The 72,089-nt window shown below is 39.0% G+C and overlaps 4 protein-coding genes and 4 non-coding genes across 10 annotated transcripts in view; 2 read left to right on the top strand and 6 right to left on the bottom strand.

The window, feature by feature from the left end:
- LOC139950108 (latrophilin-like protein LAT-2) overlaps positions 1-4,788 on the top strand; it is a 16,447-nt gene extending 11,659 nt beyond the window's left edge. Inside the window, exons 12-16 of the mRNA XM_071948736.1 lie at positions 13-98; positions 1,195-1,315; positions 2,646-2,687; positions 3,457-3,595; positions 4,629-4,788. Coding sequence (XP_071804837.1) covers positions 13-98; positions 1,195-1,315; positions 2,646-2,687; positions 3,457-3,595; positions 4,629-4,660 — 420 coding nt within the window. The 3' untranslated portion in view covers positions 4,661-4,788. The remainder of the gene's footprint in view (positions 1-12; positions 99-1,194; positions 1,316-2,645; positions 2,688-3,456; positions 3,596-4,628) is intronic.
- Positions 2,190-2,262, bottom strand: Trnar-ucg (transfer RNA arginine (anticodon UCG)). Its single transcript has one exon. It is a non-coding gene; the product is annotated as a tRNA-Arg (tRNA).
- Positions 4,789-10,652: 5,864 nt separating the features above from the next.
- LOC139949773 (uncharacterized) lies at positions 10,653-20,327 on the bottom strand. The gene is made up of 3 exons (XM_071948308.1): positions 20,043-20,327; positions 15,581-15,736; positions 10,653-14,793 (listed from the first exon to the last, which is right to left on the bottom strand). The coding sequence occupies exons 1-3, from the start codon at positions 20,248-20,250 to the stop codon at positions 14,492-14,494; spliced, it is 666 nt and encodes a 221-aa protein (XP_071804409.1). The 5' UTR covers positions 20,251-20,327; the 3' UTR covers positions 10,653-14,491.
- A 2,958-nt stretch (positions 20,328-23,285) lies between these two features.
- On the bottom strand, positions 23,286-23,358 carry Trnar-acg (transfer RNA arginine (anticodon ACG)). The gene has a single exon. It is a non-coding gene; the product is annotated as a tRNA-Arg (tRNA).
- A 73-nt stretch (positions 23,359-23,431) lies between these two features.
- Trnar-acg (transfer RNA arginine (anticodon ACG)) lies at positions 23,432-23,504 on the bottom strand. Its single transcript has one exon. It is a non-coding gene; the product is annotated as a tRNA-Arg (tRNA).
- Positions 23,505-23,577: 73 nt separating this feature from the next.
- Trnar-acg (transfer RNA arginine (anticodon ACG)) lies at positions 23,578-23,650 on the bottom strand. Its single transcript has one exon. It is a non-coding gene; the product is annotated as a tRNA-Arg (tRNA).
- A 4,301-nt stretch (positions 23,651-27,951) lies between these two features.
- LOC139949521 (proton channel OtopLc-like) lies at positions 27,952-48,652 on the bottom strand. The gene is made up of 7 exons (XM_071947896.1): positions 48,287-48,652; positions 39,821-39,998; positions 38,129-38,391; positions 36,317-36,521; positions 35,494-35,612; positions 34,732-34,821; positions 27,952-33,868 (listed from the first exon to the last, which is right to left on the bottom strand). Exons 1-7 carry the CDS (start codon positions 48,498-48,500, stop codon positions 32,949-32,951), a joined length of 1,989 nt encoding a protein of 662 aa, XP_071803997.1. The 5' UTR covers positions 48,501-48,652; the 3' UTR covers positions 27,952-32,948.
- Positions 48,653-57,752: 9,100 nt separating this feature from the next.
- LOC139949778 (solute carrier organic anion transporter family member 5A1-like) lies at positions 57,753-70,849 on the top strand. 3 transcript variants are annotated; one of them, XM_071948316.1, is made up of 9 exons: positions 57,753-58,088; positions 63,691-64,447; positions 65,147-65,437; positions 66,320-66,490; positions 67,292-67,505; positions 67,945-68,122; positions 69,071-69,261; positions 70,103-70,167; positions 70,548-70,849. In XM_071948316.1, the coding sequence occupies exons 2-9, from the start codon at positions 63,700-63,702 to the stop codon at positions 70,847-70,849; spliced, it is 2,160 nt and encodes a 719-aa protein (XP_071804417.1). In that variant the 5' UTR covers positions 57,753-58,088; positions 63,691-63,699. The 3 variants fall into 3 exon arrangements, with proteins under 3 accessions (XP_071804417.1, XP_071804415.1, XP_071804416.1); XM_071948314.1 differs by lacking the exon at positions 57,753-58,088 and adding an exon at positions 60,954-61,266; XM_071948315.1 differs by lacking the exon at positions 57,753-58,088 and having other exon boundaries at positions 63,680-64,447.
- The last annotated feature ends 1,240 nt before the right edge of the window (positions 70,850-72,089 follow it).

The following is a 72,089-nucleotide window of genomic DNA, read 5'->3' as shown; positions in this document are numbered from 1 at the left end:
AATTGTTTGCAGGTGAACACGGTGTTCGTAATTGCAGTAATACGTTCCTATCTGCGTCTGAAGGCAACCAAGGACAAAACGGAGCTCGCTAAAATCAGGTAAAGGCAGCGACTGTGAAAACAGTGTTTAGAATTTCAAGACATGTCTTTAGTCTTTTTGCAAGACGTTTTCTCGTTTAGGTTTGTGGGCTATAGTGTAAAAGTGGTCCTTGGCATGGCGCTACTGGTGTGAGTTGAATGTGCGGGTCGACCGCGCTCTGCAAGAAACGTCTTGCTCCTAGACTACGCTTTTGTTCACTTGTATTGTGTGTCTCATAAAAAAAAAACTATACACTTTTTAAACGGCAGTCAAACAAAACAAAATTATGTTTGTAACAATGTTATTGTGTTGATTTTGTTGAAACAAAACTACTAATTATGTGAGGTGTTTTATTTAATTAAAAGTTTGCATAACGTGATTAGAAAGATATTTAAAAAGTGGAATTATAATGATCCACACAAGTATCACTCGAAATTGCGTGGGTTTCCTTTTACCTCGTCTACTAACACGGTCGGCCATTAATTATGGATGGCCTACCGTATTAGTTCGCAAAGTAAATGGAAAACCACTCAATTTAGAGCCATATTTGTGTGGATCATTGTGTTCTACTTTTACATCATCTTTTTACCCATATGCATGTTATAACAAACGGTTACAAACGCTTTTCAAAGAGCAATTCGACCGATCCAAGGCAACGTGTTCCTTTATTAAACCAGTCTATCACCCTGTATTCGCCCATGCATTTTTTTTTTTCTTTTTTTTTTTTTTTTTTTTACAAAATGGCTTTCAATAAAGTCGCAAGGTTAGGAGTGTGACAGAAGCTTCATTCTCAATAATCAGCCACAGCCCACTTGTTTTAGCCAATTGGCCCAAATCATTGCAAAAAGAAAAGAAACAAACCTCTGTCCGAAGTTTTCACACCAATGAACAAAATTGTCGAACTTGTCAAAATAGTTGTTGTCTGTTTGTTTTCCCTTCATGGTACAAAATAGCTGTGGACTTAAGTTAATGTTGCAGGGTCGAATAATTGGTGCTTTATTTCATGATTGTTTCATTAAAACGCTGATCATAGTTTAGGTTGAATTTGCATAAATTTGCATCGATTTGCATATGAATGTTAATCTCAGCTGTGATTATGTAAATCTCTTATTATAGGGGCGTATTGAGAGCAATCATGATTATTCAACCTCTGATGGGATTCACTTGGCTCTTGGGTTTTGGTGTGAGCGGACAGGTCGTCGCATGCGTTCTGTTCGTCATTCTTAACACTCTTCAGGTAAAAACACAATTTGACATTTGGTGTTTTTAGGTATAGAAAAGGGGCTCCGTGTTGCTAACACACTTCAGGTAAAAACACAATTTGACATTTTGTGTTTTTAGGTATAGAAAAGGGGCTCCGTGTTGCTAACACACTTCAGGTAAAAACACAATTTGACATTTTGTGTTTTTAGGTATAGAAAAGGGGCTCCGTGTTGCTGGTGTCCTGGGGAATCTGTCCCCGGAGATTATGTTCCCTACATGGAAAATTTACATGGGCTTGAGGAGGAGGATTCAACAGAGGGCGCTGCCAGAAGAAGTTGTAAACAGCTCGCGTTTGACGGGACAGAATCTTTCACATGAGCAGACCAACTTTTCATTTCAGATACATTTATTTCATGTCAACATCAATCAATACATTGTAATAACATTGTTCAGAAAACATATAATAACTTGTACTAAGGAAAACTTAATCCAGTTAATGAACAATAAAAAGAAAATAGCTTGACGTTAACATGTAGGAAAAAGAAGAAGAAAAAGCTTTTTTTTCCTCTTCCCTAAAGACAAGGACAATTTTACACAAAAACGTACACGAACATACAAAAGGGACATGGACATCTCCTGCCACACTGGTTCAAAACCCATGTATTTCGAAGTCCGCTGTCTAATCTGCTCGGCATCCGGAGCCTGGAAGAAAACAACTACAACAATGATTTCACACTTTAAATTTGGGGTTGATAACAAAAATTACCCCGCAAGGATTCGAATTTGGAAGTCGTTGTTCTGTATAGTTATATGACCCAAATCCGATAACACAGAGAGCCATGGGACAAAGTTAATACATATAGCTCATTAAACTGTAGTTACGGAATTCTTTTTTGTGACAAACATTACGACCCTGCCAGGATTCGAACCTGGAATGCCCTGATTCGAAGTCAGATGCCTTATCCGTTGGGCCACAGGGCCGCTGAAGGAAACACAAACAGAGAAAGAAATCCCCTTTAAGAGAAGGGAGTAGGGTTTAGGTAAAAACAAAACATACGATTCGAACATGCCCTGATTCTTAGTCGGATGCTTTATCCGTTGGGCCACAGGGCCGTTGAAGGAAACACAAACAGAGAAAGGCATAATCTTTTAGAGACGGGAGGTTTAGGTTAAAACAAAACATTGAACCCTGCCAGGATTCGAACCTGGTGTCCCGTCGTAGTCAGATGCGTTAAAGTGAATCAAAGTGAATACACTGAGTAGTAGAAACAACTGTGCATTGTTCAATTACTGAAGGCAATCAACATAATTACAAATTGTAGTAATTTATCTTTATTTTGTTCTCCTGTTTGTATTTATTTCAGGGAGTTTTCATCTTTGTTCTGTACTGTCTAAGGACTGAAGAGGTAAGTTTCCTACTCGTGATAGTCACTTGTCTTGACTGGCGACGTTATTTTTGTACCAGCTGCCGATAGAGGGCGCAACATTGACTGGATCAAAGGTATTCGGCAAGTCGCAGAATAATCTACTTTGGAAAAGGTTTCCAGTATCCCAAAGTCTCCAAAGTTTCCTGCGAAATGTGGAGTATTTGTCAACATTCTTGATCAAAGATATTAATCATAATTTGCTTTCAGCATCAGTGAATTTACACAACTACAGTTTCATCTTATTCCAACTACACGAATGGTGTTTTCTTCATCATTGACGGAGTACAAGGAAATAATGAACAACACTGAACAAACAGTTCGCTCACAACATTGGTTTGCATCTCGCTCAAGCGTTCAACATTGTTCTTAGAGTGTAAAATAAATTTCGAAAAAAAAAAGAAAGTTTACAACACCTGGTCTCAATTTCATAGCGCTGCTTTAAACTGTAAGCAAATTTCCGTACTTCCTGTATCATAAAATAAAATGCTGAGGGGCAAGCTTATTTCACAGGTTAGCAGCAAAATTGGGCGGCATTATTGCACGTTTACCATGGATTTGCATTGTGACGTCATTTATTTTCCTGCGGTGTAAGCATCGGAAGGTTAGCCTTTTCGTGTACTTACGGTTAGCAGCGCTATGAAATGTAAATGGTAAGCCTGCCGTAACAGTAACACTAGGCAATCTACTTGGATGATAATTTCTGTGAACCAATTTGGTAATAAATACTGTTGGACTCTATTTCTTTAAGGTTCAAACTGTTCTGAAGAAATTCAAGAATAAGATATCACCACAACGAGGTGAGGATCAACAAAATCAGCTCCGTATGAGTACAATGAGTGCGTCTAGCAGCACCAAAAACACAAGCTTGGACAGTAAGACCTCATCGGGTGAGTACACAACCGCATTGAGGTAGAAAACATTGTCCTAAATACCGGTCAGAATTGACCCTGATGTGGGTCCTCTGCCGTCCATTACACCGAACTCCCCGGGCCCCTAACCTAGGATTTATCTTTGGACTTGGGAGGAGTCAAAATCCGAATCCATAGACCAGGCATGTGAGTAACTAGCCTATACTTTTGTACACAGTAAGTTAAGGGGAAAAAAAGGAAAATCGAAACCAAAAAGAGGAAATCAGCTGAAAAGAGGAAGTCTCACATGCCTGATAGACGTTAGGACGAATTGAACCCATTGTAAGTAAGGACGGGTTACTCGTCCTATAACTGGAGATTATGATTAATCCTAGGTTTCGTGAAATCGGCTACTGGTGCCAGACCCCTGGATGGGTTAGTATGCCAAGTAATACGTGTCGAATTGACCCATGAATTCGTCAAACTGACGTCCGTTGTCGCATGCAATTGTGTCTTCTATGCAATACTATCCGGATGACATTAGCCGGATGACATTATTGCATATGCAACAATGTCCGCCGGACGGTTTTGCACATGCAAAGGTGTCCGCCCGGACGCTGCTGCATAATGCAATTGTGTCCGCCCGGATGCATTTGCATATGCAGTTGTGGCCGCCCCCGTGCAAAATCGTCCTTGCAGTAAATCCCTAAGTTGGTCAACGGAACACGTTCGCCATTTTTTTTACAAGCTATAAGTGCATGTCATGAATGACATGGGAAATGTTCGGCCGTTGGGTATTCGCTGCACTCATAAAACACGTAACTATTCATGCTCGCTTACGCGCGCAAATACGTACAGTCATGTACATGTCCGCCGGACGGTTTTTGCAAACCCCGGGACACGATTGCATATGTAAAAGTGTCCGGAGCGGACAGTATTGCATGGCGGACATAAATGCATCTGACACCAGCAGCCGATTTCACGAAACTTTACGCAACTGCACAAGTCCACATGCGCAATGTTAAACCCCAACACTCAACTAAAAACTAGTGTTATGTCTATTGTGTTTTAGTACCATTCGGGGAGAAAGCTGGTTGGACTTAGAGGCCACTGGAACGAACAACGCTCAGAGGTGAAACCTTAATTTAGGTATCAATATATGAAGCAATACAATTGATTTATTTATATATTCGTAAGTAGTTTTAAAGTATAGTGAAGTTTTTGAGCCAGGACATGACCATAGTAATAACAACATACAATTTGTAAGGCGCACAGTATTTGGAATGGTACCATTCAACGGCACCGGATGCTAGTAAGCTGACAAACTGAACAGATGAGTCTTGAGGTTGTATTTGAATGTTGATAGATCATGTGATATGTTCTTGTCTTATCTGCTTTTTAAAACCATGCAGATTTTGGTAAATTAAGTCTTGATTTGGATATGAGCCAAAAAAAAAAAAAAACATTACCCTTTTACCCAGAATGTAGTAACTCTAAAAACATCGAGCAAGGCACTGTCTGCAGTGGAACCGCATGACTGTACGGGCTAAAATTTAATGGCACTGCAGTGAGGAATACTGACATAAGAAATGAAAATGGAAGTACGATATAAAGACGTTTGATTGTTGGTTGTTAGTGGTGAATATTTCTGATGTTTTGTCTTTGCAAGTTCACCCCCCAAACAAGGCTAAAAGCCACTCTTTGGTATGGGGCTACTGGAAGACAAATTATAGTGAAAAGAACTTAGGGGAGCTGAAGGTGGGAATTGATATTCCTCTTAAAATTGTAGGATGGAGGGAAAGATGCACCAGGCAGGAAGCTCCAAAGAGAATGGGATGCAGTGCATGACAACCTCCCTTTGTGCTAACATGACGCTTGGTACGTGCCTTAAAGAAACACGTTGCCTTGGATCGGTCGAGTTCGTCTTTGAAAAGCGTTTGTTATAAAATGCATATGGGTAGACAGATGTTGTAAAAGTAGAATACAATGATCCACACAAACATGCCTCGAAATTGCACGGTTTTCCATTTACCTCGTCGACTAACACGTCGGCCATTTATGGGAGTCAAACTTTTGACTCCCAAAAATGGCCGACCGTATTCTTCTTTTACAACATCTTTCCACTATATGCATTTTATAAAAAACGGTTACAAACGCTTTTTATAGACCAACTCGACCGATCCAAGGCAACGTGCTCCTTTAAATGTTTCGACAAAACAGTCATGCGCAGGTATCCACATGACTTTCCTTGCAATACGATTGAGGATTATTTAAAGTAATGTTTTCGATACAATTTTATTTATGATTAAAATTTTTACTTGATTAATATCGTTAGCTTTGACACATTTAAAGGCAGGGTGTACTTTTTGGGTGACCATAAAAACGTACTTGATGACGAGCACCGGAGATACAGTAACAATAAACGACCAATTTGAAGTATAGGTTAAAGAGAAAGTGTGGTAAATTTTCACCCACAAAATTTAGACTGAGAAAGGCTTCATGCATGAAGTTGTTCTCATACATCTCTGTGCTTCAAGGGAGTGTTTTTCTGTCATCAATTGAGTCAACAATTTCAAAGGTTTTTACGATGTGTATACGTTGTGATCAACCAAGTTAGGGTGCTGTTCTTTGATATTTTACCAAAGTATACACTGCCTTAAAATTAAAGTCTTCAATATTTTTTTCCATTTTTGCACGTAACAATTGACTTTATACAATGATAGGACTCTATTTGACGGGTATTTATGCACATTTTAATAACATAAATGTTAGTTGTTTTCGAGTGACGCTGTAAGTTCATTAAGTTCTAATAATTGCTCAAATGCGATGTTTTAAATTACGGATAAAATTACTGATATTATATGTAGTCCCTAAAATTCCCCCTCAGGAATAGTTTTCTTGAAAAGTTTTTGTTGTGATTTTTCAATTACTTTTTTTTCCTGTTGCTTTATTTGTAAAGAAAATCTGTCATTAATTTTGTACATTTTGAGAATGGTTCATCAACACGGAAAAACACATTATAACCTCTATTTATTTATAACATCGATTATAAAATGGTTGGAGATGGCTAACTACCTATCCTTTAGTCAAGGCGCACGCGGCTACCCCAGATGTCACACGACCAAAAATGTCACGCACAAAAAAAAATGAGCCGCAAATCGCCGCTCGCGCTGGTCTTTTTTCGTGCGTGATTTCTTGGGTGCACACCTCACATCTCATATACGCTACCACCAGTGAGAAAGGAACGTAGTTAATGTATTATTTGCTCAACCTTTCATTTTGTGGGTCATATTGTATCAACGTAATGCTGACGTAGGCCTATTGGTAATATCAGAAAGACATCTACAATAAAAGTGAGAAAGAAAAGTTTCAGCATAATACCGTGTTTACTTCTTGAGTAAACATCAACAAACATTGATTAATTCCTTCCACGTTTAGCAATGTGACCGCGGGCACCAGCCGCATCTCTGGCCACAGCATTCGAGAACGGACACCAACCCTTAAGAAACCCGATGCACGACTAATGTGCACCTCGTTTATCTGATTAAATGATGTTATTGTTGTCTACTCAATTGGGAAGTTTAAAACAAAATACTTTTACAGGGTGCTTTCTATAATTATAACTATATAGTGAGCTTTCCGGTAAACATAACTGAATTTATTTCTTAGTCGTTACCAGGGTTTTACTCTACCTCGTAAAACTGCTCGACTTTTCATCGAGCCGATCGTGGTTAAAATATTTTTTCAAATCACGATAATAATAATTCGTAATAACGATCCGCTTTTTTATAGCGCAAAATTACAATTAAGTGAAAGAGTGAACACCATTTCATGGCTCTGCTAACCGTAAGCACAAAATCGTTATATTATCATGCTAAACAAATTTCTGTCCCATTTTTTACTGATTAAAATAAGGAAATCCATACATGTATTTACAGTTGGAATTGGCCGCACCAACACATACACGAGGCACACAAACAGTGTTTGCCTACCGCCGCGTGGTGGCGCCGTCACCGCTCAAACTCCAGTCCAACTCTGTAGTCGCGCTTGCCAACTCAAACATAACCCTCTAGTCCCTGCACCGCCCGAGTTTGCCGAAATGATTTTTCAAGATTTTTGCAGAAAATTACTGGAATCATAGTTCATTATTTACCAAGGCTGATTATTTATAAATAAATGCACAGTTTGTGACCCTTTCGGTGATATTTGTACAAGTCCTTAGGGGGGGGACAATAAACCCCCTCGTTAAACGCCTACGGTAGTATTTATGGCGATTATTTTTGTATAATGATAAAATGGACACTATAGCTTTTCAAGGCTTTTATCTGGCTCAGTGCTGATTATTTGCGAGGGCGTTAGTTTTCGACAATATCACCATAAATGATAAGTACAGTTTCATTTGTGTTTACTAATGAGCGTTTTGTTGGGTAAGAGCTAAAATTATTTCACCATCATTAGCTTCGACAAGTCAACTGTGAAGGGATGAATCAATAATGATCTATAAAAAACCAGCTGGATTCGCCAATGCGTAGACCTACTAATGACTATCTAGTTTTATTAGATGTTTCTTTTTATTCTACAAAAAAAAAGCTACAGCGAGGTTTCCTCCTACCGCATAATACAGTGTATCGCTTGAGGTGGCTGGGCGGTCCAGTGGCTAAATGGATAAACCGCACTGTGTGGGAAGTTATTTTTACCGACCCTACAGATGGTTGTACCCACACGTTTACTACTTATTTGTAGTTTCTTCCTATCAACAAATTTGTTACCAGTTTTCAATAATTGTAAGTTGTCAATCAAATACAATTTGTAAAACAAACAACATTTTATACAGTTTCCGTTTTAATAGGCCTATATATTTTTGTTAACAACATTATTACGTACACTGTCAATCTCTGCATGCTTTTGAGTTCTCACGAATAAAGCGCTTCAAACACAATGCCCCTACGTTTTTACATTGTTTAAAAACCATTTTATTTGATTTAAATTCCACCATATTTCCGTAGAGAGAATACAAAACAATGCCAACTTCCAACAACACATGTAAACCAGTAAAAGGGTGGCTGCAGTGTTTTGCTGAAACAATAATTATTTCAAGATTCTTGCAGTTAATTACTGGATTCATAGTTCAAATTTTAAAAGATAGCCACAGCTTAAATTTTATGCACAATTTGAACCTTGATATTTGTATTAAAGTACAAGTTCGCATGAGAACAATAAATGTCTCTCGTTAAACGGCTTCGGTAATTTTTATGGCGAATATTTGTTTGTAAGGATAAAATGGACACAATAGCTTTTCAAGGCTTTTATCTGACTCAATTATTATACTGATTAAATGCGAAGGCGTGAGTTTTTGAGAATATTATCATGAATGAAGAATAAATACAGTTTCCTTTGTGTTTACTAATGAGCGTCTTGTTGGGGTAAGAGCTAAATCATTTCATCATCACTAGCTTCATTAGCTTAATAATGACTATCGAGGATTCTTTTGACGTTCCTTTTTTTTCTACAAACACAAGCTAGCAAGGTTTCCTCCTACCACATACAGTATATCGATAGGCGGCTGGGCGGTCCAGTGGCTAAATGGTTAAACGATTAAACATGACTTTTTAAACCTGAAATATTTTTGTACATTTTTTTACTAAATGCGCAAGTATTTTAAAAATGGTTTTCAAGAGATTAAACGTTTGCATAAACGTGACGTCATGTCGGTAACCGTCGGGCCCCCCTGGCTGTGTGCATATAGAGACGTGTGCACTGTGTGGCCTGGTACCTAGGCGCGTGTAGTTAAGGACCAGACTCTTTTTGCCGACGATATGGTTGAATTCCCGACGTGACGTCGATGGTAGGGGGGCGGTAACAATCCACAAAATGGGGGCATGACTTATTCGCTGATTACGCAAGTCAGATATGTCGGGAATAAACAAAACACATTTTATTGATGTTCAATACATATATCAGAAATAAATGACAGCAAAATTAACTGTTTTATTTTAATTCACTGCAGCATCCCTTTAAATAAAAATAAACTTAAACATCATGATTGTGTTCACATTGGTTGCATTCGATTAGCTTCCCTGGGTCGACCCCGGTCTGCCGCCGGTACGTTTCGAATAGCTTTGAAGTTATGCCAGGGGCTCACCCGGGTGCGATATTTTTTTCAAACGACATTGCAATATTTGTTTTCACCTTTCCGTCAAAATTGGCTCTTTCCGTCCACATTACTTCATAATGAAATTGGCCTGCTCTTTTACCAAATCAATGCAATATCGTTTGGGGAAAAACAATTAGCCACCGGGTAAGCCTCACACATGGCGTCACCACGTGGGGTTAATTTATCGTTCGATTAGCTCTTGTCAGGGGCTCACCCGAGTGAGAACCTCGGGGTCGACCCAGGGAAGCTAATCGAACGCACCCATTGATGGTCTCTAAAGTTTGCACAATTTCCTATCATTTTGGTTTATTTTAACCATCGAATTTTGTGTACTTGAAATCATTTATACATGATGGCTCAGTGAAATTCAATTCAGCCTCATCAGAGTTAAAAAACAAAATAAACCAGCTGGGCTGAGGTGGGGATTGGGCGTCGTAGGCATAGGTAGAGTCTGGCACCCCTCGGATTGCCACCTCAAAGCGACCGTTATCGTATGTCACGATGATTGGTACTCCGACGTAGTCTTCATCAGAAGTGTAAGGCTGAGTTCATGGGACGGTGTTTCCCTTGTAGCAATGAAAGCATAACCATCGTAAATAGGTATAGGTAGAGTTTGGCACCTCATGAATGCAAGGAGTTACTTGCTTTGGCACCGAACAGATAATTACTATAGAATTATTTCCCATAATTCTGATCCAACCGACTTTAGACCGATTAAATATTGAAGGGGGGTTAAAGACAGTGTACCTTATTGGTAATTGTCCAAGACTAGTCTTCACAGTTGGTGTATCTCAACATCATGCATAAAATAACAAACCAGTAAAAATTTGCCAACAAATTAAACAACAGGTTGATATGCATAAACTAATCGTCTCGTGCTCAATTATGCAACATTCCTGACAAAATACAAGATACAAACTGAATTAATTTTACGTGCTTTATTAATTTCTAACCGTTACAATTGTGCTGAAAATAACAAATGTTGATAATTAGCTTCGTACTGCAAACCAGGTTCGTTTTAAACTACCATTTTTCCCATTCTTTTGTCTTCTAACTTACTAACAGTAGCCTTTCTTTGCGTTGTTTTCTAAATGGTGAAATTATGTTGTGTTCCATGGAGAAATAAAAAATCCGGTGCGCTTTCAACAAATATTTGTAAAAGTCTTTCGATCAGTTTGTTAGAAAAAAAGCTGCATGTTGTACTCCTATTCATAAAAGAATTAGATCAAAGACAAATACGGACACCTTTTTATTTTCAATGCATACCTCATCATTTTGAAATCTGCCACTTTTGTTTGTATTTGGTTGGAGTGGTAATGTTTTTAATTATGTACCTCATGCTTAGAATCCTCTAATCTGATTGGTTACAAATGGAGTCGTGGAAATAGCTATGCCCCCTTATTCTACCAAATGAGGTCATAATGACTTTGCCCGGGGCAACATGCTGCATGCCCCTACGTTAACAACGAAAAAATCGAGGAAAAAAGGGGAACAAGTTGAAAACGAACCTGTTGAAATTACTTTGGTTTTTAACTAAATCTTTCGAATATAAAAACATCTTCCTTCGAAACGATTAAATATTGTATTTAAATAGTCAGAAAACAACTGTAACTACTTGACGTGGTTAAATATTTTTCAAATCACGATTATAATAGTTCGTAATAACGCTCAGTTTTTTTATAGCGTAAAATTACAATTAAGTGAAAGAGTGAACACCAGTGACCAATTTAGTGACCCGTCTTGGCATAAAGCTAACGTAACTTGGGCGGCGCCATCTTGGATAAAAGTTAACAAACTGAATATTATTACGAGGCCTCGAGCTAGTTTCTAAAATCTCTAAACCTGTGAGTACAAACTATAAAGTTATATTATCATGCTAAACAAATTTCTGTCCCGTTTTTACTGATTAAAATAAGGAAATCCATACCTGTTTTACAGTTGGAATTGGCCGCACCAACACGTACACGAGGCAGACAGACAGTGTTTGCCTGCCGCCGCGTGGTGGCGCCGTCACCGCTCCAACTCTGTAGTCGCGCTTGCCAACTCAAACATAAACCGCACTGTGGGAAGTCATTTTTACCGACCCTACAGATGGTTGTACCCACACGTTTACTACTTATTTGTAGCTTCTTCCTATCAACAAATTTTTTACCAGTTTTCAATAATTGTAAGTTATCAATCAAATACAATTTGTAAAACAAACAACATTTTATACAGTTTCCGTTTTAATAGGCCTATATATTTTTGTTAACAACATTACTATGTACACTGTCAATCTCTGCATGCTTTTGAGTTCTCACGAATAAAGCGCTTCAAACACAATGCCCCGACGTTTTTACGTTGTTTAAAAACCATTTTATTTGATTTAAATTCCACCATATTTCCGTAGAGAGAATACAAAACAATGCCAACTTCCAACAACACATGTAAACCAGTTAAAGGGTGGCTGCAGTGTTTTTTTTTTTATTAATTTAAACGATTAAAAACCTGAAATATTTTTTTACATTTTTTTATTAAATGCGCAAGTATTTTAAAAATGGTTTTCAAGAGATTAAACGGTGTTTCCCTTGTAGCAACTGTAACTACTTGACGTGGTTAAATATTTTTCAAATCACGATTATAATAATTCGTAATAACGATCCGCTTTTTATAGCGCAAAATTACAAATAAGTGAAAGAGTGAACACCAGTTCATGGCTCTGCTAACCGTAAGCACAAAATCGTTATATTATCATGCTAAACAAATTTTTGTCCCATTTTTTACTGATTAAAATAAGGAAATCCATACATGTATTTACAGTTGGAATTGGCCGCACCAACACATACACGAGGCACACAGACAGTGTTTGCCTGCCGCCGCGTGGTGGCGCCGTCACCGCTCCAACTCTAGTCCAACTCTGTAGTCGCGCTTGCCAACTCAAACATAACCCTCTAGTCCCTGCACCGCCCGAGTTTGCCGAAATGATTTTTTAAGATTCTTGCAGAAAATTACTGGAATCATAGTTCAACATTTACCAAGGCTGATTATTTATAAATAAATGCACAATTTGTGACCCTTTCGGTGATATTTGTACAAGTCCTTAGGGGGGGGGGGACAATAAACCCCCTCGTTAAACGCCTACGGTAGTATTTATGGCGATTATTTTTGTATAATGATAAAATGGACACAATAGCTTTTCAAGGCTTTTATCTGGCTCAGTGCTGATTATTTGCGAGGGCGTTAGTTTTCGACAATATCACCATAAATGATAAATACAGTTTCATTTGTGTTTACTAATGAGCGTTTTGTTGGGTAAGGGCTAAAATTATTTCACCATCATTAGCTTCGACAAGTCAACTGTGAAGGGATGAATCAATAATGATCTATAAAAAACTAGATGGATTCACCAATGCGTAGACCTACTAATGACTATCTAGTTTTATTTGATGTTTCTTTTTATTCTACAAACAAAAGCTATAGCGAGGTTTCCTCCTACCGGTGGCTAAATAGATAAACCGCACTGTGGGAAGTTATTTTTACCGACCCTACAGATGGTTGTACCCACACGTTTACTACTTATTTGTAGCTTCTTCCTATCAACAAATTTGTTACCAGTTTTCAATAATTGTAAGTTGTCAATCAAATACATTTGTAAAACAAACCGTTTTAATAGGCCTATATATTTTTGTTAACAACATTATTACGTACACTGTCATTCTCTGCATGCTTTTGAGTTCTCACGAATAAAGCGCTTCAAACACAATGCCCCTACGTTTTTACGTTGTTTAAAATACATTTTATTTGATTTAAATTCCACCATATTTCCGTAGAGAGAATACAAAACAATGCCAACTTCCAACAACACATGTAAACCAGTAAAAGGGTGGCTGCAGTGTTTTTTTGTTTTTTTCATTTAAACGATTAAATATGACTTTTTATACCTGAAATATTTTTTTACATTTTTTATTAAATAATGCGCCAGTGTTTTAAAAATGGTTTTCAAGAGATTAAACGTTTGCATAAACGTGACGTCATGTCGGTAACCCGAACCGTCGGGCCCCCCTGGCTGTGTGCATATAGAGAAGTGTGCACTGTGCGGTCTGGTACCTAGGCGCGTGTAGTTAGCGACCAGACTCTTTTTGCCGAAGATATGTTTGAATTCCCGACGCGACGTCGATGGTAGGGGCGGTAACAATCCCCAAAAGGGGGAGGGCATGACTTATTCGCTGATTACACAAGTCAGATATGTCGGGAATAAACAACACACATTTTATTGATGTTCAATACATATATCAGAAATAAATGACAGCAAAATTAACTGTTTTATTTTAATTCACTGCAGCATCCCTTTAAATAAAAACAAACTTAAACATCATGATTGTTTTCACATTGGTTGCGTTCGATTAGCTTCCCTGGGTCGACCCCCGGTCTGCCGCCGGTACGTTTCGAATAGCTTTGAAGTTATGCCAGGGGCTCACCCGGGTGCGATATTTTTTTCAAACGACATTGCAATATTTGTTTTCACCTTTCCGTCAAAATTGGCTCTTTCCGTCAACATTACTTCATAATGAAATTGGCCTGCTCTTTTACCAAATCAATGCAATATCGTTTGGGAAAAAACAATTAGCCACCGGGTAAGCCACACATGGCGTCACCACGTGGGGTTAATTGATCGTTCGACTAGCTCTTGTTGGGGGCTCACCCGAGTGAGCACCTCGGGGTCAACCCAGGGAAGCTAATCGAACGCATCCATTGATGGTCTCTAAAGTTTGCACAATATTTCCCCATAATTTTGGGTTTTTTTAAACACCGAATTTCGTGTACTTAGGATTGAAATCATTTATACATGATGGGTCAGTAAAATTTAATTCAGTCTCTGTAGAGCTAAAAAACAAAATAAACAAGCTTGGCTGAGATGGGAATTGGGCGTCGTAGGCATAGGTAGAGTCTGGCACTCCTCGGATTGCCACCTCGAAGCGACCGTTATCGTATGTCACGATGATTGGTACTCCGACGTAGTCTTCAATAGAATAGATAGGCTGAACAACCCGTTTATGAAACGGTGTTTCCTTTGTAGCAATGAAAGCATAGCCATGGTACATACCTGCAACCAATTGATTAAAGAGCCGAGAGTCAAAAACGGCTTATCTGTTATAATGACCCCAGACGCCAGTGACGAATTTCCCCTATTGGTTTTGAACACAGTTCTCCAGCTTTGGCATTTCCACACCAAATAGCCGCCACTGACGTCACGATTCCTTCGTCGCGCGGGTTTGTTTGACCCAACGTTTTTCAGAAACTTGGCTTGGAGCGTTCTGGAGAAAACCGATTTTTACCAGGTTTTAACAAAGAGACTCGTTATATATTGTTTGTTTCCTGGATGGACTGCCCCTGTTAGAAAACTGTTATATCTATACATTTGAGATCATCTTTTATTGGCTCTTTAAAACCCTGCAGTACACATTGTGGTTGTTGCACTATAAGGAAGTGTTGGCCGAATCCAAATTGTCGACTACGGCTATGGAAGTTGCTATTAGGGTGTTGTTATTTTAGGACGTCCTATACCTCAACGCATGGTGACGTGAAAATCTAGCCGTAGCCGTGGCTGTATTAGCCGCTAGTTCAGACACGACCTTAGCTGCACGTTCCACGAGCAAACACGGGTGAACGTGAACGTCAAACAATGGGTGCGTTCGTTTAGCTTCACTGGGTCGAGAAACCATTAAAAATACAAATACATGTATAACTAAAGGATCTGAAAAATAATTCCTCTTTACACTAAAAAGTTAAAATTACATACCTACATGTAAATGCTGAAAATTACACAGAAACTATACACAGTCAGGGGAACATTATAATTTATATAGAGTTTCATCTGTTTCTGTACTTACCAAGTTCGACTAAAAACTGAACTGCATCAGGACCAACTGGGGTGAAATGCACCCCTATAAAGGTACCAAATGTAACATTGAACTCTAACCGCACTGGTGACGTCATCGGCATTTGAAGCTCCATGATGTTAAACCGACGCGTAAGTTGACCACAGTCTGAAATAATATAGGAGAGTTTAAGGCCTTAAAAACCGGGAATAAAATAAAGGGAACAAAAACCGAGTTGTGTAAAGCGATAATGCATGAATATCAACCCCTCAGTTTGAATTGACATACCATCAAACCAGTTGTTCAGAAGTCGGTGAATTTATGTTTTCCAATCTGTTTTGTCTTGTTGTTCGATTATTCTTGAGGAAAAAAAAAGTGCTTATATCTGGTTTTTAAACTTGGAAGACAAGTGTATGATCGTTCCGCATTATTTAAAGGCAGTGTACACTATTGGTAATTACTTCAAATAATTATTAGCATAAAACCGTTCTATATGAGTAATGGGGAGAGGTTGATGGTATAAAACATTGTGAGAAACGGCTCCCTCTGAAGTGCCATAGTTTTCGAGAAAGAAGTAATTATCCACGAATTTGATTTCGAGACCTCACATTTAGAACTTGAGGTCTCGAAATCAACCATCTAAACGCACACAACTTCGTGTGACAGGGGCTATTTTTCTTTCATTATTATCTCGCAACTTCGATGACCGATTGAGCTCAAATTTTCACAGGTTTGTTATTTTATGCATATATGTTGAGATACACCAACTATAGTCACGCTAGTCTTTGACAATTACCAATAGTGTCCGCTGCCTTTAATAAAAATTATTATTATTATTATTATTATTATTATTATTATTATTATTATTATTATTATTATTATTATTATTATTATTATTATTATTATTATTATTATTATTATTATTATTATTATTATTATTATTATTATTATTATTATTATTATTATAGGGTAGTTACATTTACATACACTTAGGCCTAATTTGGCGGCGCTGGTCAGCTTTGACTTCATTCAAATATTTTAGATCTCACAAATACAATTACTTAACTGCTATTTATATTTAATTATTAAGAGATTTTACTTTATATCCTAATTCCTATTCTTATTCTTTATTTGGCAATTAAAAAAATAACAAATACAAACAGACAGTATGTAAAATAAATAATATACATTTTTTTGTATATACAAAAGTAAATACAAAGCAATACAAACAGTAAGGGCACAGGAAATTACAAAACAACCCTAATGTGATGGCCAGGATCAACAAAAGTATAATTAAACACTGTAGCTCGAAAGCCTATTAATCCAGTCACATAGGGAGCCAAACGCACTATAGAATATACGCTATTTGGAATTTGTTTTAGTAAATTAAAATAAACATAAATAACCTGTATACACAAAGCACAACTTAAAATAACAGAACCATTGTTTTGTTAAATTGTTATTAATATAAATAAAAAGTATAAATAAATAAATGAATAAATAATTAGTAAGGTAGGCATATGTAAAAAGAAATCAAGCAACAAATAAATCAATATATGGATGGAAACAAAGAATATGTCAATAAATAAGTAAATAAACAAATTCATAAAACAACCACACAAGCAACGAAAAATTTAATAAAACTATCTCCCTTCCATTATAAATACTTTTACATCAATAAAAGGATGATTGAATATGAATAAATCAATAAAAACAACCAAACAGAAAAAAAAAAAAAAAAAATTAGACAAGCAAATAAATAGTTGAATGAATGAATAATAAAAAATAAAAATATAAAAAAATTGTTATTTCCTTTTTACATGCACTCATCCATATATCTATCCACCCATTCATTCATTCACTCAATCATATTTTATAAAATATAACTAAATAGATGAACAAATAAACAAATAAACAAACAAACAATAAATAAAGTAATAAATAATTCAATGAATGGTTGGATATATGGAAAAAACAGATAAATAGCAAAATCAGTAAATGAAACAAGTAAATCAAATAACAACACACGCAACGGAAATGTGGAAACAAACAATCTCCTTATCCAACATAAACACGTCAAAAGAGAATTAATAAATATACAAAAATCAATCAATCAAACAATCAATCAATTAATGAATAAAGTAATAAATAAATAAACATTTAATAAACAAAACAAACATATATGTAAACAAGATGAGAGAAAAATAAATGGGTCTAAAAACAAAACTTTAAAATATTAGGTTTGTTGGGATTGAAGGTCATGATAATAAGCAGATAATTTGTTACAAAAAAACATTCAAAGTATCTAAGAGTAAGTGAGTCTTTTAAATATGAAGGCAATTTGCTCCATAACCGAGGAAATAAATGAATTGGCGTGTACTTAAGAGCTTGACCTCTGGCATAGTGATGGTATGTGCATGGAGGAATTTCTCCATGGTATGTGGTAACGTCTACATGGCGGGTGTTGATTTTAGTGATACACTTCATGGCAATGAATGATGTCCTCCAGCTGAAAGGTTGCTGTAAAGGAGTAGTGTACTACCAACTCAGTTTCCAATCAGCCTTTGGACAACCAAAATAAATTAACCTTAATAAATACTACGACCTCATGGAGGATGACTATATAAGTTAGAGAGATCCGACCTTTCTGTACCAAAAGCTGAAGAAGAGTGAGGGTGACTTATTGTCTGCATTTGGTTTTATATGGCTAAGCACACTAAGGAAAAGGATGGCCTGCTCACTAGGCGTACACAAAAGAACTTACTACAGGCCTTTATACTACACTGGGGGTTTTGGAGTTTATTGTTCACAATTTACGGCTGACATTCCAAGATGGTCATCACAATAGGGGATGGTAAGAGTCTCTCACCGTGTTTACACTAGATCCTCCTCCTCTGAAGTAACATAGTTTTTGAGAAAGAAATAGTTTCTCACACTTGGAATTTGATTTCGACACCTAAGAATTGAAAGCGCACAACTTGTGCAACAAGGGTTTCTTTTCTTACATTTTTCTCTCGCAACTTCGACGACCAATTGAGCTCAATGTTTCACGGGTTTGTTAGTTTATGCATACGTTTGGATACACCAAGTGAGAATACTGGTCTTTGACAATTTCCAAAGTCTCCAGTGTCTTTAATACATAAACAACACTAGGTTACAGTAACCATGGAGGAAGGAATAGAAGGAGCTCGAACGACCCGCAAAACCGCAGAGTAACAAAAGAATACCCTGACAATGCCCCCGTCTAACTAGTGGAAAAAGATAGGAGACCTCCATCTGGACGGCCGATTAACGAGCAGGATTAGATTTCTTTGTACAGAACGTGTGGTACCGCCGCTCTGCACCGTTGCCTTCGTGTAAAGTTGAATCATTGGAGACAAGAATTGTGAATATACCCGTTTTCATTTACCGTTTGTGGTGTTTTACTGAAACATCATGGCATATTTTATCATTTCTTTTGATATTCCGGTCACTAGCGGTGGTTCAAAATTTGGGTATTAGCACACGAGGGTGGTTGGTATTCAATTGTGTTTTTCGATTTGGTGAGCACACGTACACAATTTTTATCAGGTCTCAAAAAAGTTGTTTTTCTGTGTTATATCCATACGACATACGACACCATGGTTGAGTGAAGAACCAAGTGCGCACGCGCAAATTCACATACGCCAGGTCGCCCATTGTCTGTATAAGGTATGTCGGTGATTACGAGGTGTTGTTAAACGACCGCGGTACCGCAGGTTCGACTTTTGAAGTCCCTTCGTTCGAGCTCCTTCTATTCCTTCCTCCATGCAGTAACGCAGGCCTATAGTGACCTCAACAATAAATATTAAAAAAACAAACGGCACAAAGACGTGACAGAAAACTTTGAAACACTGGACGGCACGTATCCTTTGGCAATTTGGCGCTTTATAAATACTGTTATTGTTATTATGACGTGTAATCTGCACTTTTTCCCGGGTAATAAAACTTACAGTGGTTTTGTTGTTACTGTTTCACCTAACACGATAATAAAGTAATTAATACAATTTTATTTTTCGCTGTTAAACGCAGTGGACACTATTGGTAATTACTCAAAATAATTATTAGCATAACCTTACTTGGTGACGAGTCATGGGGAGATGTTGGTAGTATAAAACACTGTAAGAAACAGCGCCCTCCGAAGTGACATAGTTTTCGAGAAAGAAGTAATTTTCCCTGAATTTGATTTCGAGACCTCAAGTTTAGAACTTGAGGTCTTGAACTCAACTATCTAAATGCACACAACTTCGTGTGACAGGGGCTATTTTTCTTTCATTATTATCTCGCAACTTCGAAGACCAATTTTAGCTCACATTTTCACAGGTTTGTTATTTTATGCACATGTTGAGATACACCGAGTGGGAAGACTAGTCTTTGACAATTACCAAAAGTGTCAACTGCCTTTAATACAACGGTTTTATTATCGACAAAGGCGGTAAATAAAAACATAACTTACTCTGTTCGGGTGACTCTCTGCGACAGGTTGATCTGAAACTGGAAAATGCTCTCTTCTGCAAAGCCGCAAAGTTTTCTCCATCACTTGCAGAGGTCATTGTAGAACACATCTCTCCATTCAGGGGCCGGACGTAAAAAAACACGGCCAAAGTGAGTGCAAGAATAAGGGGAACAATATCACGCGAAAATTTCTTCACCATTGAATCCATGCTCGGTGAAAGTCGTCCAAAACCGAACAGATAGTGATTTTGCAAAACAAGCTTGAGACGTGCTAGCGGCTTCTTGTTGTGATTTAGGTGTTTAGGTATAATTGTCTACGTTCTTTTGATTACCTGGGAAAAAAAAAATAAGAGCCCTTAACAACCGTTATCACTCGCAATACACGGGGAGCTACAATTCGAAAAATAGGCATGCGTGGACACACCGGTTTCGCAGTTTTGATACGCCAGACCTCTCTTAATATTCATGCATGACGTCATAATTATTACCCAAATGAGGATATAGGCGCGCGCACATCCACCACCACTTGCAGTGGCTGCTACTTCGGCCTCGTTTTGGTTATAATTGTGACGTACTCATGCATACAATTAAGAGAGGCGCATTGAAGCTCTAAAATGGCGGCGATTCGTACAGCAGGAGGTGGCGAATGCTCAATTTCGCAAGTGATGTTTTCCATAAATTAGTTGCTGCAGAGTTAAAACCATTTTACTAGTACATTATTTTGATCAGTTTTTAAAGCACTTTTAATGCACTGTAGCTTTTCCAGATAGTAAGAAAAACCCTACAAATTAGAAAGTTACAGCGAGATGCTCGATGTACCTTGTTTGCTGCTCACATAGTTCCATTTCATCTCTCAAACTTTAAACAATCAGTGCTCGTAACAAATCAGAAAAGAGCTACAACAATAATGGCTACTTATTGCTTCCTGACGATGACTAGAGCAAGCTAGTCGAAAAGATGAGACCAACCCAAGAACTGACTCCGCGGTAGTACAGTTAATTAGTCCCAGCCTATTTCTATACTATCCGCCCATGTAATAGTTAATAAGCAGGACAGTTCTTTTCAGAACTGAGAAGTTATCCCGAACACCCGAACAATCTACTCCGCGGTAGCAGAATTAAGCAAGACAGTTCTCTATGAACAAACTCTAACTGGCAAGTAGATACACACATGGTGTTACCGCAAACCAAATATATATATTATATAGATCATCATGCAATGCCTCAAATCCTATGTACTTGTTGTTTCGCCTTATTATTTGTGCTTATATTAAAAAAACTAAAATTGTTATTGAATACTGATTTATTAAATGTAAATGATAAATTAAGATATTTGCATTAAATGGGAATTTTTAATCCAACACTTTTTGTAAGGATTCATTTATTGAAGTGGGGCTAAGATACATGTTATCCCCCTTACCCTTCGCCACCCCAGCCCCGCTATAATCTAAATGAAAAGCAATATTTTCTGAAATTATAATAAATAAAATTACCACACAAGGAAGGTCATCAGACTAGTTCCGTGCGATTGTCTCTTAAACCGAATTTATTTTCAAGTTGTGTGGTTAATTGCTTTTTTGAAGAACAATGAAAACCTCGGAAACGCCTCCCACCATGTCAGGAAGGGAGAATGGTGGTTTTATTGGGCAAGTAATTAGTTTAACTTTCTTGGCCTAGTGTCAGGCTTGGACTTGACAAATCAACCTAATCATAGGTTGAAAAGGGTATAGTTGCTAACGGAAACAACCAACAATGAAAGGGTTTGCGTTTATTAAAGGCAGTGGACACTATTGGTATTTACTCACCGTTGCGCTACGGCCCAATCCCATGCTATAATAAAATTATCTGAAACAAATTGTTTGTATTATGAAGTGTGTTTTTGTTTCTTGTCGTCCATAGAAAATGAAACTGCTTTTCATGCGTATAAGCGTAGCGAAGTACTATGAAAAAAGATTTATTAGCATAAAACCTTACTTAGTATACGAGCAATGGGGAGATGTTGATAGTATAAAACATTGTAAGAAACGGCTCCCTCTGAGGTGGCGTAGTTATCGAGAAAGAAGTAATTTTCCACGAATTTGATTTCGAGACCTCAGATTTAGAATTTGAGGTCTCGAAATCAGGCATCTCTCTCGAATTCTCTTGAAGAGAATTTGAGGTCTCGAAATCAAGCATCTCTTTCGAATTCTCTTTAAGAGAATGGAATGGGGTTTTGGTTTAAAAACAAAACATACGACCCTGCCAGGATCGTACCTGGAATCCCCTGATTCGAAGTCAGATCCGTTGGGCCACAGGGCCGCTGAAGGAAACAAAAACAGAAATAAAGAAATTCTCTTTAAGAGAATGGAATATGGTTTTTCTTTAAAACAAAACATACGACCCTGCCAGGATTCGGACCTGGAATCCCCTGATTCGAAGTCAGATGCCTTATCCGTTGGGCCACAGGGCTGCTGAAGGAAACAAAAACAGATATTAAAGAAATTCTCTTTAAAGTCACCTGGAAGTGGTATTTTTCAAAATAAAGCTTTTGTCACTAATATATGTGTTTTGATGAGTGGAATATGAATAAACAGTTAACTAAGGTTTTAAAAAATCAGTTCTTATGTTATTTACAAATTTAAGAGTAGACCCCGACCCGAAAGGGCGCTGTTCCTGACGTCAATCGAGGCAGACCTGTAATGCGTAGAGTAAACACAATTGCAAAGTACATGTACGGCCCAAGTCGTGAGTTTGTACGTTTAAAAAAAAAATTGTTTTTTGTTTTTTTTCCAGGTGTATTGCTGCTGAATGCAGAAAAACACTTTTTGAAATGTACCAACTCACGACTTGGACGTACATGTACTTTGCACGTGTGTTTACTATACGCATTGCAGGCAAAGTCTGCCTCAATTGACGTCACAAAAGGGGTAGGCGGAGTCAGCCCCCAAACAACTTTATATAATTATTTTGTAAACATATAAATCGTGACAAACAATTATTAAAAACAAATTTCTATTGTTCGTAAGCATAATTATACTCTTATGTTTGAAAGAAAACAAATTATATTTCCAAGTGACTTTAAGAGAATGGACTTTGGTTTTTTCTTTAAAACAAAACATACGACCCTGCCAGGATTCGAACCTGGAATGCCCTGATTCGTAGTCAGATGTCTTATCCGTTGGGCCGTAGGGCCGCTGAACAAACACATACAGAGAAGGGAATTCTCTTTTAGAGAAGAAGTGGGGTTTAGGTTAAAACAAAACATTCGACCCTGCCAGGATTCGAACCTGGAATCCCCTGATTCGTAGTCAGATGCCTTATCCGTTGGGCCACAGGGCCGCTGAAGAAACACATACAGAGAAGGGAATTCTCTTTTAGAGAAGAAGTGGGGTTTAGGTTAAAACAAAACATTCGACCCTGCCAGGATTCGAACCTGGAATCCCCTGATTCGTAGTCAGATGCCTTATCCGTTGGGCCACAGGGCCGCTGAAGAAACACATACAGAGAAGGGAATTCTCTTTTAGAGAAGAAGTGGGGTTTAGGTTAAAACAAAACATTCGACCCTGCCAGGATTCGAACCTGGAATCCCCTGATTCGTAGTCAGATGCCTTATCCGTTGGGCCACAGGGCCGCTGAAGGAAACATAAACAGATAAAGAAATTCTCTTTAAGAGAATGGAATATGGTTTTGGCTAAAACAAAACAAAACCCTGAAGTTCTCACCTGGGGAAGGGAATTTTTGGTTAAAACAAAAAACACGACCCTGTCAGGATTCGAACCTGGGGTTCATCTGGGTGAGCACTGCGGGGTCGACCCAGGGAAGCTAATCGAACCTACCCATTGTTGCATGCATACATGATCATGCAAAAAGAAAAGTGCATAAATTGCCACTCGGATTATTATTTTGATTTCGTAAAGCATCTTTCTGAATATTATGGATGCATTCGTTTAGCTTCTCTGGGTCTATACCCCGGTGTGTGGCGGTTGTTTTTTCCAGGACGAACGTGGGTAATTATCTGCACACGTTCGTCCTGCAAAGAAAACACGACGAGGTCGACCCAGGGAAGCTAAACGAACGCACCCATAAGCAAAGGTTGGTAAGTTGTACATTTATTCCTTACTCATACTCTGTTTTTCTCATTTCTGCCCTCTACTGGCAAAGACTGGTGAATTTTCTACACGCGATATAGACTGGACATCTGACGTCAAACTTCGAGGCTCGTGAAAACGCCAGAGACCTGCCTCAAAACCGGCGTGTATATTCACCTTTGACCTACATTAATTTTACATAGAGATACGCAGTTAAGTTATATTGCGGACGTGACAGCAGTGTATACTGCTTAGGCATACTTATGGAAAGCTCATGTCACTTTACGTTTATCTAATGATATATTTTGTACTCGGGTGAGCCCCCGACAAGAGCTAATCGACACTCGCCCTCTCGTGGTGACGGCATGCACCTCAGGTCACCCCAAGTGATCCACTCCACACGCGGGGAACTGGGGGCTGACCCGGGTGAGCTCCGTCAAAGCTATTCGGACGTACCGGGGTCGACCCAGGGAAGCTAAACGAACGCACCCTTATGTTTTGTACTAGTTGCCGTTAGAGGGCGCAATGTCGACTAGCTTGAGTGGAATAGACCTTATCGCAAATACCAATGCGCAAGCGCAGACTGTTGAATGAGGTGCATTGTGGGATAGATATGAATCAAATTTTGCTACTAGCTAGACCATAATGCATCTAATTCCAAGCTTTACGCGCGCGCCCCAGTATTTGCGAAATGGTCTATGGGTTAGGCCGTGTCCGAAACGGCGACTTCTGCTACAGCTACGGCTAGATCGCGCGCGTCTGCTATTCTTCAACACTGGTAGACGCGCTGATCTAGACGTAGCTGTAGCCGAAGTCGTCGTTTGGACACGGCCTAAAGGCCGAGTTATAGTCGGTCGCGCGATGGTCGGGCGTCGGAAATCTTGACGCGCGATCATAAAAAGACGCGGGTTTTAGGCCTCAGTCTTAGGATTGCGCGTAAGAATTCCGTTGCGCGACCATCGCGCGACCGACTATAAACCGGCCTTTAGTCTCTACAATTGATCCACACGTCTGTTCTCAGTGATTCGTAATCAGTGACAATTTTAAATAAAAAACTAACGACGCCAAACATTACTAGTCATCACCGTAAAACGAGTCATAAACGTTTAATGCCTTAAACGTTTATGAGATTATGTGTTACGGATTATTCTTCCGGCGTTAAAGGCAGTGGACACTATTGGTACTTACTCAAAATAATTATTAGCATAAAACATGTCTTGGTGACGAGTAATGGGAAGAGGTTGTGGTATAAAACATTGTGAGAAACGGCTCCCTCTGAAGTGCCATAGTTTTCGAGAAAGAAGTAATTTCCCATGAATTTGATTTCGAGACCTCAGATTTAGAACTTGAGGTCTCGAAGTCAACCATCTAAACGGACACAACTTCGTGTGATAAGGGTGTTTTTTTCTTTCATTATTATCTCGCAAGTTCGATGACCGATTGAGCTCAAATTTTCACAAGTTTCTTATTTTATGCATAATATGTTGAGATACACCAAGTGATACACTTTGACAATTACCAATAGTGTCCACTGCCTTTAACACAACCGCTCCAGATTGTCTAAGATACCTCAAAAACGCTACCACCTTTCGAAATGAAACTTGAAATTTCCAAAGATTAGTTTTATATGGTATCAAGGCCTAGGTCAATCCCCGTTAACAATCACCTTTCATCTACAAATATTTCACACTCAGTCGAATCCTACATGCCAACATTACATAAGAACTGCACAACATACACATAGCACCCAGACTCTGGAACTCACTTCCGGAATACCTCAGACAAATACACAACATCACTCTCTTCCAGCAGAAACTCAAAACACACTTGTTATAGCTAACTTTCCAACATCTTGACAAAACCTGACCAGCGCCTTTGAATTTTTCTCTTTCTCAGTATTAAAGTGCGCCTTATAAATGATGTAGTTTATTATCATTATGAACGCTATACATGCATACGACCGGGTGTATAAGCTTTCCATTATGTGTTTGATTGGACCGACCGAGTTGATGTTATCATATTAGCTGCACCCACTTCACTTACGAACAATTCAAATGTAGCTTCGTCACTGCAGTTTTATCCAATAACATCGTTGTACCCAATTAAACCACTGGCTCCGAAAGCAAGTACCTGTTAGTACGTGTGGTAATGTTACTGTACATGTACACGGTAAAACTGAACGGACTTTAGTTCGGCTGTATAAACTGCAGTGCGGATTTTCAAAGGATTTCAAGCACAGCATGAAGACGGTTGGTTGCTGTGTAGTGGTAAATGTTTCTGCAAGGAAGTGGTAACTAGCTGTCACTCTGTGACTAACAGCCTCTCATGCTGAAGTGACCTAATGCAACCGGAAGGTTTAAAGTGATTCAGTACATGAACTGAACAAACTTTCGGAGAATGTGAAGACGAAATTTAACAAATTGAGCTTGTCAATTATATGCAAGCAAGAGTTTGCCATGTGGGGCCTACACCTGCTTTCCACGATTGAACTTGACTTTGGCCGTGCTTGGAAAGGCATCTAAGGACAAATAAATTGTCCAATTATTTCAAAGACAATTCTTTTCAAGGAATTTGGAGACAAAATTAAATTACAGCTCGCTGTTCTCCAGGGGAGGCTTAAGAGTCTGCCAAAACACTGGCTCCCTAATCACACATCCTGAAAATGGGGCTGATTGGAAAAATCAGTTCACGTTGTCTACTCAGGCCAGGGCCCAAGTTCATGGAGCTGCTAAGCACTCAATGTGCTAAGCACAAAAGAAAATATGCTCAGCAAAAATAGGTTACCAGCCAAAACACCATTTCACATAAAAAACATTGACTGGTGTCCAAGTAATTTCTGCTACGCAGAAAGTTGTTAAAAAACCTTCTGCTTAAAGCAGCTTTGAAATTGGGCCCATTGCCAAATTCATGGAGTTGCTTATAAGCACATAAATAATTATGCTGAGCACAAACAAATGCTTGGCAAAATCAGGTTACGAGCCAAACTACTATGATACATGTACCATTTGTGACTGGTATTCTGCTCATTTCTGTAGCAGAAAAAAAGTTAAGCATGTGATCTGCTAATAAAGGGACACACCGGCTCATCGTTTACCTAATTTAGTGTGTAGAATCATAATATTTAATTTCTTTAAAGCCATTATACACTTGCGGCAGAGACAAAAAAAAGTTCACAGATTTACAAATAACTTATAGGGTTTACAGAAGGTAATGGTGAAAGACTTCTCTTGAAATATTATTATTCCATGAAATGCTTTACTTTTCGAGAAAACATTAAAACAATTATCAATTCTCGTTGTCGAGAATTACGGATTTATTTTATGTTATGACACGGCGAAACGTGCGGAAACAAGGGTCGGTTTTCCCCCGTTATTTTCTCCCGACTCCGACGACCGATTGAGCCTAAATTTTAACAGGTTTGTTATTTTATATATAAGTTTGATACACGAAGTGTAGGCCTTGGACAATACTGTTTACCAAAAGTGTCCAATGGCTTTAAACGGTTGCTGTACTGCTCTTCTCTATTCCTGGAAGACATTTGGAGTCAAATCTTAGTCACAGTTTGAAGCCTAAAAAGCCCAACGAAGCCGGTGTTTTCCTTTAAGCAGCTCTATGAATGTGTCCAGTAGTCGGAATTCAGAAGTTGTAAGAAATAGCCTGTGTCACACAATTGTTCGCATTAACTGTTTCAAACTCCTTGGTTTAATTCAGGGAAGGGTTTGAAACCTGCACAAATAAAATACAAAATACAACAGGATTTAGAAAATAAATATTCTAAATATAAATCAAGCTAACCACAACACTTGCAAATAATATACTTCGACTTAGAAGTTAGAGTCTCCTTGTGAATTTATCAAAAGAAAATGAAATTCAACTTACACTGTTTGGCGTCCAATTATTCTCAAAATCACAGCTAAATCTTATGGTGTATACTTCTCAATGAAGAATGAATATAACAATCTATAGATGGGAATCTATAATATTTGAAATTCAAACTTCATTAAACTTTAGAATCGATGTTATAAATCGAGGGAAAACTCCAGCCTTACTTTCCAACATGAACATGCTTTAACATAGTGAGAAATTCTAGTGTCCAATTCCACACATAGGTATAGTGCATAGTGCATCAGGCACCAATCTAAAATGGTAAATGAAAAAATAGCATCAATTGAGGGCGCTGCCCAAAAGTTCCTTTGAATAAATTAAAATAAGTTTATCAATAAATCTTACAGAAGTAATGACCTTAAGAGGGCACTATTTAATGTAAAAATGACAAGCCAGTGGTTCTACTATGCGGGATATGGAAACATCCGTCTGGTTTACATACAGTATTGGTCAACCACCCTTTAACGAGCTGAGACGTTCAACTGCCTTAAAATAGACGGCAGAGGAAGTCTTGAATTATGCTAAGATGGAAAATGTCTATATGTAGGACCTGCCAGTCACCGTTTGGGCTCGAAATGTTTCGGCTAAACAGTCATGCATTTTTCCACATGACTTTTACTAATATGATCCGCTTGAGGATTATTTTAAGTAGTTCAGAGTGCACAGTGTCTTGGAAAACAGGATAGATAGTAAGATTTTTATTTAAATGTTTTCAAATAAAATTTGTAATCGATTATTATTATTATCATTTTTTTAGGCACGTTTCCAAGGGAACGGTATACTTTTGGTTTTACCTCCACACGTTAATAATCATTGAAAAAAACTTACTGGGAGCACTGGGGAGCTGTTGACCATTTTAGTCTTGAGCGCCCCCACTTATTGGCCCAATTTACCTGACGTCATCATCAGAATAATCTTGGATAGGCCATTTTGGTGGTCAATGTCAATGTGTGTTATTCAGTGAAGTGCGCATTTTTAGGCATGAGATACGTCACAATACTAACCCAAAACGAGGCGATGGGCGCAGCCTGACTGCACGTCATGGGGGACTTGCGCTCATAGCCTAATTTTGTGTAATAATTATGACGTTATGAATAAATATTAAGAGAGATTATATATACCTCATGTATAGAATCTTCTAATCTGATTGGTTAAAAATGGAGTCATGGAAATAGATATGCCCCCTTTTTCTGCCAAGATGACGTAAACTAACTATGCTCGCTCTGAAAATGACGCAACTATGATATGTAAATATCCATTATAACCTTGATGTAGTTATCTACCGCAGCAGTTAGTATTTATTTATTCGTCTATTTAGTGCTGTTTACCTGTTTTGTTCTGTAATCTTGTAACGGGCACATCTGCCACAAGCCTCGGCTTTTAGGATGATGCCTCCATGTGATGTGAATGTGGAAATAAATGTTATATTGATTGATTGATTATATTGATTGATTGATATAGTACGACTAGCGTTCGTCTCACGACGCAACCTTTCTTCGCAGACCTGTACCCCTCATAGCAGTCAATATTTCCATACTATTGACCTCCAACTTGTTGCGCGTGGCATCAGTCACCGCGTGTGGGTGTGACGCGCGTGCAAGGGGTCAATAGTGGTCAGAAGAAGGTTGACCATTTGCCAATAGACCCTTCCCATGAAATATGTAAATTGCACATAGCGCGTGCGCACTAACGTTTTGGTTGGCAAAATGAGGGAACATCGCGCTGTTTTGTTCACGGCCATAGATATAGAATTAAATAACTAGATCGGCCGCGCGTACATACTATGTATTAATAAAAGTCAAACTATTGCAACACACGTGTTTTTGTGTTTTTTTCTGCTGATGTCGCTTAGCTACTGTTTCTGTGTTGGCAGCTCTATTGAAAGTAGACCCCCCCTTTTTTTCTTTGACTACACATCAGTCATCGGCATTTTTATGAACAATACATTTGGAAGAATAGGTTATTTTTATTGATAAAATCAAACGTAAATGTGTACATGTTTAAGTATTGGTATTTATGGTATTAACTAACATTACTCATCGGCATTTAATATATAATTTATGCACAATAATTCCTTTCAAAGAACCATTCTAAAAAAAGAAAATGCACGACAGAGTAATCAAAACAATGATGCATAGGCATATTATATTAAACTTTCTGAGTGACGTTTTTTGTATTAACTGCTAGCAAAGGGTGTTACCGCTATAAATTTATCACAAAAATTACAATTAAACTTCCTTTTGTCGATCCAGTCATCCAATTATCAATATTTCAGTTTCCTCTTTATTATGAGTATCGGATACAATCGGAAAACGTAAACTTGATTTCCGGCGACCACGTGAAGTTTAGTTGCCGAAAAAGATGACGCGTCTTAAGTACGCTGTTGGTAATTGCTCAAAGTTAATAATAGCATAAAAACCTACTTGATAAACGGAGAACTGTTTTATAGTAAAACACATTGTGAGAAACGGCTCCCATAACGTAGGTTTTTTGTTCAGAAAGAGGTAATTTCTCACTAAATAACCACCTTTTTGTATTGGGCATCTAAAAGCACAAAGATTTTGCAACAAGAGTGCCTATTTTTTGTTTAAGGCGAGTTGCAGGGCCTAATTAATTCATATTGCAAAGTCACGTTTTATTTATCAATTAAGATCTGATGTCTTGGGATCAAACTTTCTCTTTGCAAAAAAAAAAAGAAAAAACGAGATTTAAAGGATTTGGGTACTTTTTTCAAAATGTCCACAGATTTTCCTTAAACTTGCAGGTTTTGAAGATAATGATAGTGGAAAGCTTTCCTTCAAATATTATTTACTGAGGTGCTGTAGTTTTTGAGAAATGAGTAAAATAATGCAATGAAAATACGTTTGTAAATGATTAAAATATCGTTGGTCTCATGAGACCATAACTATTTCCATGACATTGTTTTACACATTTCCCCAAAACTGCAGCACCTCAGCACGTAATATTTTCAGGGAAGCTTTCTACTATCATTATCTTCAAACTGTGTAAGTTTAGTGTAAATCTGTGGACATTGTATTGTTTGTCCTACAAAAAGTACATACACCCTTTAAGACTCGTTCCAAAGTTCAAAGTTCAAAGTAACACAAAAATGTTACCGTAGCAAACACGTGGTACAACTCTAAGTATCAGTTAATAAAAACCGCAAGGCTAACAAAAAAGAAAAAACGAAAAAAAAAGTTATTATTTCAGTTTGAAATTCGCCAATGTTTACCCTCGTTTGTTTTTGAGGAAACAAAGTATATTAAAACATTACATCTGCCCTTTCATAAAATGCAATTTAAGGGTATATTAATATTATGCAAATGAGTTCCATGTAAAAATACCTCTTACAACTGTTTAATTTCTCAGGGTCATGCAACTGATAATATACCATAAATAATAACACTCAATGTTGACATTTATTTTATTTACACTATATTATTATGACAAACTTGGATTAATACAGCTTGATAATAAAAAATAAAGCAACAAACAAACTTTTGTTTTTGGCCATTGAACACAAATGAGTATTTTTTCCCGGCCAGTTTCCATTCATTCTATTCATTTAAACTATCGTCGGCTCATTCAATTTCTTTTCAAAATGAATGCTCCGTTAAAGTGAGATCCTTAATTTCACTTTTGCCGCAACATTTATTTCAATTTTGTAATAGTCAGCAGTAAGAGCTTGTAAATAAAGGGGAAATGCTGATTAGATTTAATTATTTACAGTAAAGACTTTTTAAGAGCAATATCAATTCCTACCTCAGCTCAACTGAGTTTTTTCCCCTTTTTTGTTTTTCTTCTTTTTTGTAGCTCCATACCAAAAGTGGCCTTGAACAATGTTTCGGGACAAACATGCATGCAAAAGACACTGCAGACTAGTCAAGAAGTGCAATATGTTGACCTTTGAAACCACGGACAAAATGACGTATGGCACGGGTCCAGGGCGATATTACTATAAACAGAGCCATCACTGTGCCGGCTAATTAGGGACCGGAACAGCCATAGCAGGACATGACTTAATTTCTTACTTTTGAAGGACCATGGCTGCAGTCCAGTGTATGGTTCATTCTTCCGGGTTTAAAGCGGGGTCACGGCCAATTTCCGCTGTCCTTAACGAAATTAGAGACAACCCTGCCCTCGGTCATGGACGTTAGACGTGAACATAATTGACATAAGAAAGTGTTAGTAATATATCTCCAAATAGAAGAAACATAAGATTGCTCGTGCAAAATTTGAAAGCACCACATACTGCAAAATAAGGAATTATTCTTTAGCTTTTGAGGGTGTATTAAATTTGTATATATGCGTACGTTTTGCAGCATAATTGGTCATTTGGATGATGTTTGTGCATGTAGAGCCAAATAATATCAGTGTTCAACTCGATGCCACTCCCATGTACACCAAGCTTACGCTTTGTTTCTACATCTTAGACTCAATTCCCAGAGTGTTGTAAAAACAAATAGCCACAATAATAAAACAAACCGAGTAAAAGTATTTCAAAATCTACCGAAACGGTAAACAAATCAACAACAATGCATAATTTTGTGATTTAATAGCTTGCTGTTTTCTTATATTTTTTTATTTTTGTTTTGCTGCAAAACTTCTTCGAAAGCATCTCCGACCTGATATATAAACTTGACAGGTCATTTAACTTGCACGCGAAAGTTGTAACAACTAAAGTCTCTGTTGTAAAGGGAAGCCAGCGAGGATTTTAAGGGTCTTATTCGTCTGCAGTCCCAAGTTTTCCTGAATATAATAACTTGTATTATGCCATGTTCAACACACAACACACAGTTGATGTAAAATGGCTGGCATAATGCGTAAGAAAAGAAAACATTCAATTAATGATGCATTCAATAAGCTAAGCTCCATACATCATGGGAACATTAAAAGGCATATATTTCGCGTGGTGGTCTCGCTCACCAGCCGTTTGAGATCATAATGCGACGCCTTCTAGTGGTGACCATTCCCATTTCCATCCGCACCCGGTAAGTTCCATATCTCGAAGAAGCACGCCGTTGAATGGAACCGGAACAGGATTTCCAAAGGTGCCGCCAAATGGACTATGACGTACCACGTCGTCGCCCCATAGTAACCGTTCTCCAGTGCATACAAGTCGTAGCCTCCTTTCAACTCGTAGGTGCTGATCAGCCACCACGTTATATTGCACACCAGAAGGAACATGATCAACTGTTTAGTGCGCGTGTTCCGGAAATCAGCCGGCGGTTTCCTTGACATGGCGTCTAAAATTAATACACATTGTAAAACCGTCTGAACAATGTGGGAGAAATCATCGAAGAACACCAGGCCGCTGTGGGTTTGACCCAGGGTAGAAACGGCCGCCACGAAGGTATAGGTACTCTGGAGGAACCCACCGCTGACGCATATCAACAGCAGCGCTGCATCCACCCGATGAGCCGGTCCCGAGTGGTGATCTGGCACCCAGCCTCCCTTATGTATTCCAATAAACGAACCAATGCAGGCAGCGATACAGACTATATTGAGGAACACCCTGTAGCCTCTGTAACTGGTGAAGCTTGCCTCGCGTTTCTCGTAGTCTGACAAGTAGATGATGTTAAGGATGAGGATGATCACACCACACATTGTGCAAAGAACACCCAGAAGAAGACCACACTCGAAGCTGAAGCTCATGCTCCGTGTACTGTTCGCCTTGTGTGGGTGGTGAACCCTACGCCCGATGTTCTGCCACATGATGTAGGCCATAGCACCGGCAATGATGGCGTATTCGATGACGAAGGAGTACAGGAACACCGAGGCTTTGTACACTGCACCACTAAGGCCTTTGGCGGTCTTGCCGACGTAACATGGATCGTAGCCGTCACCGGGGTAGGAACCATTCGGTGTGGCGTTATCTTTGGGTGAAAAAGACGCAACAAAAAGTGTTTAGATTTTCAACACGGTTCTAAATATTTATACCAACTTTTGTTCACATGTATAAGCTCAAACATGTTTAGATAACTTATTTTGAATGCTACAGACCATGTATACTAGTGTCAAATTGGTAAGCATGTTTCTTTTTTTTCTCGATAAACATGTTTTAAATGTTTGTTGGTACAACATATGCTTAAACTCTAAAACACAGTTTTATATTGGTCACAAGAAATGGCATTTTATACAATCACTCATCTCCGATACAAAGTGACACCGGAGGCACTTCAACATCCTGTCTTTCAAGGTACGTGGTACTACGTTTGAACTATGAGACACAATTAATTATATTTTACATAGCAACATCTAAAGTTTACAAGCTGCTGTGGCGCAATCCAATCAAACTAGGAGCAGATCCATGGAGTTGTGTTGTGTAACGCATGTAAACAAAAACATTGCTTCGTCCTTTGGATGGGACGTAAAGCCGTTGGTTCTGTGTGTTGTGTAACGCATGTAAAAAAAAACTTTAAAAACAGTGCACTTTCGAAAAGAGAAGAGGTTCGCCCCGGTGTTCCTGGCTGTGGCTGCTGTGTGCGCCGTAGCACCTTGTAAACCCTTAGAAGGTGCTAAATAATTGGGTCTCAGAATATTCATCACTGCAATAACATGTCTTTCTGAAAGTTTGTTTATATACTTAGCGCCTTGAGTACCTTGTCTGGTAGATACGTGCGCTATATAAGACTTCGACATTATCATAAGAAGTTGGGCCCCGATAAATGCAACTTTGTCAGACAGTTTTCGAATCATGTTTAAGTGAACTTTTACGAAACCAGAAAGTGCTACTCACACATAAATGCCGCTGGGTCGATCATGCTACCGTAACCCACATCGAGGGTAGTGGGTTCCATCACAAGGTGGCCAAGCTTACCTGTGTATCCTGTCAAAGACAATCAAGTGAAACTTAATCATGTCTTAAAGTTGTAAGGTACTTAAAGGAACACGTTGCCTTGGATCGGACGAGTTGGTCTATAAAAAGCGTTTGAAACCGTTTGTTATGAAACGTATATGGTTAGAAAGATGTTTTAAAAGTAGAATATAATGATCCACACAAGTATCTCTCAAAATTGCACGGTTTTCTTTTTACGTCGCGAACTATCACGGTCCGCCATTTATGGGGGTCAAAATTTTGACCCCCATAAATGGCCGACCGTGTTATTGGACGAGGTAAAAAGAAAACCACGCAATTTCGAGGCATCTTTGTGTAGATCATTGTATTCTACTTTTACATCATCTTTCTAACCATATGCATTCTATAACAAACGGTCACAAAACGCTTTTCAAAGACCAACTCGACCGATCCAAGGCAACGTGTTCCTTTAACAATCTAATATAATCTAATCATATATTGTTTAAAGTGTACCACAAGACACCTTTGGTAATGTCAAAGAACAGTATACACGATCACTTGTTGTATCCCAACATAATTATGCTTAGTAAACTCTTAAAGATTTGGGCCCAGTTGGTCACCGAATTTGCACAAGAATAATGAAGTACAAGCTTGTGTGTGTTGCCATGGCAAGGCCGAAGGATCTTCCAAGAATGAACTCACCTGCATCCTTCTTTGAAACAGACTTGAGATAGTCCAACAGAAAGTCTTCCCATGTCTCCTCAATCAGTGTCCTGACGCACAACGCTGCGTTCGTCGCCATCAGGTGCATGACGGCAAGTCTAAGGTTTTAAGAAACATAACGAACTTTACGATCTTGGGATGATGTTTTGTCTTTGTACCCATACATGTAAATGCTTTTATGTAAGTAAGTGTTGAGATAGTCTGCTGGTGTGTTTGTTTGTTTGTTCGTTTTTTTTTTGTCTGTCCGAAGGTACGGGAACAAAAGCCTTGCTTCACCCTATGCCTAGATGTTGTCCTGTTTGTGATTATTTACTCAACTTCCGTGTAAATTGTTATTGTCTTTACTACATCTGTGGTTTTCCATTATTTATGCATTATCATGTATTATTAACTTTGATGATGTACACAAATGCAACTTTATGGCAACATTGAAATAAATGTATTGAAATCAAAATCAAATCTTGTTTTGTATGTAAAATGTTCTTCTGGTGAGGGTTTTATTTGTTTGTTTGTCCGTCTTTTGTCTGACTCCCTGTAATGGATTTCATTCTTAAATCATCGTGCATTGTTCATTTGTATCCACCTTGCTTTTAAACTCACATGCGACTTTCTAATTGCAAACAAAATCACACTTAATTTTTGTAGAGTGTTTTTCAGTTTTCAATGGCACTGTTTTGAAAAGAAAACGAGGAAATCAGCTGATCAGCTGAAAAGTTTCATGCCTGTAAACTTGTGCGAGCGATGTAAACTTTTTTTTTTTTTTTTTTGAGAATATTAAAGCTTCTTATGTCTAATGTCTTACTTAGCAACAGGTTTCCAGCGCACCAGACAGTACTTGGAAAATCGCCAGAAGTAGTAGATCTGTAGCATGGTGAATGTCACACAAAGTATGGAACCACATGCAAAGATACCCTGGGAACCACACTTCCCTCCACTCAGCTCGATGTACGAAGCTGTTCGCATGATCATCCAGAGGCAACCACCGATGCCAAAGAAGAGAAGACCAACTATAATAGAAACAGTGAATAGTAGTTAGACGTGCACGTCTCGCACGTATCGAACATTTCTCTGACCACTTTTAAAGACAGTGGACACTATTGGTAATTGTCAACGACTAGTCTTCTCACTTGGTGTTTCTAAACATATGCATAAAATAACAAACCTGTGAAAATTTGAGCTCAATCGGTCGTCGAAGTTGCGAGATAATAATGAATGAAAAAACACACTCGTCACACGAAGTTGTGTGCATTTAGATGGTTGATTTCGAGACCTCAAATTCTAAATCTGAGGTCTCGAAATCAAACTCGTGGAAAATTACTTCTTTCTCGAAAACTATGGCACTTCAGAGGGAGCCGTTTCTCACAATGTTTTATACCATCAACCTCTCCCCATTACTTGTACCCAAATGAGGTTTTATGCTAATTATTATTTTGAGTAATTACCAATAGTGTCCACTGACTTTAAAGGAACGTTACAGAATTGGTAAGAGACAAAAATCGTGAAGATCACAGATTTACATAAAACTTACACGGTCTATGATGATGATAGTAGAAAACATCCCTTGAAATATTTTTGTCTGAAATGTTATACTTTATGATATATAAATAATCGTACTTCACGTTTGGAGTTAATCGTTCAGCGAGCGTTTTATTCATTTTTATTTTGGCATCGATGCAATGCAAAATTTTAATCGGTAATCGGTTTTCGGTAATCGGTTTGTCAGTTTATGTTTATTGTGGATTACATAAAGTGCTTACACTGCCAGCAACTGTTTTGTTAGCAAAAAAACAATTATGTCATGTTCCCTTAAATGTGGCCACACGCAGGCCCTACCCTGGTTGAAGGAGACAAACTGGCGTAATTTAAAGGGACACACCGGCTTCGTTTGGCTATCGGGCTACAACAAAGAGACTAAAACATTACTCCAAAGGTATTTCTTGAAAGAAATGGTTCTTAAAACAAATACTAAAAATCACCGTTTTCTAGCATTAAAACAAAGCCCAGTGGGTTATCTGAACCAACAAAGTGAGTATTTTTACATAAAAAAAGACAACATTTTTCAAATTGTCGATGCAAGTCGTAAATAATGATGACGAATCGGAGAGACCATGTAACGGAAGCGTGTTTTTCTGCCAAATGCACAGGGCTAGCGAAACGTACTAGCCTTGAGGCTAGCGGAACGTAAGCCTTGGTGCATATCACGTACAGCCGGTGCCGTGTCTCGTTGGGCCGTGTCTTTTTTTATTTTTTTTTACTTTAATGAACAAATACAATTAAAGGCACCGGACACTATTAGTAATTGTCAAAGACTCACTGGGTACATTTGTACTGGTATGTTGTATTATTAAATGTATGTGTAAACTTAAGCATTGCAAATAAAATAAAAAATAAAATAAAAAAAGACTCACATGGCGAACACTACGTCACTTCAAAGGGAGCCGTTTCTCACCATGTTTTATACTATCAACCTCTCCCTACCAGTCGTTACCAATTAAGGTTCCATGCTAATAATTATTTTGAGTAATTACCAATGGTGTCCACTGCCTTAAACGACGCTCTTCTGATGAACTATGATATAAAAAAAAATGTCCTGTATAAAAGTTGTTTTACATACCGTACAGGTATCTGCTCCCAGCCTGAGCATCAATTCTCTCCTCATCATCGCTAGAGGGCAGTGGTTTCTTCAGAACCACCACCACAAGGATCCAAGCAATGGACACGATGTACAGCATGATGAAGAAACCCTCCACGTGGGCTGGTGTGACTGCATTCAGCCCCTCTGAGTACCGGAGGAATATCTGAGCAGTGTCGATCACTATGACGATGATGACAACCACCATAGCGTGCATCATGCTTAGGAGCGTCCACACGTCGTCACTGTGTGAATAATTAATGCGATTAGAATAATAGGGACATCTGGGCGTTAAGTGGTAGCAGACTCACCAGGTATTCTAGAGCAAGTTCAATCAGCGACAATTTTGTCAACCACTAGTCAATGTTCCATGGTTACCTATGCATGAAATACGTTCTGGGTACCAGGCAACATCGCCAAATGGTCGTCAAAAGACAACTTTAGTCCCTTCGTCGAACTTGCTCCATTATAGATCTTATCGAAATACTCGGTATACATGTACTATGATGCGCGTTAGGCTTGGAATAAGGTGCATGTTGGTCTAGCTAACGATCAAGTTTGATCGCTAGCTAGACCATCATGCACCTCATTCAACAGCTAGCACTTGCGCAATTTGTTATTCTGCGAAAAGGTCTATTCTCGGTAGTGTGTGCATGCGCATAAATAATATGTAAGCAATGGAACGTTTACCTTGAAAGTCTGCTGCCACCTAGCGTTCTGTAGTTTTATTTACAAAGGGCACTGTCTCTGTGAAAACAGAGAGTCTGTGACCAGACCCTGATTTCTGATAATAATAACGGTGCCTTTAAACCTTCTGCTTGTGGATTGACGGTCAGCGGATGTCGTTAAGTGTAAGAATTCATGTTACATGTACAGCACGACGACAGCCCCCCCCCCCCCACCCCACCAATTGAAAGAGGCTTTAATCTAATAATAAATAATATTAATAAGACTTGTTATGTGAACATATCAACCCTGCTGGGTGTTCCAGGCGCAGTAGTGAAAGGTGAAAAGGGAACGGTGTTTGCAAACTGCTAACGAGTGTAGTTAGCCTATACGAGATTTGGTATAAGGTTCGAAGCAGTTGGCCTTTTTTGTCGTTTTACACCAATCAATCAAATTTTGCAAAATAATGTTCATTATTATAATCGCATAAACGAAACCATTTTTTTTATTTTCTTTGTTCATTAAAGGGTGTATGTAACTTTTGTAGGACAAAAATCATAATGTCCACAGATTTACACTAAACTTACACAGTTTGAAGATAATGATAGTAGAAAGCTTCCCTGAAAATATTACGTGCTGAGGTGCTGTAGTTTTTGGGAAATGAGTAAAACAATGTCATGAAAATTATTTTTGAGACGAAAATTATTTTAAACATTCACAAACGAATTTTCATGACATTGTTTTACTCATTTCTCAAAAACTACAGCACCTCAGTAAGTAATTTTTGAAGGGAAGCTTTCCACTATCATTATCTTCAAACCCTGTAAGTTTAATTTAAATCTATGGACATTTTGAAAAGGTACCCATCAAATCCTTTAACCATAAGTGACAATACCCACGTTGTCAATCGTCCTCGTCATCGCTGCATGCAGTGGGACCGGGCCTTTAATCGTGACCGGGCCTTTAATCGTGACCATTATAATAATCGCTCCCCCTGGCGCCACTTACTTGTCTTCGTCATGCTCATCCTCCACCAGTCTGTCATTGTACGGTGCATCTGGTTCTACTCCAATGTGAACCCCAGTCGGGTATCTTAGACTCAATTCCAAGGTTCCCATCTCGCCCTCGTCTACTTCTTGTACTCGGTAGCTGGGGGAATCTTCAGCGCCGTAGACAACGTTATAGGCTGCAAATATTAATAAGATAATTTTAAACTACATACATACATACATACATACATACATACATACATACATACATACATACATACAACTAAATATTTATAAAGCGCCTTTACATCAAGATCAAAGCGCTGGAAAGAGCAAGACCAATGGATCTATAAATACAACAAATTACATACAAGGCAAAGAGTTACAATTTCTGATGCGTACTGGGAGGTTGTTCCATATTTGCGGAGCAATAAAGGAGAAAGTCCGGTTGTGAGCAGATGAGAGTGTTCTGATGGTTGGGTGTTCGGTTAGGCGTGTGTTGTCAGAAGCTGATCGCAAGTTTGAGCGTGGCGGTTGGTAGAGAGCAGGGCAAGATGATAAGTAGCCTGGTGCTATTCCTAGGAGACATTTAAACACAGTAACTAAAACTTTGAAAGTTACTCTCTCTTTGACCGGGAGCCAATGTAACTGCTGAAGGCAGGGTGTCGCGTGCTCATATTTCATAGCCTTGCAAATCAGCTTGGCCGCCCAGTTTTGGATGCGTTGGAGACGTTGGATGTCTGAAGTGCTAGATCCAAGAAGCAACCCGTTGCCATAGTCTAATCTTGAGAGAATTAGAGCACGGATAATTAGGTGGCATGTGTCGAAGTCCAGAAACTTGCGAATGCGACTTAGGTTTCTGAGTTGATAGTTGAGGCTGGAACAGAGAGTTGTGATGTGGGAGTGCATGGACATTGACGAATCAAATACAACCCCGAGGTTGTGAACACTCTTAGAAGGCTTGATGACTTTGTCGCCGACCTGAAGAGATACCGAAAGCACTTTGTGTTTGAGATGGTCAGGAACAGCAATGGATAACTCTGTTTTCTCTTCATTGAGCTTCAGCATGTTAAGGGCCATCCATGACTTGATGTCAGATATGCATGAGGATAGCCGAGAGAGAGCTGAGGTTATGGATTGCGGGTCATTCAGGTTGAATGGTATGTACAGTTGAATATCGTCAGCATAAAGGTGATATGGTAGGTTAAGCTTTATGATGATACGACCAATGGGAATGGAGTAAATTGCGAATGACTGGGGGCCTACAGTAGATCCCTGAGGTAAACCGTAATTTAGACTGTGGTAATCGGAGAAGGATCCATCAATACAGATGCACGTTGTTCTGCCGGAGAGGTAGGACTTGAACCACTTTTGCGCAGCTCCTTTTACCCCGATGTCATTGTAAAGGCGGTCAAGCAAGATGGAATGGTTCAAACTACAAAAATACTCCTCATAAACCGAACAATACCTTTAACCAGTGCCTTTTTTTTTCTTTATTTTTCTTTCTTTTTTTGGGGGGGGGGGGGGTGGGGGAGGGGGCGGTGGGGGTTGGGGAAGAGGGGCACAATTCAACTCAATTCAATCGTACATTTATTTTCAAACAGTACAAACAATAATTTATAAAGGTGTGAGAAATTAAGAGTATACAAAAAATATGCCTATCCAATAAACAACGTGTTTTTACAAGGCGATGCATTCTTCAAGAAGTTTCCTTTATTTTTTTTTGTATTTTCTATTTCATTGTCTTTTGGATGCAGTTGTATAATTTATTATATAAAATATTTAATTGCGTGTTAAATTCTTATTAAAAGGGAATGCGTTTGGTAATTACTCCAAAAAACATATTAACTTCAAAACTGACTTGACAACGAGCATTGGAGAGCTGTTGATATTCAAAAAACATTGTGAGAAACGGCTTCCTCTGAAGTAGCATATTTTCAGAAAGAAGTAATTTCTCACTAAAATAATAAAAGACTTCTATCAAGAAGTCTTTTATTCCTATCTGAAAGCACACAAACACGTCCAACAATTGTGTTTTTTCTCTCGTCATTTTCACGCAACTTCGATGACCAATTTAGCTCCAATTTCCCCAGGTTTGTTATTTTATGATGATGTTGAGATACATCAAGTGAAAAGACTACCAAAGGTGTACAATCTGGCGCGTAAGAGTGGTGAAGGAGATCTGCGTGCACCAACCTGTGTTTAGACGGACGGACAATTAATTGTCATTTAGTTTAATCATTTAATCAGTTCGTTTTGTTTTGTTTTGGTATTTATGTGTCCGTTGTTATGTTGTTTGTTTTCGATTGCAACACTCAAAAAGACTGTCCCAAACCGTCTTTCAAATTCACAAATTAATCGTTGATGAAATGATCGATTCACATGAGTAATACTCACGTTGTGATATCAGATTAAACGGCAAAGGGAACCTGTTTATTGATAAAACACACCTGGTTAAGTGACAAGGGACAAGTTATGATGCATTAAATTAATCATCTAGTTAAATGTAAAGTTTTTCTGAGTGTCTAGTTAAGAAAAATGCTATTATTGGTTTGTTTTTTTTGGTTTTTTTACTATCTCAGAGTTTTTGTTTTTGTGTGTGAAAAGAGATCTATTATCGATTTGTTTTATCTTTAAAGCCATTGGACCCTTTCGGTTCAGAAAAAAAAAAAGTTCACAGATTTACAAATAACTTACAGGGTTTACAGAAGGCAATGGTGAAAGACTTCTCTTGAAATATTATTCCATGAAATGCTTTACTTTTTGAGAAAACAGCAAAACAATATAAATTCTCGTTAACGAGAATTACGGATTTATTTTAAACACATGTCATGACACGGCGAAACGCGCGGAAACAAGGGTGGGTTTTTCTGTTGTTTTCTCCCGACTCCGATGACCGATTGAGCCTAAATTTTCACAGGTTTGTTATTTGATACAGAAGTTGTGGTACACAAAGTGTGGGCCTTGGACAACACTGTTTACCGAAAGGGTCCAATGGCTTTAAAATCGTATGTTATTGTTTGGGCTCTTATAAATTGTTTAAGGGTCATCATTTATCATATAATTCAATCAAACATCTACTAATAGGAAGAAACAGTGGTGCAAAAGTCATGTCAACTGTCTTCATTATATCAATTTAAAGGAACATTACAGAATTGTTTTTTTTTTGCGAACAAAACAGTTGCGGCCAGTGTAAACACTTTATGTAATCCACCATATACATAACATAAACTTACAAACCTGTAGAAGTTTGTATGAGATCGATGCCATCTGGGTCACGAGAGAATATTGAAAAACCGATTACAAATTTTGCATTGCATCGATGCCAAAATAAAAAAGAATAAACGCTCACTGAGCGATGAACTCCACACGCGAAGTTAGTTTTTTTATTTCTCATCAAAATATGACATTTCAGACAGAAATATGTCAAGGGATGTTTTCTACAATCATCATCATTAGACCGTGTAAGTTTTATGTAAATCTGTGATCTTCGCGATTTTTGTTTCAAACCAATTCTGTAACATTCCCTTATATGATGGAACTATATTGAGGCAAAGTAGTAGAATGTGTACCTGTTTTAAAGAAGAAGGTTTAAGGCACTGAGCACTAATGGTATTTCCTAAAAAATAAATTGTCGAATAAAAACTTACTAAATAACGAGTAATGGAGAGATGTTGATAAATTATAAACTTACTAGATAACGAGTAATAGAGAGCTATTGATGGTATTTAAAACAGTGCAACAAATAATTAATTGCCTGACGTTTTGAGCCTAGCATAGTCTTTCACGAAGGCTAAAAGACAGAACACATTGTGAAAAATGGCTCTCTCTGAACAACGTAGTTTTTGAGAAAGAGGTTTTTCTCTCACTCAATTGTTTGAGTTTAAATGCAACTAACAACTATTGTGAGCAATAATGATGTTTTTATGTCAATATTCTCTTGCAACTTCGACCATCAATGAGTCAAAAATTTCATAGATTTGTTATTAAAGGGAAGGTACACGTTTGGTAATTACTCAAAACAAATATTAACTTAAAAACTGTCTCGGTAATGAGCATTGGGGAGCTGTTGGTAGTATAAAACTTTGTGGGAAACGACTCCCTCTGAAGTAACGTAGTTTTTGATAAAGAGGTAATTTCTCACTAAAACAATAAAATACTTCTATAGCTAGAAGACTTTTATTCCTATCTGAAAGCACACAAATTCGTCCAATAATGGTGTTTTTTCATTCATAATTGAGCTCAAATGTTCACAGGCTTGTTATTTTACGCTTATGATGATGGGATACACCAATGAGGGCACCGGTATTTGACAATTACCAAACGTGTACCTTCCCTTTAAATGCGTAGGTTGATATAAACTAAGCGTCCCGAGCACATTGGTCTTTTGACAGTTACCGAATGTGTCCCAGTGCCTTTAAGAACTATGAGATTATGCACCAGTCCCGAGGTTTCCTGTGGGCTATACTGGTACTCATGATATCCCAAACTAAGAGCTAAAATTAAACCTGAAGTGGCCTGGTTTGTCGGGTAGCGGCATGCGTCATCGACAACTCTAGCCTACTATGACCTGCTAGATTTGAGCTTTTTTTAGAGAAGGAATAGTTGTTTTAAAGGCAAAATATTCAAAGCCATTATACACTTTTGGTAAACAGTATTGTCCAAGTCCCACACTTCGTGTATCACAACTTATATATTAAATAACAAACCTGTGAAAATTTAGGCTACATCGGTCATTGGAGTCGGGAGAAAATAACGGGAAAACCCACTCTTGTTTCCGCGCGTTTCGCCATGTCATGACATGTGTTTAAAATAAATCCGTAATTCTCGCTATCGAGAATTGATATTGTTTCAATGTTTTCTCGAAAAGTAAAGCATTTCATGAAACAATATTTCAAGAGAAGTCTTTCACCATTACCTTATGTAAACCCTGTAAATTATTTGTAAATCTGTGAACTTTTTTTTTCGGTACCGAAAGTGTATGATGGCTTTAACAACATTTAACAGATAACAAAAAATCCGAAAACTTTTCGAGAATCAAATTATGTTTCTTTGAAAGAATATTGACAAACCAAACAATTAAAAAAAAAAAAAAAAAAAAAAAAAAAAAAAAACATTTTTAAAGATACTGGACACTATTTGTAATATTGTCAAAGAACAGTCTTCTCCACTAACTTGGTGTATCTCAATATATGCACAAAATAACAAACCTGTGAAAATTTGAGCTCAATTGTTCATCGAAATTGCGAGATATTAATGAAAGAAAGAAAAACTTGTCACACGGAGTTGTGTGCTTTCAAATTCTAAGTTTGAGGTCTCGAAATCAAGTTCGTGTAAAATTACTTCTTTCTCGAAAACTACGTCACTTCAGAGGGAGCCGTTTCTCACAATGTTTTATACTATTATCAACCACTCCCCATTACTCTTTACAAAGTATGGTTTTTATGCTAATAATTATTTTGAGTAATTACCAATACTGTCCACTGCCTTTAATTGTTGCATGGTTTTTAAATGTAGCAAGTGTTTGTCAATAATATTATTACAAGAGACCTTGGACAGTACCGAAAACAGTTGTCCTTTCACAAGTGATTCATTAATTTGTAAAAGTTTAGAACCATGATGATATAGCAGTGGACTCTTGCTTAATGGCTCTCGTGTGAAAGGGACTTTAAAAAAGACGTTGCCTGAATCTCATTACCTGTAAGTTATTTTGTGTGACATGACCTTTGAGTCTGCAAAGCTCACCCAAATAGCATTATTTTGTGTGACATGACCTTTGAGTCTACAAAGCTCACCCAAATAGCACTTGCTTGGAAGACTAAAGTTTTGCTCACGAGCAACGCCTTCAGAACGTCTTTACGAGTGAAATATTCAAGGAGACTTTTATCAGCCAGGAAACGGCCCCTTATGAATCATACAAGGCCAAACAAAACCTAGCCTGTCACAGACCCTGTCAACCTAGCCTGTCAAAGACCCTCTCTCCAGTGCATTATTAGCACATCCTTGCAAGAAGCACAGCCCTGAAAGGCACTGGGGTGGATTTCACAAAGAGTTGGGACTAGTCTTATCTCGAGTTAGGACCAGTTACTCGTCCTAACTTAGGACTATCCATGCAATTTGTATATCTCCTAGGACTAGTCCTAAGTTAGGACTAGTCCTAACTCTTTGTGAAATCGACCCCTGGACACCTTGGGTATTGTCAGGGAACAGTATATTGGTGTATTTCAACATTGGAATTTAATTGGTCATTTAAGTTGCAAGAGAATAACGGAAGAAAGAAAAACACTTGCTGCACATTTTTTGCGCTTTTCAGATGCCTAAATAGAGGCTTTTATTATGTTAGTGACTAATTACCTCTTTCTTAGTTTACTACGTTACTTCAGAGGGAGCCCCTTCTTACAGTGTTGTATACTATTAACAGCTCTTAATTGCTCGTTACCAAATAAGTTTTTATGCTAACATCTACTTTGGGTGTTTACTAATAATGTCAAGTGCCTTTAAAGACCAGGCTAGTTTTAAACATGTGGGCGGGGCGAAAGTCGAGAGTGAAATTGCGAAAGGTTGAGTCGATTTGACCCAGGCCCTGTGCAGGCAGTGCTAGCGTAACTTCCTGTTCTCGTGACGAATTGTGTGTAAAACATTATCCCAAAAGAATATTTTGGGATAGAAATAATTAGTCACTACTGGTCTAGGTCAGTTTTATCTTTAAAGGGGGTATTCGCAGTGACACCACAAAGTCAGTGGTAATCCTAAGGTGTGGTGTATTTGTCTGATTGAGTGTTTTTGGTGTTTGTGAACAGAGAAACTACTTCAGTTCTTAAGGAAAAGATCCCCTGAAAGTCTTATGTCAAATGAATCACCTTACGATGAATGTATATCTGAATAGACAAAAATCAATTATTTCAAAATACTAAGTAGTGTGACAAAGAACATTTTGCGAAGGATTGGAAATAGAATGCTTATTAGAAAACGAAAACTTTGGAAAAATCTGTGTCACATTTGAGATTAAACCATTAAGGAATTAAAATAGAAAGCCCTAAATATAAGTAATTATTTTTAAATGTCATATCGGCCCCCTTAAAGGCAGTGGACACTATTGGTAATTGTCAAAGACTAGCCTTCACAGTTGGTGTATCTCAACATATGCATAAAATAACAAACCTGTGAAAATTTGAGCTCAATCGGTCATCAAAGTTGCGAGATAATAATGAAAGAACAAAACACCCTTGTCACACGAAGTTGTGTGCGTTTAGATGGTTGATTTCGAGACCTCAGTTTCTACTCAAGTTCTAAATTTGAGGTCTCGAAATCAAATTCGTGGAAAATTACTTCTTTCTCCAAAACTATGGCACTTCAGAAGGAGCTGTTCTCACAATGTTTTATACCACCAACCTCTCCCCATTACTTATCACCAAGAAAGGTTTTATGCTAATTATTATTTTGAGTCATTACCAATAGTGTCCACTGCCTTTAACTTCATAATATTCTCACATGCAGTAAGGGTGTCACACTGGGTTAGTTTCCAACAAACTGTTGTCGATATCTGATTTATTCCCCAAACTCTTGGCACCTCCCATGTCTAAAATCCATTTTGAAATAAGGGAAATGTTGATTGATGATTTAACCGGAAACTATTCCAGGGGAACGGACAATGTTTTTTGTTTTCTCAACTTACTATTTTGGTAAATTCTTGGCTAAGACTACTGTTTTAAATGTGGTACAGGCTTAAGCTATTACCGTTCAAATTAAAGATAAACTGTTGACATTTGAGTTAAAATCAAGCCTGCAAGAAATTGCCTGCATTTAATTGTTGCTTTACTCAATGTTTAGAGTCTTTCTCGAAGGTCAAACGAGACTGTTTTTTCCTTCGAGAAATACTCTGCTATGGTCAAAACGTCAGGGCATTAATAATGTCAATATACCATAAGTCCATTTGGTTGGCAAGTTGCTTGCAACAGCTAATTCTATTTTCTCAATTTACAAGTGTCTCCTTCATTGACTTAAAGGCAGTGGACACTATTGGTAATTACTCAAAATAAATATCATCATAAAACCTATGTAACGAGTTACTATGTAACGAGTAATGGGGAGAGGTTGATAGTTTAAAACATTGTGAGAAACGGCTCCCTCTGAAGTGACGTAGCTTTCGAGAAAGAAGTAATTTTCCACGAATTTGATTTCGAGACCTCAAGTTTAGAATTTGAGGTCTCGAAATCAAGCATCTGAAAGCACACAACTTCGTGTGACAAGGGTGTTTTTTATTTCATTCATATCTCGCAACTCCGACGACAAATTGAGCTCAAATTTTCACAGGTTTGTTATTTTATGCATATGTTTAGATACACCAAGTGACAAGACTGGTCTTTGACAATTACCAATAGTGTCCACTGTCTTTAAGTGTGTGACATTTCGACAAAAGTTTCATGCTTTGGAAAGTTTGAACTATAGGCACTTTGTAAAGTGAAATAATCATAAACGGTCCTACCTTTGTTTACTTTCTTCTTCGTGCGATCCCACAGCGAATTGAAGTTCTGTTGAAGCGAAGCTAAGTTGATGCTAGGGGGTCGATTGTGGTCCACCCTCCCAGCGTAGTGATCACGGTATCGTTGTCCACGCCCAAGAGACGATGTCTGGCCAGCAGCGACGGCACGGGCTTCTCCTGAAACGAAGTTAGCCCCTCTATAAGGGACCACATGCATCCGGGATTCTGACCAGTTGCCTGACCCGAATCTATCTTGCCGAAGACGGTGCGTCTGAACAGCGCCAGACGAGCTGTCCGCGATAACTTTAAACAGGCAGTCAATCCCTTGGTCAAATCAGTTTAGTCTTTCTATGATTTATACAGACTCGAGAGCCCACATAAGGAAAACTATGTTAGTGACGGGAGGGGGAACGAAGGAATACTAGTTGACGCACGACGCAAGCCAGAGAGGAAGGGTAAATTAAGGACTGGAATTAATAGAGGGGAGAGGGGACGTTCCATTTTTGCAAAGGGGTGGACAGTAGGTAAGGGGTTATGAACTATGACGTTTCAATATTAGTATTGTAAAACACTGCATTATTGGTAGACTTGTGGACAAGTCGTTAATATTTGTCGCGGTGATAGTCGAGTCGTAGTGGTGGCGTTAAGCATTCAGGTCTCCGCGATCAAATACTGTTCTCGCAAGATCACTGCTCTCCCAACATCATTATGAGAACAAGTAATTTCAAATACAGAATATTAAATTTGTATGTTCATCGTGAACTGCGATTTTAATTTTGTTACTGTTAAATGCACAATGAACATTAATCATTAAAATAATGTAATACAATTTGAATACTCAAATTAATTGTGTATATCATAGAGTTCTGTAACAGTTACAAGTCTCTCTTAGCCTCTTAGTTAACAGCTGGTTCATGCATTCAAGGCACATGCTTCTTGATTCTGGAATGAGCCCCTACTACAGTGCTAGTCTTGATTAGCCAAGTTCATTTTGTTAATGTAGGCCTTTTTCGAAACCACGACTTCGGCTTTGAGTTCTACTTCTCTCGTCTGACGCCCTGAGCGCCCTGAGCGCCCTGAGCGCGTACTTAAAGCCTACACTTTGTCAAAACAGTCGCGGGGCCAAGCTATAAGCCTGAGCCGAATCTAAAGCCGGCCAAAACCGTGGTTATCAAAGGGGCCGCATTCGCCGATATCGCAGCACGAATTACTATCTGCATAGTACATACCATACGTGTAATGGTTTACAAGGTGCTGTGGCACAATATGCTGGTGATCAAAACAGGAACGCCGGTGCGAACCCCTTCTCAGCTTCTGATAGTTAATATTGTACTGTGTGCTTTTATGCATTTGCAACAAACTGGACATATACGGCTTCAAGTCCCAACAGAAGGACGAAGCACTTATGGTTAAGTGTCCTGTTTGAGAAGTAAGTGTTACGACGAGGGTTCGAACCCACACTCTGCTGATCAGAAACACCAGAGCTTCAGAGCGACCGTTCTTATTGATACAAATTAAATCAAAAATTGCAGCTATACATCGTTCCTAATTGTGCAGATAAACTTTTATAAATGGTGATAATGAAGAATAGGCCTGTATAGTTTTGCCAGATTTACTGTTGAAGATTCACACAGTTTTAATTGGTACAGATAAACTTATATCAACTATGTTATTTTAATATTCAGTGTTTTCTAAGTGCAGATGATGTTCATACTTTTTACCTCGTACAGATATAGTTTTTCTCAAATGCAGGCAATGTAGAGTTTAAAATTGGTGTAAATAAATGATATATCAACGATATTTGCATAATTGCAGATAAATTTATATCAACGATAATATTTAATTGTTTTATCAAGTGCAGACGATGTATACAGTTTTGAGACCTCAGATTTAGAATTTGAGGTCTCGAAATCAAGCATCTGAAAGCACACAACTTCGTGTGACCAGGGTGTTTTCTCTTTCATTATTATCTCGCAACTTCGACGACCGATTGAGCTCAAATTATCACAGGTTTGTTAAATTATGCATATGTTGGGATACAGCAAGTGGGAAGACGATGGTCTTTGACAATTATCAATAGTGTTCAGTGTCTGTAAAGCCATTGGACACTTTCTGAAAAGAACAACAATTAAAAGTTTTAATTGGGATGATATTATTCTTACGAAAGTGGACCATGTCCCTTTCAGACTTTTGGCGGCATTCTCTTACAAACACGACCACTTTTTGAAGTGAAATGAAACTTGTATTATTTATATACATCTGCGGTTTGTATACAAAAACCAGTAGTATGCTTTGCATTAAAGGGGCACGTTGCCTTGGATTGATCGAGTTGGTCTTTGAAAAGCGTTTGTAACCGTTTGTTATAAAATGCATATGGTTAGAAAGATGTTGTCAAAGTAGAATACGGGTCGATGATTGCTCCTCCATGCTTGTTTTACGTTACGGTGGTTGGAAAAAATGGTGGACTGACCCAAACCGCCACCCTTCCGTTGCTGTACGCCACGGTGCTCTTGAAATCAGGAGGAGATACTTCTATTGTCTGGTGTCGTGTCTTCCCCCTCCAACTCTCCAAGCTTCCTGGAACAGACTCTAGGTCACAAGAATGTCAGAGCTGCGTAGACATTTTTTTTTCCGCTTTGAGTTCCGTCTTCTTTCAATTTCTAACCAGAAGGTAATGTGTAGTACAGGCTGTATCATCATACCATTACGGTTTGCCTTTATAAGGCTTGCATTGGCCCAGTACAGTCTGTATCATGATACCATTATGGTCTGCCTTTGCCAGGCCAGCACTGGCCCAGTACAGTCTGTATCATCATACCATTATGGTCTGTCTTTACAAGGCCGGCACAGCCAAGTACAGGCTGTATCATCATACCATTATGGTCTGCCTTTACCAGGCCAACACTGGTCCAGCACAGTATGTGTCATCATACCATTATGGTCTGCCTTTGCCAGGCCAGCACTGGCCCAGTACAGGCTGTATCCTCATTACATTATGGTCTGTTTTTACCAGGCCAGCACTGGCCCTGTACAGTCTGTATCATCATACCATTATGGTCTGCCTTTACCAGGCCAGCACTGGCCCAGTACAGTCTGTATCATCATACCATTATGGTCTGCCTTTACCAGGCCAGCACTGGCCCTGTACAGTCTGTATCATCATACCATTATGGTCTGCCTTTACCAGGCCAGCACTGGCCCTGTACAGTCTGTATCATCATACCATTATGGTCTGCCTTTGCCAGGCCAGCACTGGCCCAGTACAGTCGGTATCATCATACCATTATGGTCTGTCTTTACCGGGCCAGCACTGGCCCAGTACAGTCTGTATCATCATACCATTATGGTTTGCCTTTACCGGGCCGGCACTGGGCCAGTACAGTCGGTATCATCACACCATTATGGTTTGCCTTTACCCGGCCGGCACTGGGCCAGTACAGTCGGTATCATCATACCATTATGGCTTGCCTTTACCGGGCCGGCACTGGGCCAGTACAGTCGGTATCATCACACCATTATGGTTTGCCTTTACCCGGCCGGCACTGGGCCAGTACAGTCGGTATCATCATACCATTATGGCTTGCCTTTGCCAGGCCGGCACTGGCCCAGTACAGGCTGTATCATCATACCATTATGGTTTGCCTTTACCAGGCCGGCTACACCATCTAAACGTTAAATTGAATTCGTGTGCTTAACTCTTTTGACATGGCAATAAAGCAAAACGAATTCTTTTCAAGCTCTGGCCTTAAGGCTACAATGTTTTTTATTCCTGTACTACAAAATAAATAAATCATCAGCTCATTACCGGCGATCAATTATCTTCACGCTAAATTGGTTCCATCTACCTTTTTGTGACCAGGCAATAATGCAAATTTGTTCAAGCTCGTCAGTTTCGGCTGAAACGCCTTTTTGTGCTATAAATTGTTTTGTTTTTGGAGAATACATTAAACAAAATCAGCGAAGGACCAACCGAGCAATGATGAAAGCATCACCATCTGCACGTTCGAATCTTATTAAGTGTACCTAAAATTAATTATGAAGAAAATAAATATTATGAAAAAACAGCGCATGTAAAAGGCGGCGACAACCAGACAGCCACCTCACTCAGACTCTGATTCAAACCCTGTTACTTCACTGAGAAAAGAACTATCGACTGTTTTTGCGACTGAGGTTAAGACTACAACATCATGTCAGCTTTAATGAATCTTAGTTTTTATTATGCCGGAAGGTAAGTCAAACTCAAATACTTCTTCATTCAAACAACTGTTGTGGGAAGCTTCTCCTTCTCGTGTCCATGCTGCTTAAAGGAACACGTTGCCTTGGATCGGACGAGTTGGTCAAAACAAAAGCGTTTGTAACCGTTTTTTATGAAATGCATATGGTTGGAAAGATGTTTTAAAAGTAGAATACAATGATCCACACAAGTTTGCCTCGAAATTGCGTGGTTTTCCTTCTACTGTGCGAAGTAACATGGTCGGCCATTTATGGGAGTCAAAATGTTGACCCCCATAAATGGCCGACGTGTTAGTCGACGAGGTAAAAGGAAAACCACGCAATTTCGAGGCATCTTTCTACCCATATGCATTTTATAAAAAACGGTTACTAACGTTTTTCAAAGACCAACTCGACCGATCCAAGGCAACGTGTTCCTTTAAATGCTATCCCTCCAGTAGTTGGCACACTGAAGGGCAGTGTCGGTGGCCTCAGCCAGGTCATCAGTAGTAGTTGCTGATGGCAGTAGGGGGCAGGTAAGGAGATGATCCATTGTCTGCCGCTCTCCGCATTCACAGGTTGTGAGAAGCTAATGTTCTAGAAGGTAGTACTTTTTATCAATTATGGCTTTTGTCAACGCATTGCTGTTTTTTAGGGCCTTTTCACCATAAACATTTGGCCATGGGACACCGGGTAGACCCAACCGCATCTCTGGCTGCAGCATTTGCGAACAACCCTAAGAAGTCTTTCTGAGACACGACGCTTCATTTCATGGACAGTTTTTTATAAGAATCAAATGTTTTTGGTGACATTATATGCTGCGAAAGGAATTATTTTCCCATCAACAGTTGCAGTGCTTCTCTCAGAATACCTTTACGATCATTTATTTTGTTTAGTGTTTTACAAATCTAGTGTTAAGCTAAAATTAAAGTTCAATCCAAAACCGAGCTGCTGTGCAGACTTACTCCAGTTGAAGGCAGTTTAGTTGTTTTAGGAGCTCTCTCGCTCTGCTGTCAGGACGATCTATATTCAAGTTCAATATTATGCACAAGTTCACTGTCTGACTTTCAAAATATCCTGGTAAAATTTAGTGGAACCTATTTAAACCAGCTTTAAAAAGACGACTACCTTTCAAAGCCATTGAAACAGTACACCTGAAAATTAAGTATAACTTTAAGGTACTTAGTTCCATTTTAATTCCATGCAGTCTTGTCAAATGTTTCCGTACTCGTAGACGAAAATACCCTTCTCCCTACGATCTCACAGACCTGAAACGTATCACACATTGCCCTAAAATACCTCGTTTATACATACAATTGTTGCGAGTCAGTGTCAACAATATTGACTGAGTGGCGACATTATTTTGGCAAAAAGGGGGGAAACTGTTTTAAAAGTTTGTACCGGCTAAAACTATTTTCTGGCAGACTTCTCCTAATATAATATCTTTGGGGGGGTTTTTCTCCAGATTTATTGTCTGTACTCTGATATTCATCGACGTGGTGCACGTCGCTTGTGGTGAAGGATCTTCCCCAATAACAAGAGAGCACAATATCACCACTAAAACCTCAAAACGCAAGTGGTATCAACCGAGAGAATTTGGTCGTCAACTGCAGTCACGGGATGTGCATCTTCGTGCCTGCAAAATGATAACTGCACGTCGTTTAAGTACTGCGAAGATGACAAGCTCTGTCAGCTCAACTCATTGCAACCCGACAACTACACTGCACTGCAGACACCAAGTCATTGCGTTTACTTTGAGGACAAATCAAACAATGGTAAGCTATCAAAACAAATTAATTAGAAGACCTGATATAATGTTTTAAACATTTATTACAAGGCTGTTAAACGTTTCCAGCACGCAACTAAAGTAAAATAAATGCGCAATAACAATAACGCACATAAGGTTGTAGCCGGGCGGATAAGAGCACCAAACTAAGGCCCTGGTGATTTTTATTCAGCTGAGTGTGGGTCATAGAGCATTGTATAGCTCTATGGTGTGGGTTCGAATCCCGGTCGTGACACTTGTGTCCCTGAGCAAGACACTTACTATAATTGCCTCTCTCCAGCCAGAATGGGTACCTGTAATGGCAGAGATGGTTCTTGTGATTGATTTAAGTTAGTAGAGTTATAGCGTAAATTTGTTGCACAGGCTGTGGGCCTACTCGAGCTGAGATGGTTCGAGGAACTAATTACATGGCCCAGTAACCAGGGGAACCATTGTTGGTAGTGCTTTGAGACGCCCTTCTTTCTTGTTCTTTCTTGAAAAGCACTATATAAAAACTGGTAATTACAATTATACATGAGGGACCTACTGGACTTCATTCGTCGCAGGTTTAAGTTTGATTTTGTTTTAAGACACTGGACACTATTGGTAATTGTTAAAGACCATTCTTCTCACTTTGTATAACTCAACATATGCATAAAATAACAAACCTGTGAACATTTGAGCTCAATCGGTCGTTTAGGTTACGAGACAACAAAGAAAGAAAAACACCCTTGTCACACGAAGGTGTGTGCTTTCAGATGCTTGATTTTGAGACCTCAAATTCTAAATCTGAGGTCTCAAAATCAAATTCATGGAAAATTACCTCTTTCTCGAAAAGTAAATTACTTCAGAGGGAGCCGTTTCTCACAATGTTTTATACTGTCAACCTCTCCCCATTACTCGTTACCAAGAAAGGTTTTATACTAATAACTATTTTGAGTAATTACCAATAGTGTCCACTGCCTTTAAGTGCTAAAAACTTGTTTAATTTCAGCATGGAAGAATCCCCCGCACAAGGTTCCGGGAGCTCTGAAGCACGTGTCGATCGGCGAGGCAGGAGTTTATGGCCTAGGTGTTGCGACCACTGGTCTGTATTATAGGGGATTGTGTGGTTCAACCTGGAAACATGTTCCAGGCACAGAGGTACTCAGACTTACACAATTTGATGTGGGTAAGAACGTGATTATGGGCACCAACGGGGGTGGGGCTATTTGGTATAGTACAGTTTCTGCCAGTCAACCCGATGTAACCTCGTGGAGCAGAACGGGCGGTGGTTTACACCATGTTAGTGTCAGCCAAAAGGGCCATGCATGGGGTTGTATTGCCGGTGTAGTTTACCACCTTAGGGGAGCCAGCCTCGACAACCCTGGTGGATCCGGGTGGCAAGTTGTGTCGGGTGGGGGCTATGTTCAGGTCTCAATTGGTACCGGGGGTCTCTGGGGTGTCACATCTACTAAGAAGAGTTCCTACCGAGTGGGAACTTACGGCGACCCAGACTCGGATACGCATGGATCTGATTGGAAAAACGTAGAGGCCTTTGGCTTTTCACCGAAGTATGTCAGTTCGGGTGACGTCATTTATATGACTGATATTTATGGTGTTATCTACTACCGCATGGGAACGTCGGCTGAAACACCAACTGGCACAGCCTGGCAAAAGATTGGCGGGAATCTAAAACAAATTGAGGCACTTTCGGGCACATTCTGGGGCGTTGTCGTTGATAATACTGTATATACAAACGAAGCTTGAAATTGGTAAATAAATAATATATATTAGAAAACTGGAATCTGTGTTATAACCCAGCCCCCTCAGTGCCTAATTAAGTATAGATTGTGGATACTTTTATTTTGCTCTTAGTGCATGTATCCATTTTCAGAAAATATTGATTTCTAGGCAATCCCATATTATATTCATTTGATATAGGCCCCCTACTTCTTTCAGATTGTCGTGTGTTTGATAATAATGCATTGTTTATGTGCGTGTCATTCATATGAGATTGCATGCATTTTGTAAGACTTCGTTCAAACAGGTCATATAGACCTATATTTTATATTTCGATGCTGTTTGTATCTTTAAAATACAGTGAAGATTATATTCAGTTTGTAAGACCTGCAGTCACCACGGTCTTCGTATAGAACTTTATTATTTTATCAGATGTACCTTTTTTCAGGCAGTGGACACTATTGGTAATTACTCAAAATAATTATAAGCATAAAACTTTACTTGGTGACGAGTAATGGGAATAGTAAAAAACATTGTGAGAAAGAAGTAATTTTCCAACCATCTAAAAGTACACAATTTCGTGTGACAAGGGTGTTTTTTCCTTTCATTATAATCTCCCAACTCCGACGACCGATTGAGCTCAAATTTTCACAGGCTTGTTATTTTATGCATATGTTGAGATACACTAAGTTAAGGACTGGTCTTTGACAATATTACCAATAGTGTCCAGTGTCTTTAATAAATGCATATTAATTTTATATGCGTGTCATTCAAGTTCCTGAAAGATTGCATATTATTTTGTAAGACTTCACTCAGACTGGTATTTTAGACCTACATTTATCTTCTTTTAGACCGTTGTGTTGGGTTAAATGCAAATATGTGTGTCTTTCAAGTTAATTGAAGATTATATTCATTTTGTAAGACTCTCATTCACACTGGGTTTTGTATAAACCTACTGATGTACTTTTTGGTGGTCTTTAATAAATGCATATTTTGTGTGCGTTTTCTTCAAGTTCATGATTGTGATATCGCATATATTTTGTAAGACTATAGTCACACTGGTCTTTCAGACATTATTATCTGATATAATTTTGTAATTTTGGCGTCCGAATTACCGCTAATGAGAAAAAATCGTTGTCTAAAATATGAAAATAACTGTTCACCAAAGCCATCGTTAATGTTATGCAACAAACGTTTTGTAATAAAATGTTTATGCATTAGTCACATTGTAAGCGTGCGTGCGCAAAATCATCAGCCTGAACATTATTATTACGCGTTTCAGGTCAAGCTTAAAATGTAGCCTTTCGTCATAAGACCTTCGTAGTTTGGAGAGCTTCGTAGAGCCACAATCCAAAGCGACTGGAACCGGAGACTACGCAAGGGCAAAGGTGGCTTCACCATTCGGTGCGTGGTTTCCCCTTCCAGCCTTGACACAAGGCTATCTGAATGTAAACAGCTGGCGCTATCTGACAGCAGAAACCAGGTTTAGTTCGGTGGCTTTCAGAGAACGTCGAAAATAGAAACTTGTTTAGCCGCACATTATGTCTTAACAAATTGATGCGACATCACAAGAGGAATGCAGTGTTACGACTATCTCTGTCCTTACTCTTTGGACCACTACTGCGCAAAGGAAAATCACTGTCAAGAAGATTATTGAGCGTTCCGCAATTTTGTTAATGTCATTTCAGGGCCACCGTATATGTTGAATGTCACACGCGTAAGTGTCATTGGATTGATAGTGCATGTACAGCTGGGATGGTACCACACGAAGTCTAGTGAACTTTGCACGCGAGAGAAGATGCTTGTTTAATTAAGTCAACTAAACAAAATGCCAAGTCAAAACCTACCAGCTATGTGTTAAATGTTTCATGTAGTTACTAGTTAGAATAGGGAGCACAACTTTAGGTTAGTTTTGTTTCCAATTAGCGATTTCGAACTGCGCACAGTGGGTCACAACACACTGACGGACATTGGCAGACAGATGACATTACCGACTCAAGGCTGTGAGATCTGTACGGGCCGGTGGACGATTTCTTCCCGGGACAGCGTCTCGCGACCGTCTCGGTGCGAGACATCGGTGTATGATCGATCGTCCCTGGAAGAGTGGTATGTATGAAATGTAGCTTGGTGCGGTCATGTTTACGTCTGTTTTAAAGCAATGTGTTGCGCTAATGGTGGCAAATTTAAAGGGACTTCAAACATTGACGTAAATGTTTGCGATTGGGGCACAAATTATATTTACGTAAATACAGTACCATGGCCCCGGAGCCATTTATGTTGGACCACTGACCATGTTACTATGTGTCCTTGCCTAATGCTCTGTTAATTATTCTCGGTGTACATAAACAATATGAGTCCTTGTAGTTAATTAGTTCATCGTCGGAAAATATTGTATTTATTGTGGCTAAATTTGTGCAGACCTTATTTATTTATTTTTATATTTTTTTTTATCGGGATTCAAAATATTTAAACACAGTGTTTCAAACTCTTCTGGATTGTAACTGTATAATCAGAAAGTATTTAGAAAGATAGAACAATTAAATAGTTTTTATTCGATAGCTATACATATCAATGTGCTTCACCATGTCCCTATCGACGGCACTGTATTTGAATTGTAAAGGTCTCAACCAAAGCCTGTGTACCGCAACATTATTACCGTGACCCTTTTCTAAAACGCCCATGGCAGCAATTTATGTTTCTGTCCGATGTCAAAGACCAGTGTCCCCAACACAAAACAAAGTGGGTCATCGAAGTTGCAAGAAAATAGCGAGGAAAAAAAATAATTTCCAAATGAAGCTACAATCAACCACACACTAAAAAAAACAAATTTTACACTTTCAGTTTGCATAGTTAGTAGCCAAAGGGCAAGTTTAGTAGTGGTGTTTATTATCACCTTTCCATGCTGTTACTTGACAGTGTACACCGGGTTAAGTAGAGGGTAAGCCTAAACCAGTCGGGTAGACCCACATTTTTTTTCTAACACTTAACTTTTCTAAAGTCGCGCAGCCCGTGGGTATACAGCGCATACAGTTGTCAACAATTTCACAGGTGGCATTCAATCACCCAAATAATGGATTTCAATGTCAAGGGTTAAATGTCTTTGGGGAAAACTCGAAATCACTTTGCTCCGAGGAGTATAGCCCTACTGGTGTAAGGGAATTGCGCAAACTTATTTTGTTGGTGGGACACACATGGTTCTTCATTTTAACATAAAATTATAGCATATAAGCCTACCCAGAAGTCGTTGATTCGAATCTCACCCAAGTAAAGTCTGACAGGGCAAACTAAGATAGTACCCCAGCATCCCTTACAAGAAACTATGTATTTACAGGTGGTGGGCACTGGTCTGTCTTTCGGCATTTTAGTTTACCATAGTTTTTTGAACAAAAGTATCACTGCAAACAGAACTTAAACTATAATGTCCAGCGGAACACGAACTTAAACGTATAACCTCTTTACGTAAATTCTTTTCATACCATAACTTACGAGAAGCGGTGAGAATTGTGATTGGACTACTAAAATCGCGCTGTGCTTAATTATTTGCGCCTGTGCTATCTTGCGCAGAATGGTAGTAAGGGCTATTTCAAAGATTGCGCCTAAAATGTGTATTGACTCTCCCGCCGTGCTAAGAAGATGCAAACACTGTACCGATAGGCCTACTGTATCACCCAAAATGATAAACGATGCATGCTACCAGAAAATTATGACACTGATATATATGATTGTACAGGTAATGATATTAAATTTGGTAAATAAAATATTATGTAATACAAAACGGACTATTATGCATAAGTATACGCCACATGCAGAGTCTGGCGGTCGAAAGTGCAAGCTTACTAACACTTTATCAATTCGGACCAATCATAACACAGATGAGCATATACGTCATTTCACGTTTATCCAATTAAATCATTGGGTATATAAGACCAGTGTCTGTATTTATCCTTGCAAATAAAGACAAAGACCAATGTCTGGGCGTGTCAATGTGCAACCGAGTGATTGAGGGGCAAACACGAACAACAAGTCGTCATTAAAGACTTGGGACTTTTAAATTTTAAAAAAAGTTCCCTTCAAAACAAACAAAATGACTCAAACCCGCTGTTGCTATCTTCCGGGGCTTATTCGTACCCTTTGTTTAGTTTGTGTACACTTAGTGACTGAAGTCCTACGCATTATTTTCTGCTGAGCAGACAGTCGTTTAAGGCAGTGGATACTATTGGTATTACTCGAAATAATTATCAGCATAAAGCCTCATTTGGTAACGAGTAATGGGGAGCTGTTGATAGTATAAAACATTGTGAGAAACGGCTCCCTCTGAAGTGACGTAGTTTTCGAGAAAGAATTTTTTTCCACGAATTTGATTTCGAGAGCTCAAGTTTAGAACTTGACCTCTCGAAATCAAGCATCTGAAAGCACACAACTTCGTGTGACAATGGTGTGTTTTTCTTTCATATGTATCTCGCAATTCCGACGACCAATTGAACTCAAATTTTCACAGGTTTCTTATTTTATGCATATGTTGAGATGCACCAAGTGAGAAGACAGGTCTTTGACAATTACCAATAGTGTCCAGTGTCTTTAAGCACCCGTTTCTGCTCAAGAAGCTGTATGAAATTAGACCCTCGGTCCCAAATACATAGAAAGCTGCTTAATCAGAAAAAAACATGTAAAAATTTCCTGCTTAGCACAATTATTGAGCAGGATACCGCTCACAATTGGTGCACGTGACATGGTAGTTTTGCTAGTATTAGTCTGGTAAGCATAATTGTGTTGTGCTTCTCTAGTTTGTTGTGCTCAGGCAGCTAGCTCTATGAAATGAGACCCTGGTTTTAACATCTGGAACGACGATTGTAAACACCAACGTTTATTACAGGTCATGTTTACACACATCCAGTGAGGACTTTGCCGCCGTGACACTGGCGGGGTTACGCCTGGGGCTCAGTCAAGTGTACACGAACAGCGTTAGACGCTAACAATACAGATTGTATTCTAAATAGGGCAACGGTATATAAAGCTGTCTGCAGGTCGACTCGGGCCCCACTGCAAGTTCACTTTGTTGTTCGCCACAGTGAACACGGTGAAACGGTGAATTTAGGATTAATTTGAAGTAAGATTTCAACATCTACTTTGAAACAATACCTGTTGGGATTGTGTGGAAGAGGAAATTGGCTCACTACGAGTGACGAGCATCTTTTGGCATCCAGTCTTTTTGGAGGAAGTTGTGGTTTACTGAGAGTGGTCTGGACGGTTCGCACGGTGAACTTCTTCTTGTCAGACCTCTCTGGTAAATATTCTCTGTACATTTTTAATTTGATAAGAAAACATGTGTGTATTCAACCACCCTACTGTTGTTGTAAATCCGTTATAGTTGTATTTAATTGTATGCAGTGCCTGGTTTCACTCCCAACATCTGTTGGACTGTTAAAGGCAATGGACACTAATTACTCAAAATAACCATTAGCATAAACACTTATACTTGGTAACTAGCAATGGAGAGCTGTTGATAGTGTTAGGCATTGGGAGAAACGGCTTTCTTTGAAGTAACGTATAGTTTTCGAGAAATCAGTAAGTTCCCACTAAACTATTTGAAATTGACTTCGATACCCCAGAATTAGATTTTTAGGTCCCGAAATCAAGCATCTAAAGGCACACAACTTCGTGTGACAAGGTTGTTTTTTCCCATAATTATCTCGCAACTTCGACGACCAATTGAGTTAAAATTTTTACAGGTTTGTTATTTTGTGCATAGGTTGAGATACGAGAAGACTGGTCTTTGACATTTACCAAAGGTGTTCAATGTCTTTAACACTTGTTGTGTGACTGGTTTGCAGTGATTCCCATTCCTTTCCATTATGTTTTTCCCTAAAACCATGTCGTGATATAGTTGTCACATCTATGTTGTTGTTGTTTTTTTGTTTTTTGTTTTTTTTTACGATGCTTTTTGAACTCTCTGTAGTTTCATTGCATTTGACTATTGCTTTGTTTGACTGCCGAGTATGATTACGGATTTCGACAATTTTTAACAAAATGAAATTATTTGTTTTTAATATTATACCCTTGTTTCGTATGTTGGAGCAGAACATTATGCACGATAATGTCCATGATATGTAACATTCTCAATTGTGTATGTTAAATCTTGTCATAAACCCCTAACTAAAATGAATTGGTTATTTAGTTTCCACATCACTATTACCAAACGGGAATTTCTATAAAATTATGTTATAAACCAAAGTAATCTGCATAATGTAATTACCGCATTCTTTCACAAAACCGTTTATAGGACATACGCGTTCTTTATCTTATCACGTAAAAGACAAGAATGGTTTTGTGGTCGTTTAGTTTTTATTATCACCAAAAGTAATTAATACACTACAGAAACACAAATGAAACACTAATGGACAAGATGATATCTACTGGGGTTGTGTGTGAGTCATTCTACCTTTGGACTCTGGTAATGTTTACCCGTACAGGTAGGATTCCATGGTTTACCGTGGTGACTGTGCGTCACAATAAGGCATACAATCACAGGTCATAGAAAGAAATGTTGCAATAAAGGTTTTAACCTTTATTGCGCTTTGCCGTCACTCAAAGGGTACTTCGAGGTTACTGGCTTACACTTTGGGCTTAGTCTTGTTGAAGCCCAATACGTTCTTATTTATTATACCATCGCATTTTTGTAAAAAAAAAAGGGGGGCCTTTAAAAGTCAAGTCCATTTTCGAAATCGTGTTTCAGCTTGGGTTTAGGCTTCAGGCTTTATCTGCAAGTTAGTTTAAAGCTCCGTACAGAAAGCGCACATTTCCAACATAAATTTCAGAGGCTGAGCCTGAATCCAGACCAAACGCCGTGGTTTCGAAATGGGCTAAAGTCAACAGACGCTTCCCCAGGTTGTGCCATAAACTTGGATGTGATCCTTGGCTACATGGCAGTTAACGGTTGCATGGTTTGTGACTGGTAACGAGATCAAAGATATTGACAAAATGAGGGGAACTGCCAACATCGGGCATAATAGCTCAGTAGGTAGAGTGCTGGCACGCTACTCCGAAGGTCGTTGATTCAAATCCCGCTCCAGTAAAATGTGTCTTTGTTCAAACCCAAATCTAATAATAATAATAATAATAATAATAATAATAATAATAATAATAATAATAATAATAATAATAAGACTTGTAATGCGCACATATCCACCCTGCTGGGTAGATGCATTCTATGAAGTCGACCCAAGTGGTATTTTATACTCGGGACCGTCTATCGTAAGGTGTCAAGTTGTACCCCTCATACATTCGTACTTTTCATCTGTTAATCAATTCAAACGTAAACGCAGGTCACACATTATATTTCCATCTTTGAGATTCCTTTAAAATGCAGTATCCCTAGACTTGGTTCAAGTCCCGTTCTTATGTGAGAGGTCTCTAGGCATATCGTGCCAACTAGCAAACAAGCCGCATATCCCAAGTGCAAACTCGCCGTCAAAATGTGGAACGGGTTGGGGAATGCAGAGCATCACAAAACATTAGTTCAAATCTACAGTTTCCCTAGCTCTCTTGTTCTCCGCGCATTGCAATCATTTGGAAATGTATCTTCGGCTTGAGGAGAGACGAGTCTTATCTTCGGCTTAATGCAGTTGTTTTTTTGCAAGGGGGACAAGAATATTTAAAAATGTTCATGCCTTCTTTCTTTCTTTCTTTCCCTGTCTCCGAAAATTGACAGAGGTTCACAATGACAGAATTTGCATCACCACCACGCTCCCCATATCTGCAGCTCGAGTTCACAGCAGAAGAGGACATCGCACTGTCGAGTGATGCCGAGCAGAAGTCCGACGGCCCCGACCAGCGGAGGGTCTCAGAGTCGAACTCAACGCCGAGCAGGGGCGAGTCACGACGGGGAGCAGGCCGCGAGGTAGACGCCCGCCCTCTCGTCTCTTCGGTCTCCACACGGACTTTCTTCATCGCACTCGTCCTCTTGATGTTCGTCACGAGTTTTGCATGCCGTGGTGTGGTCCACGGTATCCTGAGGATCTTGCAAGAGGACGTTGATTTAAGCGGTGGGGAGACTATCACTCTAGCTTTGTCCTTCGACTTCGGTTTCGTCATCTTTGTTGTCGTCATGGCACTGCAGGACCGGAAGATACACCGCCCGAAGAGCATCGGCTTCGGCGGGTTCCTAATCGGTGTGGGACTCCTGGTAGTATGTATTCCGTATGTTATAATCCGGTCGGAACTTAAACACGGACCGTGGTACGTTGGGAAATACGACCTGTGTGATGGAGAGACGGCATCCCACCAGTCGGGGAACTCGTCAACGCCTGGTGGTGGTGATGGCCCCGCACCCAAGGCGAACTGGAATAGTATAGCTTGGATGGTGATCGGTTTGATGCTAGCTGGTACCGGAGCAGTCCCACAGTTCCCGCTCGGTCTTACTTACCTTGAAGATAGATTAAAGGGATTCGGAACGCCGTTTTATGTAGGTAAGAATCTTAAAGGTCGTTGACACAATGCGGGGATTCGGAATATAAGGCGCCATTATGAGTTTGCCCTTAAATGATGTTTTCAAAGAAGTTTTGGATACAGTATATTGATATTATTGAATATTATAGAACTTGATATTTCGCCAGGAATATACCAGACTCACTTAAAAACTGACGGACAGACGTTGTTAAGTGTCTTTGCACAGACCTTGTCAGGCGTAGAAAGGAATCCCCATCTGACGTCACACTTTGATGCTCGTGAACTACGCTATAGTGCCCTCTAGCCTAGATCAATCCATGTCCGTTATCACATTTTACCCACATGTGCGGCACCTAAATGTAGCCCGAGCCCTAAATGTAGCCTGACCCAAATGTAGCCCCAAACATGTACCTAAATGTAGCCCGGACCTAAATGTAGCACATCCGCATTCAGAATCTTACATGAAACAGAACATTAACATGCACGTACGTGTAGGCTACTGTACATATTACCATTAAGAAAAGACCACTTGATAAAATACATAGTGCACACTACAATGTTGGCATGCAGACTCAAGCAAGCTTTCTACATCTGTGTGTTGATTGGCCCGAGGTGATGAGTGGCAGCTGCACCCACATCACCTTAGAACCATGGAAAGCTTTAGGTCACTGCACATTTTGTCCAATGAAATCATTGAATCCAATGAAATCCTCTTTCAGCAATTCTCTTGTGCTCTTACCTACTCGGCATTTGGTTTGGTGACCTCATCAGTTTCTTCATGTGGCACCACGTGGGCAACGCAGACAATACCACCGTCGCCCTCTGGTGGTTGGGGTTCTTCTGCTCGGCGTTGGTGGCGCTCGTCCTGGGCGTCTTTATATTCATGGCAAAAGATCGATACAAGCGGCTGGTGAGTGAGACTAGGGGCCTCATTCCAGGAGGGGCGAACCGAACTGAGAATGGTGCACAGTACAGACGTCTTGTTAGTGCAGAGGAGACCCCACATAGAGGTAAATACATCCATCGACAACAAAAGGAGTTATACTTTTAGAAAGCATCATTGGTTGATAATACGGCCATCCACTTTGTCTTACAAGGCAAAGTGTACCTTGGGGTTTTGTATTCGTTCGATTGTTATCCTATGAATATAGATAATGTACAGTCAAACTAAGAAGTTTGATTTCAAAAGATGGTCGCGTTTTTAAGATATCGCCGACAATCCGGGGCATGTCCACGCCGGGAGAATAGTATACAAATATTGACTGCTTCGAGTGCTATGGTTAAAACTATGACTCCCGAGGTGATCCCCGGTGCGTTCTATTGCATGGCAAACCGACGCACTATCACACGGCCGTCGTCTAGCAAAACTAAGACATGTCATGTGACGCGCCCTAAACCAATGAGCAGGCAGAATACTTGCAAGGGGTGTTATAATCCTTATTATTATACACAATATGAGGAGCGTTAATGACAGTAACGCTTCTCAGATTCAAATTTTTGGGCATAACCACATTTAATTCAAAGTAAAATGTTTCTAAAATGCTATATACTATCGAAAGCTGATGTGGCCTTCTAATTAACAGGTTTTATTGCCTTTGATTTTAAGAGTGATTAGTAAATGAGAAATTTATACCTTCCGTTTTAAAGGGTCTATGTAACTTTTGTAGGACAAAGAAAGCTGATGTGGACTTCTAATTAACAGTTTTTGTTTCCATTAATTTTAAAAGTGATTAGTAAACGAGAAATGTATACCTTCCCTTTTAAAGGAAATGAAGATTACAAATCTGTGCTTACGCTCTTAAAACATCCGGTCAGAATTGCCGATAAAGACAAGGGATCTGTTTAACACATGGCTCACAAAGTGTGTTTTTTTTTTGTGTTTTTTTATCAAGATGGCAAGGTGACACCAAGATGGCGACGTATTCTGACCAACAGTCAGCTGCTTTGCTACGGGCTCGGTGGCAGCTGTGAGGTGGCTCTGATGACTGGTTTCCTTATATTCCTACCGAGATACATCGGAACAGTTACTGCTGCTGGACGGGGACCAGCCAAGTTTTATATCGGTACGTACTTTGGGTATAACAATAGTTTGTTTTAAAGATGTTATGTCAGATTTTTGGCCCCAAACATTAAAAATAGTTTTTTTTGAGTGAATGGTATACTTTCAAATAGTATCACCCGCTCTAACGAAAAAAAGTTTAACTTTTACTTTTAATGGTCAGGAACCATGACAAAAATTTAAAACGTTTCTTATAAAACACATAAGAATTATTCACGTGATATGATGTCGGGATCCCGACAAAAACTAATTTTGAGCACTTTATTTCACTGCTACTAATAATTGGCGGACTTTTTCGCGCAATGGCTCAAATGAAAGCTTGTAACTTTCTCGGCCCCCACCAAAATACCTATTGAATTTTAAATAAACAAATTTGGGTCAAATCGGCCAAAAATCTGACATAGCATCTTTAAAACAGCGCATTGTACATTAATGTATGGGCCAATAACACTCCTCTATAGGCTTTCTCATCTCCCTGTGGGAGTATACAACCCTGAGCTGCCGTGGCGCGCATATGGCTTTTTCAGCACGGCTGAAGCCGAACTTCACTTTCAGAGTGGATATGACTTGTATGTCTCAATAGCATTTTTATGCTCATGCTCCGTTTACGCAATGATTGGGCTGTGGTAACATTCGACGTTTCAACATGCATGATCTGGTAGCCTTCAGCAGCACGTGAGAATCTTGTCTGGCTTGCCGATTGACAAGTAAAAACGCTTACTCAATCAAATAGTTGGATTTCCCAGATCAGTCTTGTGAACAAAAAGTATTTGAAAAAGTTGTTTTATGTTCTGTTATTTGGCAGGCACGGCGGTAATCACCAGTCTCTGCTTTGGTATCCTGACGTCAGCAGGGTTAACCCTAAGCCGAAAAATAAAGATGAAAGGGCTCAGTCTCATGGCGCTAATTGGATGCGTGGTGGCGCTGTTGTTTATGTGGCTTCTTCCAATATTTCAATGTTCGGATGCACCAATCGCTGGGGACATAGTGAAAGACGGTCGACACTCACCATCGGAAGGGTAAGTTGGTTGTTTCACTCTGAGACCATGGAGGTAGACCTCCAAAAAAATGGGTGACACGGTTGCCACCCCCATTGGTTACAGATTGCATTGCTGGCGGAATGGCCTCGGCACTGCTCTATATATGTTGTCTCTCGATTCATGACATTTCACAACAACATTTATTACTTAGAGCTTGTCGATTCACGACTTAGAGATATTGTCGTCACTTTACGGTTTAGGGGCACAATTCTTGAATATTTACGTAAATATGTCGATCTCGATGCAAAAAAAATACTTTTGAAACTTCCTTAAAATATTTTGTGAGGGTCTAAAAGATATTTCGTTTTAACTATTATTAAACACTACATAGTTTTTGTTTCATTTTGGAAATTTCAAGCAAATGAAATGTTCACGACAAGGTTTTTTTCATTCGCCATTTTGTGTTTTCTAATCACAGCACTTTCAATGGTTTCTGGACCAATTTGAATGCCACATGTAACGTGGACTGTATCTGCCCAAAGACATTTAAATCCGTGTGTGGATCCAATGGCCAGACATATCTCTCGCCGTGTCTTGCCGGATGCCACATGGAACAGCCGTGGGATAAGATCGACTCGCAAGGATTGAAACTCACGGTAAAGTAGTTTTGAGATTGGACATTGGACATTCACATGGGTCTGTAAAGCGAATATCTAATGTCCAATATTGATGTCCAATATCCCAGTCAATGTACAATTTAGAAATTCACTGTACAAACCTAAGGGGGAAACCCAATGTCGAAAAAGCAACATCGATATTCACTGAACAAATCTATGTGAGTATCCAATATCGATGTGCAAGGTGGACACTCACTGTACAAACCTACGTCAATGTCCAACGTCCAATATAAAACAAAGCATTGACATTTACTGTACAGAACATTTCCGATGTCCAATATTAAATATCAAACTAAGTTTACTTTCATGGTAAAAGAGAAAGTGTTACAAATCATTCAACGGAAAGAAGTTGATATTAAACTTGAAAACTTTAAAACGCAGTTGGCCACTTACAGCTTCAGTATTAAACGTGAAGAAGGGTCTGTGAAAACTTACTTTCATTGAGAATTTAAAGGAATTATAGACAGATCCATGGCGAGTTTGTTAAGATTAATTAGTTCAAGAGTGTCAACGTTGAACCAGTGTTAGTAAAGATGAATAGATAGTGACGTTTACCCAATGATTGACGAGTGGTTAACATTTACCTGTTTAGGGAAGATGAATTTAAAAGGTATCGCTAGACGCAGTAGGGGCCTATGCCGTTTTGATTTTGTACTTTTTGCACACACTGTTCGATGGCACACATTCAGCCGTAAACCACCACGTATTGTGTCAGGGCTGTATGCTTCGTTTCTGAAAGGGCAAGGGCACCAAGGCATTTTCTCCTTTGTAAAGGGCACCCTGCGAGGAATTTATACTGAATCATTTGAAGGGCACCAAGGCAATAACCCTCGGGCACGGAGGCTTTCACCTTCTTTGCCTCCGTGAAGTTTAAAGGCCTGCTATGTCTGAGTTTAAAATTAATTTTCTTTGTGTATTCTCTTTAAGAATTTCAGCGAGTGTTCTTGTATCCCGGGCCAAGACGGTAACGGTACCAATGAAAGCCTCGGCCAGGGCTATGCGTTGTCTGGACCGTGCCCAAGTGCCTGCAGTAACACGTGGCTATTCTTCGCTGTTGTCTTTATCGTGTTCTTTCTGACGGGATTTCAATTTGGACCCATGATTTTAATATCAATGAGGTGAGTTTTGTCAAAGACCAGTATCCTCACTTGGTGTATCCCAACATACGCATACATTTAAAAAGAAACGGTGAAAGTTTGAGCTCAATTGGCCATCGAATTCGTAAGAGAATAGTGAAAGGAAAAATACCCTTGTTGCATGTGTGCTTTCAGATGCATAATAAAAGGCTTCAGCTGGGGTTTTCCTTTCACGTCTAAAACTTCAATGTCCTTATTGTATTTTTGTTTTACCAAAAGTTTGTGTGATGTTTCCATTATGATGCTTTGCCGACTGTAAAATTTCAGGTCCAAATTAACATTCAGGTTGGCCCTATCAATGTATACTTAGGTTGCAGTAATATCCACTGTATGCTATAGATGGGAACAGTGGCAGATTCTGTTAAAGGGTGTGTGTACTTTTTGTAGGACAAAAAACACAATGTCCACAGATTTACACTTAACTTAAACAGTTTGAAGATAATGATGATAGAAAGCTTCCCTGAAAATATTACGTGCTGAGGTGCTGTAGTTTTTGGGTAATGAGTAAAACAATGTCATGAAAATAATTTTCGTCTCATGAGACCAAAATTATTTTAAGCATTAATTTTACAAACGTATTTTCATGACATTGTTTTACTCATTTCTCAAAAACTACAGCACCTCAGTAAGTAATATTTGAAGGGGAGCTTTCCACTATCATTATCTTCAAACCCTGTAAGTTTAATGTAAATCTATGGACATTTTGAAAAAGTACCCAAATCCTTTTAGTGGGGTTTACACACCCCTATCAGCCTAATAAAAGCTCGCCTTGTCATCGTAACCATGCACAATGTAAAACTAAGTTTGTTTTCCTTATCTCAAGGTGTGTTGTCCGAGCTGACAGAGTAGCGGCACTCAGCTTCCACGTTTCTGTATGGCATTTACTTGGTAAGTATATAATGCTATTATTTATTTGGTGTGGGCGTGTTGGTGACCCTGACTTAAAACCAGTTCAGTGTTAGGCGGAAACTGGTTGTTTATCAGAAACATTTTGTGACGTAGTACAACCCCTTGGATGTTCTCCAAAATGTACGATCTTTTTTTTCACGAAACGTAACAAAAGTATTCTAGTTCCAAACATAATTATTGTCTAATAAAACAGTAGCAATTTAGTCCCCAAACAATACGGGACGCTTTGCATTTCTTTTTTGTAAACAAATTAAAAAGGCCAATTTGTAAATCTGTAAACATTTAAAACTTCAAATCTTGCAAGTTTATACTTTGTAAAAATATCCTAATAATGTAAAAGTTGTTTACTTTTATTGCAGGTTATGTACCAGCGATAGCCTACTTCAGCGCCATCCTAAACCAATCGTGTGTCCTCTGGAGTTCACCCGATGCCCAGTACTACCACGAGTGCGCCCTCTACGATTCGTTCAAACACCAAGTGTACTTCCTCTCGACAGTCTTGGTCCTCAAGGTTCTATCTGTGGTCCTCCACGCCGCAGCGTTTATATCTATCAGGAGAGACAGATGCGTGGCAGGTATGGACTGGGCGGACTATGACGCCATTGAAATGGAGTCTGCAGATAGTGTTAGATCACCAAGTAGGACTCCAGCCCATCTCTAGCCAATCCTTATAAGCGTTTCATATGTTGCATGGCAAATAAATCTCTTGACTTAATGTTTAATGATTCAGTACTCGTCGGCTGTTTTCGGGCGGTGTGTTCTTGGCCCGAGTGTGCGGTTTGTATATGCCCGAACGATGAGGACAGGACCCGAGAACAATACACTCGGCACAAGGTCACACACCACATTTCAGCTGGGATCAGTCCAACTTCGTCCCCAAGTTGTGTCAAGCAGTACGAAGGTGACCGCTCTCTCTTTGTAAACATGGTTGGACACAGATAAACCATGGGGACGAGGCTGGACCAGTCGAGAACATCACTGTACAAAATGGCGCTACATCATCATTGTTCGGGTGGAAGATACAAACAGCGATCCTCGTGCTCTTGAAGATCCAACTCGATCAAAGGCATAGCCTGAACATCTGACGCCACACTTCGAGGCTCGTGAATTACGCTACAGATCTGCCTTGAGCCACAATCACCTTTAACCTTGCATAAAAACGTCACATGGAGATTCGTGGTCAAATCCTGCGTAAAAGTATACTGTTTATATAAAACATGCACGCTACTGCATCATAAACAGACCGCGAATGTAGGTCGAAGGGCCGAGGAATCTGGTTTTGGGAGAGTTTTTTCATCTGTTTTTAAGAGACGGAAGCTGTTATAGACAACTGACTTGAAAACACGTCATGCTGCCCAGGTTTCCCCCAACAACAGAAGAACTGACTTGTCTTCTGTCTTGTGCTTTGTATGCTTTTGGTCAATGAATATCAATGTGATGCCCGAATTTTTCGCACAGTCCCTTTTAAGAGAGTAGTCACTTGGCCCAAAATAATACAGGCCTACCACATACAAAAAATAGTCGAAATCCTTTGTGTGTTCCTACAATCTGTAAATTTATTTCATAATTATAACTGGTCAACAACAAAAACACTATCATAATATACAAATTTGACGAAATTTACATTTATAGATCATACCTTTTAGAAAATATATCTGCAAACTCTATTAATATAACACAAATCACTGTTAACTTTTAAATTTATACAAATCAATGTTAACCTTCATAATATACATGTATGTTTTATCGGGAGGCCCTTTACAAATAATCATTACGTTTCAAATAATAAAACTTGAAAACACATTGAAATACTTATATATAACTATGATTGATAATTATAGAGGTTAAGTCTACACGGCTGTATTATGCGCATGCATAGAGTACGTGTTACATCATGGTTT

The sequence above is a fragment of the Asterias amurensis genome, chromosome 17, assembly GCF_032118995.1.
Source record: "Asterias amurensis chromosome 17, ASM3211899v1".
Taxonomy (NCBI): Eukaryota; Metazoa; Echinodermata; class Asteroidea; order Forcipulatida; family Asteriidae; genus Asterias; species Asterias amurensis.
Note: the sequence above shows the minus strand (reverse complement) of the source record. Positions and strands in the feature narration are given on the sequence as shown.

Excerpts from the sequence above, each read along its gene's own strand:
- LOC139949773 (XM_071948308.1), bottom strand. The coding sequence starts at position 20,250 with ATGGATTCAATGGTGAAGAAATTTTCGCGTGATATTGTTCCCCTTATT. Across the intron at positions 15,737-20,042 it reads CAGAGAGTCACCCGAACAGA|ACTGTGGTCAACTTACGCGT; the intron begins GTAAGTTATGTT and ends ATATTATTTCAG. Across the intron at positions 14,794-15,580 it reads TCAGTTTTTAGTCGAACTTG|GTATGTACCATGGCTATGCT; the intron begins GTAAGTACAGAA and ends AATTGGTTGCAG.
- LOC139949778 (XM_071948316.1), top strand. The coding sequence starts at position 63,700 with ATGACAGAATTTGCATCACCACCACGCTCCCCATATCTGCAGCTCGAG. Across the intron at positions 67,506-67,944 it reads CGACACTCACCATCGGAAGG|CACTTTCAATGGTTTCTGGA; the intron begins GTAAGTTGGTTG and ends TTCTAATCACAG. Across the intron at positions 70,168-70,547 it reads TTCTGTATGGCATTTACTTG|GTTATGTACCAGCGATAGCC; the intron begins GTAAGTATATAA and ends CTTTTATTGCAG.
- LOC139949521 (XM_071947896.1), bottom strand. The coding sequence starts at position 48,500 with ATGCATGTGGTCCCTTATAGAGGGGCTAACTTCGTTTCAGGAGAAGCC. Across the intron at positions 39,999-48,286 it reads GAAGAAGAAAGTAAACAAAG|CCTATAACGTTGTCTACGGC; the intron begins GTAGGACCGTTT and ends TAATATTTGCAG. Across the intron at positions 35,613-36,316 it reads CGCTGGAAACCTGTTGCTAA|ACTTGCCGTCATGCACCTGA; the intron begins GTAAGACATTAG and ends TTAAAACCTTAG.